This window comes from Oryx dammah, unplaced genomic scaffold, assembly GCF_014754425.2.
Source record: "Oryx dammah isolate SB20612 unplaced genomic scaffold, SCBI_Odam_1.1 HiC_scaffold_1, whole genome shotgun sequence".
Classification (NCBI taxonomy): Eukaryota; Metazoa; Chordata; class Mammalia; order Artiodactyla; family Bovidae; genus Oryx; species Oryx dammah.
The window spans coordinates 100,335,853-100,397,072 of NW_024070185.1; the positions used below are offsets into that span (position 1 = coordinate 100,335,853).

General features: G+C 42.0%; 1 protein-coding gene across 1 annotated transcript; it reads right to left on the reverse strand.

Annotated features, from left to right (window-relative positions):
* Nucleotides 1-26,260: 26,260 nt before the first annotated feature.
* Nucleotides 26,261-44,282, reverse strand: ZFP37 (ZFP37 zinc finger protein). The gene is made up of 4 exons (XM_040239347.1): nt 44,124-44,282; nt 38,072-38,198; nt 37,627-37,761; nt 26,261-29,565 (listed from the first exon to the last, which is right to left on the reverse strand). The coding sequence occupies exons 1-4, from the start codon at nt 44,253-44,255 to the stop codon at nt 28,055-28,057; spliced, it is 1,905 nt and encodes a 634-aa protein (XP_040095281.1). The 5' UTR covers nt 44,256-44,282; the 3' UTR covers nt 26,261-28,054.
* Between the last annotated feature and the right edge of the window lie 16,938 nt (nt 44,283-61,220).

Here is a 61,220-nt window from a genome sequence, read left to right on the forward strand (position 1 = left end):
ATTATTGACTTTTTACTATGGAAGATAGGAAGGTGTAGAGAGATGAGGAAAGATGACCAAAAACACTAAAATAGAAGAGTAACAACCACTGATGTTAGCATCTCTCAGAAGATGATGTAAGCACATGGCATAAGGATTCATTTTACAAAAGTTCACCTGACCATCCATCAATGGTGAACACATCTAGTATATAATGCAAAATATACAGGGCAGGTATTTGATGTAGAGTAATTCTGTCTGTGGTGTAGCAAGCTGCTTTAGAAGGCGTGCTACTAAAGGATTTTTGAAAAATAATGAATCAGAATCTGAAAAGAATAGATTTATATATATATAAACATGTATAACTGAACCATTTAGCTATACACCTGAAACTAACACAACATTGTAAATCAACTCTCTGTCCATGGGGTTCTTAACTTACTTCAATTAATAAATAAAGGGAAAAACAATTAAGAGCAAAAACTGACCAGATCATACCCACAAAAAATAATGATGCCGCCTCATTCCCTCTCCTCAAACATCTACCAATCATTTAGGAACAGAGAGGTAATATTTAATCACATTCCCTCAGTTCAAACACGTCATTGACCACCTGAATCCAAACCACTATATTACAGTCAAGTTGCATCTGTTATTTTTATATTTAAGGTGGTTAGACTTAAACAAACTTAGGAACAACTTGGTAATCAAATAAAGAAGGGCGTTCAAAAACATATTTGTTCAAATGTGGGATTGTGCCATAATCCACTTACCAAGGCAGGTAGTTACAATGGGAATATATTTTGCAGCAGTACTAAAACCAGCTGTCCAGGAGCCAGACATTAAAGAATGATATTTTGCTGTCATAAATAGAGTAAATATCAACGAGTATTAGACAAGTGCCTTATAAATATTATTTCCTAGACTCTTCATAATAGATCTGTATGATAGGTATTATTATCCTGTTTATAAAGGTATAAACTAAGACTCAGAGAGGTTAGGTAAGCTTACCAAGATCACACAGCAAGCAAGTGGGAGAACCTATATTGGAACCCAAGACTGTTCCCAGAGCTCCTACACTGACTGACTCCACGACACAGATTGAGGCTTGATGTTTCTGACACAGAGGACAGATGGAACAGGAATAAGTAATGCTTTAGACCCTCAGGGATGTCTGCCTGGTAGTTACTATGGAAGAAGTTGCATGTAGATTTCCCCAAAATGTGACACTAGGGACATAGCTAAGGGTCAGATCAAGTGAAAGGCAAGTAGCAGCCCTCTCAGTCAACAAATATTTGACGGGTGAATGGATAATTTGAGGGGTACTGCTCGTCTAATGGGGCTTCCCAGGTGCTCAGGGGTAAAGAATCCACTTGCCAGTGCAGGAGACCCAGGAGACACAGGTTCATCCTCTGGGTCAGGAAGATTCCCCTGGAGGAGGGCATGGCAACCCGCTCCAGTATTCTTGCCTGGAGAATTCCATGGACAGAGTAGCCTGGTGGGCTACAGTCCATTGGGTTGCGGAGTCAGACATGACTGAGTGGCTGAGTGTGAACATAAGCATTTCTAACAAGGAATTAGGGGATGCTTCCATACCCCAAAAGGCAAAAACTATGCTCTTCCATTTGTGGCCACAAGTACTGGTCACCAACCACATGAAGACTTCCTCACCCAATGCTAAAATATAGAGCTTTTTATAAGTGACTCTCGGGAAGGGTGATGGTCTACTAGGAGGCTGAGAAATGACTAGCCTAAGTCATGATTCAGCATGGGTAAGGGGTTTACGGAGTCCATATATGACCACACAACAGTCCATCCATAACAGGCAACTTGACTGAAACTAACCAGCAGAATGGAAATGGACATAATGACCTTGTCCTCAGTCACACTCTTAATTAATTTAACAAATCACTCATTGAGACAGACAGTAGAAACATTCAAGTCATGTTATATAATAGCAAGACACAGTGCCGAAAGGAATAGCAAGAAATAATGCTTATTTGATTCATGTGCCAGACTGGAAGTACTCCTTGGACTTGAGCATCCAGGGTGATTATATATTCTGCTGGTAGTGGCTCAAATCCAGTTTTAAAATAGCCACTCCCTTCACTGATGAAAGGTTTCTTGGAGCTAACAGCATCCCATCTGTGTCATCTGGGCCCTCCAAAAAACAGATGCTGAGACAGATTTAGGAGTGTAAAAGGCTTACTGGGATTAACACTTGTGAAAAGAAAAAGAAGGAAATGGGATTAGGGAAAGGGAGCTGCTAGACCATGACATCGATCTGACAAAGTCTCTGTCAGCCCAGCAGGGAGCTCTGAGCCTGTGAAAAGAGGCCTGTGTTAGACAGAAAAGGATGGGACCTTGTGTCATAGTCTTGCACAGTCACTGGATGGGGCCACCCCAAGAAGACCACCATCTCAGCTCAAGAGTTGAGGCCTATCAGAACCAGGTAACAGTGGAGGCTGTGGGTTAACCCTCTCCTCACAGCTGCAGAATGAGCCCTTTCTTGAAGAGGGAATCTGAGCAATGTATCTCTATGTCTGACACACCATCCTAATATCCAGAGTTCTCTTCTCACATGGGGCACGAGTGGAGGCAGAAACCCTTTCCTTCCCTTCTAGTTTGAAATTTCTAGCACAACATGAGGGCTCCCTGTGGGTAAGAAAACCAATGATACCAGTGATTGTTGCCTCCAGATTCAAAATTATCAAGATTTCATTATCAGATTATCAAAATTCAGCAAGTACTTATTGCATGTGGGCCCAGGTTACCCAGCAATCCATCTGGGACTCTCTTAAGTATATCATTGGACCAGTTTATTCCACTGATACTGACACCACTAGGCTTGGGATGGGAGGAAGACAGTTTGGGCAGTGGGAAGAATAATCATAAGTCTTGGATTATGGATCCTTTGGGAAAGGGTCAAGGAGTTCTCAAGATAAAAATCATTCATGTAACAATTTTGCCATAGGCCAGACCTAATTTGGCCTAAAGCTCAACATTCAGAAAATGAAGACCATGGCATCCAATCCCATCATTTCATGGGAAATAGATGGGGAAACAGTGGAAACAGTGTCAGACTTTATTTGGGGGGGCTCCAAAATCACTGCAGATGGTGACTGCAGCCAGGAAATTAAAAGACGCTTACTCCTTGGAAGAAAATTTATGACCAACCTAGATAGTATATTCAAAAGCCGAGACATTACTTTGCCGACTAAGGTCCGTCTAGTCAAGGCTATGGTTTCTGTATGGATGTGAGAGTCATGTATGGATGTGAGAGTTGGACTGTGAAGAAGGCTGAGCACCAAAGAATTGATGCTTTTGAACTGTGGTGTTGGAGAAGACTCTTGAGAGTCCCTTGGACTGCAAGGAGGTCCAACCAGTCCATCCTAAAGGAGATCAGCCCTGGGATTTCTTTGGAAGGAATGATGCCAAAGCTGAAACCCCAGTACTTTGGCCACCTCATGCGAAGAGTTGACTCATTGGAAAAGACTGTGATGCTGGGAGGGATTGGGGGCAGGAGGAGAAGGGGACGACAGAGGATGAGATGGCTGGATGGCATCACTGACTCGATGGGCGTGACTCAGAGTGAACTCCAGGAGTTGGTGATGGACAGGGAGGCCTGGCATGCTGCAATTTATGGGGTCGCAAAGAGTCAGACACGACTGAGCGACTGAACTGAACTGAACTGAACTGAGACCTAATTTGAAAACATGAAAATCTGTTTCATATCATCAATGTAAGGATCTGAAGAAATTATTTTTGTAAAGAGCTTGGCATGTAGACAGCTACATGTAAAAGAATGATATAAGAACACTCTTTACACAAAAATAAACTCAAAATGGATTAAAGACCTGAATGTAAGACTGGATACTATAAAATTCTTAGAGGAAAAGCAGAACACCCTTTGACAAAGATTGCATCAATACCTTTTTTGACCTACTCTCTAGAGTAATGAAAATAAAAACAAAAATAAACAAATGGGACCTAATTAAGCATTAAATCTTTTGCACAGCAAAGGCAACTATAAACAAAATGAAAAGACAACCCACAGAATGGGAGAAGATATTTGCAAACCATGGGATCAACAAGGGATTACTCTCTCAAATATGCAAACAGCTCATGCGGCTCAATATAAAAAAAGCGAGCAACCTAATAAAGAACATAGGCAGAAGGTCTAAATAGACATTTTCCAAAGAAGATATACAGATAGCCAACAGGCACATGAAAAGATTAAGATTGCTAATTACTAGAGAAAGGCAAATCAAAACTACAATGAAGTGTCACCTCACACCAGTCAGAATGGCCATCAGCAAAAAGTCTACAAATAACATGCTGGAGAGGGTGTGGAGAAAATGGAACCTTCCTACACTCTTGGTGGTAATATAAATTGGTACAGGCACTATAGAGAACGGTACGGAGGTTCTTTAAAAAAATAAAAATAGAGCTACCATATGATCCGTTAATCCCTCTCCTGGGCGTATATCCAGAGAAAACCATAATCTGAAAAGCTACATGCATCCTAATGTTCACTGCATCACTATGTACAATTGCCAGGACATGGAAACAACCTAAATTTCCATCTACAGATGAATGGATTAAAAAAGCTGTGGTCCATATATACAATGGAATATTACTCAGCCACAAAAAAGATTAAAATGATGCCATTTGTAGCAACGTGGATGGACCGAGAGATGATCATACTAAGTGAAGTAAGTGAAGGAGAAGAGAAAGAGAAAGAGAAAGACAAACACCATATGATACCATTTCCATGTGGGATCTAAAAAAATGGTACAACTGAACTTATTTATAAAACAGAAACAGACTCACAGACTTAGAAAACAAACGTATGGTTACCAAAGGGGAAAAGTGTGGAGGAGGGATAAATTAGGAAGTGGGATTAACATATACACACTACTACATATAAAATAGATAATCAACAAGGATCTATTCTATAGCACAGGAAATGCTACTCAATATCCTGTGATAAACTATATGGGCAGAGAATCTGAAAAAGAATAGGTATACGTGTATGTATAACTGAATCACTCTGTTGTACACCTGAAATGAACTGTAATTACATCAACAGTATTCCAAGAGAAAATTTAAAAAATTTTTTAAAAAGCCTGGCATAATGTTGGGCACATAGTAAGTGGTCAGTTAATTGAAGCTAATCATATTCTTTTCTTTTGATCAATGTAGTCATTCAAAAAACAGTCACTGTTGACGTAACATGTCCAAGCTCTGAAGGTACACTGTTGACAAAAATAGCTGAAATTCCTGCCCTTACTGAGCTTCCACAATGGTCTATTTCTTTTTAATCTTCACATTCTGGATCCTATAGAGTCAGGAGCGTGACCTGAGGAAAAAGACCAAACTAGGTGCCTCTCCTTTAATTGTAGCCTCTACAAAAACCCTTGACTTTTTCCTTCTTTTTTTCATGCTGCACTCCCTTCTAGAAAGCCCTCCCTCCTCTGCCTTTTCAAATATTATCCTTCCTCGAAGGCCAAGAATTCAAGAATTCCTTTGATTCCCCAGGGTGAGCCCTTCTCATCCTTTGTATGTTCCCATAGCACAGGTAATAACCCTGGTGGCTCAGAGGTTAAAGCGTCTGCCCACAATGAGGGAGACCTGGGTTCGATCCCTGGGTCGAGAAGATCCCCTGGAGAAGGAAATGGCAACCCACCCCAGTATTGTTGCCTGGAGAATCCCAAGGACGGAGGAGCCTGGTGGGCTATAGTTCACGGAGTCGCAAAGAGTCAGACACGACTGAGTCACTTCACTTCACTTCATAGCACAGGTGGTGCTAGTGGTAAAGATCCTGTCTGTCAATCCAGGAGACATAAGAGACCTAGCCTCAGTCCTTGGGTTGGAAAGATCCCCTGGAGGAGGCAATGGCACCCCACTCCAGTACTCTTGCCTGGAAAATCCCGTGGACAGAGGAGCCTGGTGGGCTGAAGTCCATGGGGTTGCTAAGAGTTGGACACAACTGAGAGACTTCACTTTCACTTTTCACTTTCATGCCTTGGAGAAGGAAATGGCAACCCATTCCAGTGTTCTTGCCTGGAGAGTTCCAGGGACGGCGGAGCCTGGTGGGCTACCGTCTATGGGGTCGCACAGAGTCAGACATGACTGAAGTGACTTAGCAGCAGCAGCAGCAGCAATTTTACATTAATTAATCTCTAAATTCATAGACGGAGAAGGCAATGGCACCCACTCCAGTACTCTTGCCTGGAAAATCCCATGGATGGAGGAGCCTGGAGGGCTGCAGTCCATGGGGTTGCTGAGGGTCGGACACGACTGAGCGACTTCACTTTCACTTTTCACTTTCATGCCTTGGAGAAGGAAATGGCAACCCACTCCAGTGTTCTTGCCTAGAGAATCCCAGGGACGGGGGAGCCTGGTGGGCTGCCGTCTACGGGGTTGCACAGAGTCGGACACGACTGAAGTGACTTAGCTTAGCTTAGCTTAAATTCATAGAGCCTGGCCTGTAAACAACAGTAAATAGTAAATTAAGCACAGTCACATTTGCCAAGAGAACCAGAGGACCCCAGGAGGGCTTATTAGGTAGTCCTCTTGTATGACTTTGAAAGAACACATAGTTATCTTTTACCTTTTTTCAATTTCTGGATAATTTTTTAAAACGCTAGTTTTTATGGTTACACATACATTGGAAAGGTAACTGTGAAAAGGTAATGATTTTGGAGTCAGGAAAACCCAAGTTCAAATTATGCCTCCACACTTAACCTCTGTGCCTCTGTTTCCTCAGAGTTGTTGCAGAGATAATGTAAAAAGGCTTAGAGAGTGCTAGAATGCAATAGGTTCCCAATAAATATTAGCTCTTTCACTCTCTTTCTCTCCTCTTTTGTAAAGAGAAATCAGGTTTGTTTTTTTTTTTTTTTTTTTTTAGTAGTGTTCTCTCTGTTGTCCCCAGCCCCAGCCAGGTTCTGGTAGAATGCCTGAGCTTTGGGTAATTGATTTTCAATAAATCTCCTCTGATTGTTTTCTATATGTCTTATCTGTGATTTAGGCAAGCTCCTTCCCTTCTCTAGGCCTCAACTGATAAAAATGAGAGGATTTAATGGTTCTTAACTAAGGCCAGCACTAGTCCCAGGAGTGATTTTGGAAATGGGGAAGGGGGTACAGCATTTTTTTATTTTTGCAGTAACTGGAAAGTATTACTGACATTTGGTGCTTAGGATCCAGGACTTCCCAGTGGTGCCAGTTGTAAAGAACCTGCCCACCAATGCAGGAGACATAAGAGACCCAGGTCTGGTCCCTGGATTGGAAAGATCCCCTGGAGGAGGGTACGGCAACCCACTATATTATTTTTGCCTGGAGAATCCCATGGATAGAGGAGCCTGGCAGACCATATACAATATGCTTGCAAAGAGTTGGACATGACTGAAATCACTTAGGACGCAGCACACACACAAGCATGTTCCCTACAATACGGAACTGTTTCATCCAGCACATCAACAGCACCCCCATCGGGAAATACGGAACCATCTCTAGAGAAAGGAAAAGTGTTAGTTACTCAGGTGTGTCCACTCTTTGCTACCCTATGGACTGTAGCCCGCCAGGCTCCTCTGTCCATGGGATTCTCCAGGCAAGAATACTGGAGTGGGTTGCCATTTCCTTCTCCAGGGGATCTTCCCAACCCAGTGATTGAACCCAGGTCTCCTGCACTACAGGCAGATTCTTTACCATCTGAGCCACCAAACAAAAAGTATATTTTATTTCCAAACATTTTAGCAATTCCCCAGACTATTCCATGTCAGAAACACAGCCTCATTTTGTTGACATGCTCTTGTCTAAAGAACAGCCTCACTGGCAGCCTCTTGCCAGCCTTACTGGCACGTCTATTTTCTAGGGACAGAGATTGTTCCAAGGCACCTTTATTGGGAACCAACTAGTCTTTGCTGAGTGTCCCAACCCAGTGCAAAGAACAGCAGGGAAGTTGAAGACAAGGTCTTAACATCAAGAAGGAAAAAAACCCAAGCTTATGACATAAGGCAACCCCAGTGTTCCAGGAAAAAGCTCAGGGCCTGCTGCTTACGTTCTGAATGAATCCAGTCCAAACACACATCTCTTCTTTTTATTCTTTTGCTTGTGGCCCTGCATTAAGTAATTGTCTCACTCTCTCCCACCAGACACTGACTTGAGCTCCAAAGAGGAACAGCTGATTCCTGATGGTCTGTTTCCTCCTGGGTTTACTGCACAACAGGTATGAAATTTATACACTTTTACACCAGGTTAGTTTTCCCACCAATTCACCATTGGTCTGGCATCCTGAAAAGGAGCAAGTCCTAAGTCAAGGAACCAAATATTTTTTCCTTTTGGAAAAGCAAAGTCTTCATAAGACCACTGAGATTCTATTACAAACTGGCAAAGCAGGAAAAGGAAGTGGCCAACAGGGGGCAGAAGAGGAGAGATTTCATTTTCCTCCGTGTGAATCATGTGCAGTTGCTGAGTTGTGTCTGACTCTTCGAGACCCCATGGACTACCAGGCTCCTCTGACTAGGGGATTTTACAGGCAAGAGTACTGGAGTGGGTTGCCACTACCTTCACCAGGGGACCTTCCTGACCCAGGGATCGAACCCAAGTCTCCCACATTGCAGGCAGACGCTTTATCATCTGAGCCACCAGGGAAGCCAGTAAGAGAGTGTCAGGTGGCTTGTAAATAACACACCACCCTACCTCCCCACTAGAGCAGCGAGGGGTAACCTCAGGTCAGCCAGGAGAGTAACCTGGAATCTTCTGATCTGCAGTTAGCCATTGCACCACTGGCCCTGTTGGTTATTTCCCTCCAGAAGCACTAAATGAGAAAAATACAAGTATTTAGCTGCATTCACTTAGAAAGTTGCTTGTTGTAAAGTATTGATAAGAACCATGATAACACAGCTGAACAGTTAAAATCTGCTAATCAGTTCAATGCTTTTTCTTTTCTTTCAAATGTCTTTTCTTAAGGAAATAATTTTTCAGCTTTAATTAATTCATTGTGAAGTTGGACAATTTTGTTTGTTGTTAGTATCGACAGCTTTCTCCAGCTTACTCAGAAACCTATACAAAATGCACTGGATCATATATTCAGGGGACAACTGTGGAGAACATGGGGTTAAACCATGTAAAATCTTCACTTTATAGGTTAAGAGACAGTTAATAATTGCAGTCTCTTATGGTTCCACTGAATAGTAGTGTTACGACTGCTGACATCAATGATTTTCATTTTCTGACATGTAATTATTGATCATAAATTATAGAATTTTATCAAAAAGATACACGCACTCCTATGTTCATTGCAGCATGGTTCACAATAGCCAAGACACAGAAACAACCGAAATGCCCATCAACAGAGGCATGGATAAGGAAGATGAGGCACATATATACCGTGGAATACTACTCAGCCATAGAAAGAAGGAGACAGTGCCGTCTGCAGCCGCATCAGTGGGCCTGGAGATTATCATACCAAGCGAAGTCATCAGAAAGACAAATATTATATGACGTCACTTAAATGTGGAATCTAAAGTAGGACACAGGCGAACTCATCCATGAAACAGAAGCAGACTCACAGACACCGGGAACAGACTTGTGATTGCCAAGGGGCAGGGGTGTAGGGGATTATTAGTTTGGGATTAGCAGATGCAACCTATTATATAGATATAAATGCCTTAAAAATGCTTACACCTAGACTATTAAGTATGCCTATATGAATTTGGCAATGACTGATTATTTCTTGTTTTTTGCCCTACTTTATTCACTTAATATATATATTATAAATTCAAAACTTGCATTCTGAGTTTGAGAGCCAATTCTGTGGGATGACCATTATTAGTTTTGATGTTGGCATTTAGATTTATTTATAATGCAAAAATAAATTGAAATAGATTTGCATAGCATATAGGGAATAGATTTTTTACTGTATGCTTTAATCTGCCAGTTTCTTCCAATATATTATTTACAAATCTAATACTATACACTTTATTATAAAACAGGTATATAAACAGTTTTGTACAGTGAGATGTGCCAATTTGTGCAACATTCCATGTTAAATGGTTGTTCTGTTCAGTTTACCTGCATGTGGTGTAGTCTATTCAATCATGAGTTTTGGAGAGAGTCTTTCACTGAATAAAATTTTAATTTAGTATATGCAAAAATAAAGGTGGGGGGCAGATCAAATGCTGATGAAAAGTCAAGCAAAACGAGGACCAAAAAAAAGTCTGCGTGATTTACTATCTTGAAGATAACAGGTGGCCTTTGAAAGACCTGTTCCTATGCACCTGCAAGGGCAGCAGCCTCTCCAAGATCCCTGTAACTGCCCATGTTTGGATCTGTTCCAGCTCATCCAGAGATGAAAGGGGAAGAATTCACAGCTACATTTCCCATCAGCAGCTGGGGACAGAGTTGAAGCCAAAGTTGGCAAAGAGGAAGACAGCGGACCAGAGCCCCAAAGTGTGGCAAGGTTGCCTCCTAGTGGCCAGTCAGAGGCCTGACTTGCATCACACAGCCTGGCTGGCCGCTCCCTGCCCGCAGGAGCAGCCTCTTCCTTCTTCCTCTCTTCTGTGCATTGTGCGGTTTCTCAGGTCAGGAGTATTGCATGTTTATTTTTGTCATGTGTACACATGTAAATATAATATGCAACTACTACCTGAAGAATCAGCAGAGTACAGAAGTGGTACCCATTATGATGCCATTTACAAATTGGAAAGTCTGTTATTTTAACAAATTTTAGAACTGTAGCCATGGCTGTTGGCTCTAATCTTCATCTTGTTGGTTTCCATTCACAAATGAAACCTATTTTTCTGCACAACTTCCAGAGCAAACTTACAAAAATGGAAATGAGATCACTTTACTGTTGAAAATCTCCATCTTTCCATCACCGCTAGAAAACCATCCAAACTGCTTCCAGTGTTGACCTCTCCAAGCCCAACCTCATGTCCTAGCTGGCTCCTTCCTTCACTGGGCTTTCTGCTGTTCCCTGAACATGTCAAGCTTGTTTCCATCCCATGACCTTTGCAACGGCTGTCCCTGCTAGGACACATTTGTCCTACATCATGGCAAGGCTTGTTCTTCCCAAAGTCACTGTCTAGCCTGCTTAGTTTCTCCATAGCACATAGTCCCTGCAATTTTATTACACATTTGTTTCACTTGTTTGCTTATTGTCTGTCTCTCTGAATAGAATATAAACTCCCATAGTATGGGGATTCTGTCTGCTTGTTCCGTGCTGTGTCCTTAATGCCCACTGTTGGGGCACAGAACAGGTGTAATGGCGCCTGGCACAGAACAGGAGCTAAATCAATACACGGCAAATAAAGAATAAAGGAATAGTAAGATTCTGGCTATGTGATGTGTCAAAAATCCTTCTTTGGATGTTTCATGTGAAAGTTGCTTCTTTTTTTTTAATTTCTAAGAACAAGCCAAAAGCATGTGAGAATAAAACACGATCCACTCCTAGAGTGATTTTGGAGATGCATAGTGGCCTAAATCACATTAGTGACCAATCACTTCAGGGCACTGGATCATCATTAGTTATATTTTTTAAAATGTTTTATCAAGCATCCTCTCAATTGAACATTTTACCAACTTTTCTGAAAAGAGAAAAAATAGCCAAAGACCTCAGAAAAATACATATTGAAAATAATCAGTAAAAATTATTAATATACTCTTCTTCAGGTGGTTCAAATTGGATAGTTTGTGGGTACCCAGTCTTTTTTCTCCTCCAGATGGAAATCATCACAGCCACCTTGCCCAGTATGTTGGAGGCCAAGAAGCACAACCAGCAGGAAGCCTCTGAATTCATCTCATTTCCCTGTTTTACCAGCTGCGCTGTCCAGCTCTCACGAGCCTCAGCTTCCTGGGGCCCATGTGGTGTGGGGTCCTTGCCTTGCACACCTTGCCTTTGCTGTGGGTGAGCCTGAGGCTGTCAGCAGGGCCAGGAGTCAGAAAGAAGAGCCAGACACGGTGGGGTAAGGGTAGGGAGATTGACTACCAGCTGGAATCTGCTGGGTACCTCTATATCCATCTGTCCATCACCACATCTGATACAACGACCTTCAGAGAGCAATGGCCATTACTTTACTTCCACCTTCCAAATTTCACGCATGTTCCTCTTATGGCTAACTCTCAATGGAATCATACAGGGAAAGCAATGCTGGGAAACAGTTCCCACTTTAACCAAGTTGACAGAACACAAGCCATCTGTGTGGTCAGGAAGCTACTCTTAGGAAGTGAGCCCTGAGCTGAGACCCAAGGATGAGAATGTGTCAACCACAGGAGGGCTCCAGGCAAGGGCTTTCAGACAGAGGGACTGATCTGAGCAAAGGCTTAGCTCACGTGAAGAACAGAAAATAGACCAGGGCAGCTGGATCATTAGGAGCAGGGGGAGGATGGTATGAAATCGAGTTATGCTGTAAACGGGGAATGGTCAGATTATTGTGGGATTTAAAAGGTAAGGAGTATGGACTTTGTCCAAAGTGCAAGGGTTTTAAGCCGGGCAGAGAACATGATCAGATTTGAGTTTCCCAGAGATCACACAGGCTGCTGTGAGCTACAGTGCAGGGGATAGAGCAAGAGAGACGGCACTGGCCCACGTTCTCACGTGTATATTTGCGTGTACGCATGTCTGTACTCTGGATTCCTCAAAGGGGAGTTCTTGGCCAAGAGGTAAGCACATCTGACCTTTAGATACATATCCAGATTGCTTAGATATCACCTCTGTGAAGAGCCTTCTATGACCCTGCCATCTAGGTATGCTGACCCCTGTTCTTCACTCTGTGGCCCCCTATTTATTTTCTTCTTAGCCCTAATAATGGTATATAAGATCTTGTATTTATTTTTCTTTTTTATAATTTGTCTTTCTCATGAAGGCAGGTCTTGTCTTATTTACTATTATACTCATCGCCTAGGGCAGTGCCTGGCATATACCCTGAGGAAAGCAAAACTGAAAAAGACACATGTACTCCAGTAGTCATTGCAGCACTGTTTACAGTAGCTAAGACATGGAAGAAACCTAGATGTCCATTGACAAATGAATGGATAAAGCAGCTGTGGTACATATATACAATGGAATACTACTTAGGCATAAAATGGAATGCATTTGAGTCAGTTCTAATGAGCTGGACGAACCTAGAGCCTATTATACAGAGTGAAGTAAGTCAGAAAGAGAAAAACAAATATCATATATTAATGCATATATGTGGAATCTAGAAAGATGGTATTGATGAACCTGTTTTCAGGACAGCAGTGGAGATGCAGACATAGAGAACAGACTTATGGACAAGGGTGGGGGGAGAGGAAGGAGAGAGTGAGATGGAGAGAGGCAGGGAAACATATACACCACCATAGGTAAAATAGATAGCCAGTGGGAATTTCGCTGCATGATCCAGGGAACTCAGACCAGGCTCTGTGACAACTTAGGAGGGTGGGAAGGGGTGGAAGAGGTTCAAGAGGGAGGGGCCGGGGGCGGTCCCGAGATGGCAGAGGAATAGAATGGGGAGACCACATTCTCCCCCACAAATTCATCAAAAGATCATTTGAATGCCGAGCAACTTCCACAAAACAACGTCTATAATGCTGGTGGAGGATACTAGGCACCCAGAAAGGCAGCCCATTCTTTAGAAAGGAGGTAGGAGAAGGCGATGGCACCCCACTCCAGTACTCTTGCCTGGAAAATCCCATGGACGGAGGAGGCTGGTGGGCTGCAGTCCATGGGGTTGCGAAGAGTCGGACATGACTGAGCTACTTCACTTTTCACTTTCACGCATTGGAGAAGGAAATGGCAACCCACTCCAGTGTTCTTGCCTGGAGAATCCCAGGGAAGGGGGAGCCTGGTGTACTGCCGTCTACGGGGTCGCACAAAGTCGGACACGACTGAAGTGACTTAGCAGCAGCAGCAGCAGCAGCAGGATAAAATATAAAAGACAAAAAGAGAGACAAAAAAGTTAGGGATGGAGACCCATCCTGGAGAGGGAGTCGTGAAGGAGGAGAAGTTTCCGTACAGTAGGAAACCGTGTCACAGGCGGGTCTGTGGGGAGTTTTGGAATCTCAGAGGGTAACATAACTGGAAGGAAAAAAAAACACAACCCACAGCATACGTGCCTAAACACAACTGCCAGTGGAGAAATAGCCCAGATGCTTGCATCTGCCACCCGCAGAGAACTTTGCCGCAAAAGGCTCTAACGCTCAGCCTGGCCCACTCACAGAACAAAGGGTTGAGCAAATAAAGGAGAGCTAGCCCGCAGTGTACAGGCCCCTCCCTCCCCACTAGAGGCAGAGAGGCAGGCGTGTGACAGCCGGAGCCAGAAAGCAAGGAGCTGCTCCACCAGACTGTGAGCAGGCTTCCAGGTGCTAACCACGTCTTCCTGGGATCCTAGACGGCTGACATCTGCCAGGAGGGTTGCAGCCCAAGATCAGCTCCCGAGAGGGGATACACAGCATACCTGACTCGGTGCCCTTGTGGTAAAACTGAGTGGACGGATGGGGAGGTGCTTAAGACACACAGTCCAGCAGGAAAGTGCCCACCTGGGATAGCGTGCTTGCCGCACACCTGTTTGCCTGAGCTGCTCAGACCTGGGAAGGGCACAGAACGCACGCACTGCAAGCACTCCCCACACTGGGTGTTCTGGGCTGTGGAGAACACTTGGGGAACTGATTACTGGCTAGATTGGTCTCCCTTTTTGACTCTCCCTCTTTGTATTTGTTTGCAGTGTCCCTCCCTCCCCACAACACAATAACACAATAAATAAATAAGTGACCACCTTCACCCCCTTGTGTCAGAGTGGAAATTAGACTCTGAAGAGACTTGCAAACAGAGAAAGCCAAAATAAACAAAGAAGAGGGAACCACTCGAAGTGACAGGCACAACAAAACACCCTGCAGTTAACATTAACTAAGCACTGGAGGGGCCCTGTAGACCTTGAGAATGAGTACAAGCTGAAACAAGGAAATATCTGAAACTGAACTGACCCCACACTGCCCACAACAAGTCCAGAGAAATTCCCAGATATTTTTACTATTATCACTTTATAATTTTTTAAAATTGGAGTTCTTTATTACTCCTTTGATTTTCATTTTTATAACCATTCAGTTCAGTTGCTCAGTCGTGTCTGATGCTTTGCGACCCCATGAATCGCAGCACGCCAGGCCTCCCTGTCCATCACCATCTCCCGGAGTTCACTCAGACTCACATCCATCCAGTCCGTGATGCCATCCAGCCATCTCATCCTGGGTCGTCCCCTTCTCCTCCTGCCCCCAATCATCAATTCTTCAGCGCTCAGCTTTCTTCACAGTCCAACTCTCATATCCATACATCACCACTGGAAAAACCATAGCCTTGACTAGATAGACCTTTGTTGGCAAAGTAATGTCTCTGCTTTTGAATATGCTATCTAGGTTGGTCATAACTTTCCTTCCAAGGAGTAAGCATCTTTTAATTTCATGGCTGCAATCACCATCTGCAGTGATTTTGATGCTGTTAAGGCAACAAAATTAAGTTATCTGTGTACAGTATTTTGAAGAAAGAAGCAATTGACTGTTTACTAATAAAGGAAATACCTTGTATCCATGCACAAATAAAATTTACGATCTCTGGTCCCTAAACTCAAAGACCAGCTCAGATAAGTACCTGTAAATACCATAATCCCATACACTGACATTTGAGGAAAAAGCCATGGTGTGTGTGTGTGTTCAGTTGCTTCTCTTGTGACTTTGCAATCTCATGGACTGTAGCTTGCCAGGCTCCTCTCCATGGGATTTTCCAGGCAAGAATACTAGAATGGGTTGCTATTTCCTTCTCCAAAAGTCATGGTAATCTATAGTAACTACAAAGCTATACTTAATCAATGAGACAAAGCTCCTAAAATTGTTATCACTTCCTTATATAGTATCTGACAATGGCCTGATTCTTTTCATTACCACAAAGTTCTGCTGGCAAACCTTTCAATGCCACTGGTTCCTAGAACACCAAACAAATACCTGCTTACAAAGGGCTCATGCATGCAACTACTTATGAAAGAAAGAGTAAAGTGAACAACTCAAAATGACAAAGTAAAGGGCTAGGGCTAGGAAGTTGCTCAAAGAGAGTTCAGGGTTCTAAAGTTCTAAATTCAAGAGTGACCAAAAGTACTTATTTGGTACTTACTATGTATCTGGTCGGAGAAGGCAATGGCACCCCACTCCAGTACTCTTGCCTGGAAAATCCCATGGATGGAGGAGCCTGGTGGGCTGCAGTCCATGGGGTCGCTAAGAGTCGGACACGACTGAGTGACTTCACTTTCACTTTTCACTTTCATGCCTTGGAGAAGGAAATGGCAACCCACTCCAGTGTTCTTACCTAGAGAATCCCAGGGACAGAGGAGCCTGGTAGGAGGCCATCTATGGGGTCGCACAGAGTTGGACACGACTGAAGCGACTTAGCAGCAGCAGCAGCATGTATCTGGTGGGACCAGATGCCATGATCTTGGTTTTCTGAATGTTGAGCTTTAAGCCAAATTTTTCACTCTCCTCTTTCACTTTCATCACTTCCTCTTCACTTTCTGCCATAAGGGTGGTGTCATCTGCATATCTGAGGTTATTGATATTTCTCCTGGCAGTCTTGATTCTAGCTTGTGCTTCTTCCAGCCCAGCGTTTCTCATGATGTACTCTGCATAGAAGTTAAATAAGCAGGGTGACAATATACAGGCTTGACATACTCCTTTTCCTATTTGGAACCAGTCTGTTCCCTGTCCAGTTCTAACTGTTGCTTCCTGACCTGCATATAGGTTTCTCAAGAGGCAGGTCAGGTGGTCTGGTATTCCCATCTCTCTCAGAATTTTCCACAGTTCATTGTGATCCACACAGTCAAAGGATTTGGCATAGTCAATAAAGCAGAAATAGATGTTTTTCTGGAACTCTCTTGCTTTTTTGATGATCAAGCGGCATCTGGTCCCAACACTTCATGGGAAATAGATGGGGAAACAGTGGAAACAGTGTCAGACTTTATTTTGGGGGGCTCCAAAATCACTGCAGATGGTGGCTGCAGCCATGAAATTAAATGACGCTTACTCCTTGGAAGAAAAGTTATGACCAACCTAGATAGCATATTCAAAAGCAGAGACATTACTTTGCCAACAAAGGTCTGTCTAGTCAAGGCTATGGTTTTTCCAGTGATCATGTATGGATTTGAGAGTTGGACTGTGAAGAAAGCTGAAGAATTGATGCTTTTGAACTGTGGTGTTGGAGAAGACTCTTGAGAGTCCCTTGGACTGCAAGAAGATCCAACCAGTCCATTCTAAAGGAGATCAGCCCTGGGATTTCTTTGGAAGGAATGATGCTAAAGCTGAAACTTTAGTACTTTGGCCACCTCATGCGAAGAGTTGACTCATTGGAAAAAACTCTGATGCTGGGAGGGATTGGGGGCAGGAGGAAAAGGGGACGACAGAGGACGAGATGGCTGGATGGCATCACCGACTCGATGGACTTGAGTCTGAGTGAACCCCAGGAGTTGGTGATGGAGAGGGAGGCCTGGCGAGCTGCGATTCATGGGGTCGCAAAGAGTCGGACACGACTGAGCGACTGAACTGAACTGAACTGAACTGATGTATCTGGTGAGAGTATACAGAAGCAATGCTGAAGTTTTCCTATTAAAAACACTGAAAGTAATAAATCTTCTATCTACTATAAATATAAAAACATAAACTATACACAAGAGATAACAGAAAGTTTATAGATATCATAAGTAGTCATACATAAATGGATATGATTACAACCCTATTGATGGCAGCAATACATGTAAAGAAATCTGGATCAATCAAAAGTAAAGTGATGGTAACAGAACACAGAAAAACACAGATGTTAGAGAGATACAAAAAAGGGTAGTCTGTTCCTATTCATACACGACATGGAGGAGAAGAGATCAGCATCAAATATTAGCTAGAACTGTTTGTCTCAGTAAGCAGGTTTATTGTGGGGCTAGAACTGAAAAGATAACAATATCTAAGACCTTCACAAATTTGCATCACACAATTAATTCCCTTTAGGATAATTTCACATTTGCCAAGTAGTATTAGGTTTTTCATACACAGATTTAACAACCGTATATCAAGTAGCATTTACCATAGAAAAAAGATCTGCATATAAGTGGACCTGTGCAGTCCAAATCTGCATTGTCCAAGCTGATATATATATATATATATATTAGCCTTTCTCTTTTTCTTTTTACTACTAAGCTGCTCCTATGCCAATACTATACTACACTAATTACTGTTGGTTTTTACATAAGTTTATCAGGTAGATAAATTCTCTGTAAGTGTTCTTTACAGAAAAATTTGGGCAATTTTTTCTATTTTAAGTTTCAGATGAAGTTGAAAATAAATGTGATCACTCCCATTTTTAAAAATCCTGTTAGGGGAGTGGGGTTGGAGGTTAAGAATTACACAACCATCCATGATGGAATAAAAGAAACTGGATTCACCCTCTTAGCTTAAAGAACTCGGAAACTGGAAAAAAAAACATATAAAACAATGATTTTAAGACACTGAATAACAGTACAGAACCATGATACTTGAAAAATAGATCCAGTGAGATCTACGATTGCCCCAGTCTGCATCCTGGAGGAAGACTTCAGGATAAATTTTCAGGGAGGAATATTTCAAAGAGAGCCCAGGGGGTTCACTGACTTGAGGAGAAAGAGATCAGATAATAGGAAGGCCAAAGAGTTTACAGTATTCAAACCAGATTACTCAACAGGAATGAGCTGCACAACAACATGTAAAAGTAACATAGGTAAAAGCAGAGTTTACGTCAGGAATGTTAAGTTGGATTAATGTTTAAAAGTCAGGAAATAAAACTACTAAATGAATAAAAGGAAAAACCATATGCCATAGATGTAGAAAAAAGCATTTGATAAATTCAATACGCTTTCATGATAAGAAAGCAAAAAGAAACCTCTTAGACTAGGGATAAAAAGGATTTTTTCAGTAGTTGTGGCGTGTGGCTTAGATGCTATGCAGCATGTGGGATCTTCCCAGATCAGGGGTCAAACTTGTGTCTCCTGCATTGGCAGGCAGACTCTTTACCAGTGAGCCGCCAGGGAAGCCCTCAAAAAATAATAATAATAATAATTTTATTTATTATAAGCTTTGTTTTAAATAACCCTAAGTATTTTAAGGAAAATCCCATGGACGGAGGAGCCTGGTGGGCTGCAGTCCCTGGGGTCACTACAAGTCGGACAAGACTGAGAGACTTCACTTTCACTTTTCACTTTCATGCATTGGAGAAGGAAATGGCAACCCACTCCAGTGTTCTTGCCTGGAGAATCCCAGGGACGGGGGGGGGGGGGGGGGCCCGGTAGACTGCCGTCTATGGGGTCGCACAGAGTCGGACACGACTGAAGTGACTTAGCAGCAGCAGCAGCAACATGTTAGAATAGTCTTCTGTATTTGCCATTTCTGATGTTCATTAATGCTTCCTTGAAGAACCAAGTTTCCATCTGGTATTATTTCCCTTATGTCTAAAGATATTTATGGTATTTGGGGATAAATTCTCTTAATTCGTTTATCTAAAATGTCATTATTTCAGCTCCATTTTTTAATGGATATTTTCGCTGGCTATTGAATTCAAGGTTGAAGTTGAAGGGTTTTGTTTGTTTTTCTACAGCATTTTAAGGATACTGGTCCACTGTTGTCTTCTGGCCTCCACAGTTTTTGATGATAAGTCACCAATCGTTAAAATTGTTTTTATCACATAAAATGTATCATTTCCTCCTCTGGCTTCCAAGGTTTTATTTCTATCTTCAAGTTCTAGAGTGTGTTTAGGATGTGTCTAATCATGGTTTTCTTCATTTTTATCCTATTAGGAGTTTGCCAAGATTCTCAAATCAGTATATTTATATTATTTACCAAGTTTGGGGAAATAGCCATTATATCTTCAGATATTTGAAGTATGTCCCATTCTCTCCTCACTCTCCTTTTGGGACTTCATCTACATAGATGTAAGACTTTTTTTTTGTTGTCCCACAGGTCACAGGCTAATGTATTGTCATCATTTTTCTCTCACTTGTTTGATCATTTCTACTGATCTATTTCAAGGCAGTGACTCTTTTCCCTGTAATCTGCATTTGGTACATTTATCTTGTGAATTTTAAATTTCAGACATTGTGTTTTCAGTTCTAGAATTTTATTTTGGTTTTTCTTTAGTTTCCATTTCTTCCCTGAGTTAAAAAATCTTTATTCATTTGGAGCATATTTTATTTTATTAAGCATAGTTATAATATCTATAATGTCCTCATTTGCTATTCCAATTTCTGAGTTGGTTGTCTATTTTCTTGAAATGGGGTCACATTTTCCTAATCTGAATTTTCTTGTATCCTAGATATTGTGAGTGATAAATCATGGCAATTCAGGATTCTGTATATTTCTTGGAGGAGTGTTAATGCTTTCATCAAGTAATTAACATTGTTGAACTCAAACTTTAAACTCTATCTCTGCAGTAGCAACACAGAAGAAAGCTCAGTTCAAAAGACAAAAAGATAGTAGTTGTGCCACACATGCATAGTTCGGGGTCAGCCAGAGACTAGGGCAGAGTTTATTCACATAATTTGAGGTCCTCCCTCTTTGTGTCTCTTTTCTGGGATTCTCTCCTCATTTTCCAGTAGCTGTGGTTGCTATAAACTCAGTCTTGTGGTTTTTCATGTTAAAAAAAAAAAAAAAAAACTATGTGTTTTCTCTCAAATATCTTCCTCTGCCACATCACATTTTATCTTATGAGGGTGTCATACTTTATTTAATCAATTCCTGGAAGTAGGAGTGCAGTGTATACTGTCAGATTTACATTTAAATACGTTGTACAAACTTGACTACGAAAAGGAGTGTATGAGAGATCTTTTTTTTTTTTGCAAACTATTTGTCTCAGCAAAAAAAAAAAAAAAAAAATTTCAAATGTCTAATTGGGAAAATGAAATCCTTAAAAAAAAAATAAAAATGAAAATTATCTCTTTACTATGCTTTTCCTCACCAGAGAGGATGCCAATACCCTTTTTCTCAGAGTATGTATTTCTGTCTTGCTTCTGACTTAAATAAATAAACTGCTTGTCTGTGTGCTCTCCCATTAAAAAGAGAAGAGAGAGAGAGATCTTGCTTTCTACCTCTCTTGCAAACCTGATTATTTAAAATTTTTTATTTAATAGAAAAGGTTCTTACTTTTTCCTCTTCTGTATGTTCAGCATCTTTCTCTTTCCATACCTTCAGATTCTAAAAGATGTATGTCTGGAAAGTTCTTTCATCATATATATATGACTTGCTTCTGCACTCTTCAAGACTGTGTCACCGCTAAGTGAGATTGAGCTTTCCTCCATCACCACTACCATCAAATTTAAAATTGCATTCTCTTACAATTGCATTCCCCTTCTCTGTTTTGTCCTTTGCCATACCACTTGTCACCCTCTGTCATATTCTATATTTCGCTTACAGTTTGAACTGTGTGGGTCCAATTATACATGGATATTTTTCAGTGAATATATACAGCACTACACAATCCATGGTTGGTTGAGTTCTTGGAGATGAAGGATATGGAAAGCCAACTATAGGTTTTAAGCATTCTCAGATTTTGGTAACTGTGCCTGGTCCTGGAACCAATCCCCTGTGGGGCAACTATCTTTAGATTTACTGCCTGTCTCCCACTCTAGAATTAAGCTCTCTGAGGACAGATTTCTTTCCTTCTTTTTTTGTTGACTGCTATGTCCCTCAGATTTATAATCAGTTCAGTTCAGTTCAGTCGCTCAGTTGTGTCCGACTTTTGCGACCCCATGAATCACAGCACGCCAGGCCTCCATGTCCATCACTATCTCCCGGACTTCACTCAGACCCACGTCGATCGAGTCCTTGATGCCATCCAGCCATCTCATCCTCAGTCGTCCCCTTCTCCTCCTGCCCCCTATCTCTTCCAGCATCAGAGTCTTTTCCAATGAGTCAACTCTTCGCATGACGTGGCCAAAGTACTGGAGCTTCAGCTTTAGCATCATTCCTTCCAAAGAAATCCCAGGGCTGATCTCCTTCAGAATGGACTGGTTGGATTTCCTTGCAGTCCAAAGGACCCTCAAGAGTCTTCTCCAACACCACAGTTCAAAAGCATCGATTATTCTGCGCTCAGCCTTCTTCACAGTCCAGCTCTCACATCCATACATGACTACTGGAAAAATCATAGCCTTGACTAGATGGACCTTAGTCGGCAAAGTAATGTCTCTGCTTTTGAATATACTATCTAGGTTGGTCATAACTTTTCTTCCAAGGAGTAAGCATCTTTTAATTTCATGGCTGCAGTCACCATCTGCAGTGATTTGGGAGCCCCCCAAAAATGAAGTCTGACAGTTTCTACTGTTTCCCCATCTATTTCCCATGAAGTGATGGGACCAGATGCCATGATCTTCGTTTTCTGAATGTTGAGCTTTAAGCCAACTTTTTCACTCTCCACTTTCACTTTCATCAACAGGCTTTTTAGCTCCTCTTCACTTTCTGCCATAAGGGTGGTGTCATCTGCATATCTGAGGTTATTGATGTTTCTCCCGGCAATCTTGATTCCAGCTTGTGTTTCTTCCAGTCCAGTGTTTCTCAGGATGTACTCTGCATAGAAGTTAAATAAGCAGAGTGACAATATACAGCCTTGACGGACTCCTTTTTCTATTTGGAACCAGTCTGTTGTTCCATGTCCAGTTCTAACTGTTGCTTCCTGGCCTGCATACAGATTTCTCAAGAGGCAGGTCAGGTGGTCTGGTATTCCCATCTCTTTCAGAATTTTCCATTGTTTCTTCTGATCCACACAGTCAAAGGCTTTGGCATAGTCAAGAAAGCAGAAATAGATGTTTTTCTGGAACTCTCTTGCTTCTTCTATGATCCAGTGGATGTTGGCAATTTGATCTCTGATTCCTCTGCCTTTTCTAAAGCCAGCTTGAACATCAGGGAGTTCATGGTTCACATATTGCTGAAGCCTGGCTTGGAGAATTTTGAGCATTACTTTACTAGCATATGAGAAGAGTGCAATTGTGCGGTAGTTTGAGCATTCTTTGGCATTGCCTTTCTTTGGGACTGGAGTGAAAACTGACCTTTTCCAGTCCTGTGGCCACTGCTGAGTTTTCCAAATTTGCTGGCATATTGAGTGCAGCACTTTCACAGCATCATCTTTCAGGATTTGAAACAGCTCAACTGGAATTCCATCACCTCCACTAGCTTTGTTCACAGTGATGCTTTCTAAGGCCCACTTGACTTCACATTCCAAGATGTCTGGCTCTAGATTAGTGATCACATCATCATGATTATCTGGGTCGTGAAGATCTTTTTTGTACAGTTCTTCCGTGTATTCTTGCCACCTCTTCTTAATATCTTCTGCTTCTGTTAGTTCCAGACCATTTCTGTCCTTTATTGAGCCCATCTTTGCATGAAATGTTCCCTTGGTATCTCTCATTTTCTTGAAGAGGTCTCTAGTCTTTCCCAATCTGTTGTTTTCCTCTAATTCTTTGCATTGATTGCTGAAGAAGGCTTTCTTATCTCTTCTTGCTATTCTTTGGAACTCTGCATTCAGATGCTTATATCTTTCCTTTTCTCCTTTGATTTTTGCCTCTCTTCTTTCCACAGCTATTTGTAAGGCCTCCCCAGACAGCCATTTTGCTTTTTTGCATTTCTTTTCCATGGGCATGGTCTTGATCCCTGTCTCCTGTACAATGTCACGAACCTCATTCCATAGTTCATCAGGCACTCTATCTATCAGATCTAGGCCCTTAAATCTATTTCTCACTTCCACTGTATAATCATAAGGGATTTGATTTAGGTCATGCCTGAATGGTCTAGCGGTTTTCCCTACTTTCTTCAATTTAAGTCTGAATTTGGCAATAAGGAATTCATGATCTGAGCCACAGTCAGCTCCTGGTCTTGTTTTTGTTGACTGTATAGAGCTTCTCCATCTTTGGCTGCAGAGAATATAATCAATCTGATTTCGGTGTTGACCATCTGGTGATGTCCATGTGTAGAGTCTTCTCTTGTGTTGTTGGAAGAGGGTGTTTGCTATGACCAGTGTGTTTTCTTGGCAAAACTCTATTAGTCTTTGCCCTGCTTCATTCCGCATTCCGAGGCCAAATTTGCCTGTTACTCCAGGTGTTTCTTGACTTCCTACTTTTGCATTCCAGCCCCCTATAATGAAAAGGACATCTTTTTTGGGTGTTAGTTCTAAAAGGTCTTGTAGATCTTCATAAAACCGTTCAACTTCAGTTTCTTCAGCATTACTGGTTGGGGCATACACTTGGATAACTGTGATATTGAATGGTTTGCTTTGAAGACGAACAGAGATCCTTCTGTCGTTTTTGAGATTGCATCCAAGTACTGCATTTCGGACTCTTTTTTTGACCATGATGGCTACTCCATTTCTTCTGAGGGATTCCTGCCCGCAGTAGTAGATGTAATGGTCATCTGAGTTAAATTCACCCATTGCAGTCCATTTTAGTTCGCTGATTCCTAGAATGTCGACGTTCACCCTTGCCATCTCGTTTGACCACTTCCAATTTGCCTTGATTCATGGACCTGACATTCCAGATTCCTATGCAATATTGCTCTTTACAGCATCGGACCTTGCTTCTATCACCAGTCTCATCCACAGCTGGGTATTGTTTTTGCTTTGGCTCCATCCCTTCATTCTTTCTGGAGTTATTTCTCCACTGATCTCCAGTAGCATATTGGGCACCTAATGACCTGGGGAGTTCGTCTTTTGGTATCCTATCATTTTGCCTTTTCCTACTGTTCATGGGGTTCTCAAGGCAAGAATACTGAAGCGGTTTGCCATTCCCTTCTCCAGTGGACCACATTCTGTTAGGCCTCTCCACCATGACCCTCCCGTCTTGGGTTGTCCCGCAGGCATGGCTTGGTTTCATTGAGTTAGATAAGGCTGTGGTCCTAGTGTGATTAGATTGACTAGTTTTCTGTGAGTATGGTTTCAGTGTGTCTGCCCTCTGATGCCCTCTTGCAACACTTACCATCTTACTTGGGTTTCTCTTACCTTGGCGTGGGGTATCTCTTCATGGCTGCTCCAGGAAAGCACAGCCACTGCTCCTTACCTTGGACGAGGGGTATCTCCTTACCGCCACTGTTCCTGACCTTCAACTTGGGATAGCTCCTCTAGGCCCTCCTGTACCAGCCGCTGGCCCTGACCTCGGGCGTGGGTGGCTCCTCTCAGCTGCCGCCCCTGGCCTCGGGCTCAGGGTGGCTCCTAGGGTCACCGCCCCTGGCCTCGGGCACGAGGTGGCTTCTCCCAGCCACCCCTGACCTCGGACGCAGGGTGCCTCCTCCTGGCCGCCCCTGGCCTCAGACGGGGGGTAGCTCCTCTCGGCCGCCGCCCCTGACTTCGGACGTGGGGTGTCTCCTCCCGGCCACCGCCCCTGACCTCGGACGCAGGGTAGCTCCTCTCGTCCGTTTCTGCGCCGTCACAGCCTGGCACTCTAGGCCACTGTTAGTGCCCAGCATATAATATATATGTGATCAAAAGTTCATGAAGAAATAAATGGTTTAGAACTGTTAAGATAACAACTAACTCCATGCCCTCCTCTTCTTTATATTGAAGAAATTTCAGGAACATTTAAAAATATTTTAAAAGTTTACTTAAACAATTATTGAGATAGTGATTCTCAAAGTGTGGTCCCCAACCAACAGCATCAGCATCTTCTGTAAACTTATTTAAAATGCAAATTCTCAGGCCAGATCACAAACCTACTGTGTCAGAAATTTTGTGGGTGGGGCCCGTTTCCAAAGTCTTTTTAGTAACAAACCTTCTAGGCCATTGTGATGCACACCCAACCAACTGTATCATGGATTTGGACTCACATCTGTATGTCTATTTTCTAACTGTTTGCCTCTAGTCATTTTCAAATATTATTTCTTCATTCATTGATGCTAAATTTTAATTCATTTTTTACTGCACAGGATGATTTCAGCATTCATTTTTAATATTCAGGCACACTATACTCTTGATCATCCCAGGTGTGGCACTATTGTGGGTTCTCCAAGAGATGTAGGAAAGTTAATCTAGTCACACATGCAACTGCTTTATTCTTCTAAAAAGTGAGATTTATTACAGCTCTAGACAGTGATGAATTTATTTTGTGTATATTGCCAGGTTTTCATTTGGTAATAAATTACTGAGAGAAATGACTTTCAGATATCATTTTCTTCACCTGAGAGTAAATAAGTTACTTGGTAATGAGTGCATAATATTCATGAGTCGATCTTTCAATACATGCATGTGCACATGTAAACACACAAACACAAGTTCTATTTTAAATATTTATACCTTTTAATTCTCAAAAAAATGAGGTCAGTAAGGCAGCCGCTGGGACAGGAAATATTTGCAAAGATAGCATTTAACCACATATTATTAAGGGTCTATAATTATGCTAGAACAGTACCTATTTATTTGAAATATTTATTGAGAAGTATTGACCATGACTAGAGAAGTCACTCTTACCAACTCATGTTTATTCTGAGGAACAAATCAGGTAATGTAGTGAATGAGCTATGAAAAATGTAAAAGATGACATATATATCAAATATTATTATTATCTTATATTACAAAACCATTTTTTGTCCTTATGTTACTGTTTTTAGTGTAACAACTTACATTTTAGAACAGTTCAGCTGTATTTTTAAGTCTGTAACTCATGAGGAAAAATAGGAAAACAGGTTTCCTGTGCAAACCCAAACGGATTAACAGTACCTTCTGGAATGCATGCTTGAGAATATTCTGAGGCCCAGTCTAGATTCACTCAGAAAGAGTGCACTGATCCATTCACAAGGTATGCTATTGGGCAAGAACAGGAAGTAGTGCCATTTGTTGCAGTACATTTGAAATCCCAGATTGAGGTATTTGTATAAAAGCACTTTGAATATGAGATAAAGTGGAGTGATTGTTCAGAAAATCCCTTTTATTCAGCTGCAATCACAGTTCATCTTCAGTCTTTAAAATTATAGTAAATAAAAGAAACAGCTCCAAGTAATAGTTGTAATTCATTATTTTAATGAAAGAATATGTGTGATAAGAAAAGCCTTTGTGAATTCAATATCAAATTTAATACCATATGCTCATTTATGAATAGCCTAGAAACTTTTACTTAGTCAAATCACATCATAGAGTGGGTTCAGTGAAAATTTTCATTAGTGTTGATTTATACATATTAAAAGGATTTTAATTGTGAAAATAATATATGTACATGATTTTAAAATTTAAGCAGTATACAATAAAGAGGAGGTCTCTCTCCCATCCCAGACCTCATTCCTGTATGCCTGTGCCCAAAGGCAACCCCTAAGTTTCTTCTGTATTTTTTCAAACCAATCTATTTACATAAAAAATATGTATATACACATACACACATACATACATACACACAGATAAATACATGTATACAAACATATTAATACATACATACACACAGACAGACATGCAAACACCACACCCTTCTGTACATAGATGGGAACAAACTATATACATAGTTGAGCAACCTGCTTATTTCACTCAACAATGTGTCTTTGATAGCATTCCCTATTGGCACCTGTGTGTCTTCAGCTGATTTCTTTCATTTTCTCTTAATTTTGCATTAACATTTTAATATAAATAATAATCCTCTTATAAAATTTTCTGATAATACAAAGACTAGTGTGATAGTATCAAAGATGAAGCTTATATCAACAGTCACAGGTGTTTATACATGGCACTAAACAGATACCCAAACTTAATTCTCATACATGGTGCTTAAGGACACAACATTCAAGCCACTCAGGAATTGTCAGAATATGTAATCTGGTTCTCTAGTGTACTGATTAATTTATTAACAATTTTAAAAGCTTTATATTTCAGTCTGAATATATAGATCATTTATAACAATATTTTATATAAAAGGTTTAGTATCAAATTTAAACTCTCCAGCCATTTCTTCTATGTGAGATTCATTTTCAAATTCTCTCATGTGTAACAAGGTGTGACTTCTTATTAAAGGCTTTCTAACATCCTTTAAGTTCAGAATACTTATAAGTTTAAATAAAACCTCTGTTCAGATTTCCCACACTAATCTCACTCATGAGCTTTCCCTTCTGAATGAGTTTTCATATGTTTGGTAAGGGATGCATTTTGTTTGAAGGCTTTTCCACATTCGTTACATTCGTAAGGTTTCTCTCCAGTGTGGGATCTCTGGTGTATTACAAGTTGTGACTTTGCATTGAAGGCTTTTCCACATTCATTACACTCATAGGGTTTCTCCCCTGTATGAGTTCTCTGATGTACAATGAGGTGTGACTTTTGGCTAAAAGCTTTCCCACAGTCATTACATTCATAGGGTTTCTCCCCTGTATGAACTCTCTGATGTTGAGTAAGACCTTCAATTTGTTTGAAAGCCTTCCCACACTGATTGCATTCAAATGGACTTTCACCTGTATGAGTTCTCATATGGTAAGTAAGAGATGAGCTATGTCCAAAGGCTTTTCCACATTCATTACATTTATAAGGTTTCTCTTTAGTATGAGTTCTCTGATGTATAATGAGGTGTGACTTCTTACTGAAAGCTTTCCCACATCCATTACATTCAAAGGGTTTCTCGCCTGTATGAATTCTCATATGTTTAGTAAGGGATGAACTATACTTAAAGGCTTTTCCACACTCATTACATTCATATGGTATTTCACCCGTATGTGTTCTCACATGTTCAGTAAGAGATGAGTTATACCTAAAAGACTTTCCACATTCCTTACATTCATAGGGCTTCTCACCTGTATGAGATCTCACATGTTGCATAAGGTTTGAGCTATGTCTGAAGGTTTTCCCACAATCAGTACATTCATAGGGCTTTTCCCCAGTATGAACTCTCAGATGGTCAGTGAGAGCATGTTTATGACCATGGGCTTTGCCACACTGAACACACTCATACGGTTTTTCTCCAGTATGAGTTCTCTGGTGTACAACAAGGTGGGATTTTTGGCTAAAGGCTATCCCACATTCATTGCATTCATAGGGTTTTTCCCCTGTATGAATTCTCTGATGGTCAATAAGTCCTTGTTTATGGCTGAGAACCTTCCCACATTCATTGCATTCATAGGGTTTCACTTTATTCTGAGTTTTTTCATGCTTCGTAAGAGATGAGCAATGGCTGGATGATTTCTCGTGTTCTTCTCCCGTTTGAATTTTGTCCTGTTCAGTATATTTCTTGTCAGTTTGAGTTTTGTCGGGCCCATTAGATGAGCTATAGGTAGATGATTTCTCACATTTTTTTCCAATTTGATTTTTGTCTTTCTTTGTATCAGATAAGCTATGACTGAATGATTTCCTATGCTCTTTAGCTATATCAGATTTCTTTTCTGCACAGTTTCTTAGATCACCAGGTAAGTCTAAATTCTTCCCATGTGAATCAAATTTAAGAAGCTTTCTTTTTGAAGGAGTATATTTTGTACTCACATTTTTTTTCCACAATGAACTACGTTCATGGCTCTTTTTCTTAGTCAGAGTTGTTTTCTTGAATGTAACTTCCCTAAGGATTTTGTTTTGAGATTTCTGGTGGTTCTTTAGCTGGTCATCATCTTGATAGACTTCTTCTAAAGTGAAATTCAATAAGACACTCTTGTGAATCATTGCACTCTCATAATTTTGAATATAACTTATAAAGAAATGCCCTGTTGTGGGGTTGAATCTTTATTTGAGCCTAGTATCCTAAAGGTCTTGGAAAAGACCCTGATCCTGGGAAAGATTGAGGGCAGGAGGAGAAGGGGATGACAGAGAATGAGGTGGTTGGATAGCATCACCGAATCAATGGACATGAGTTTGAGCAAACTCCAAGAGACAGTGAAGGACAGGGAAGTCTGGCATGCTGCAATCCATGGGGTCACAAAGAGTCAGACATGACTTAGCAACTGAACAACAACAACAAAGATTCCTAAAGTGAATGAAATATCAAGTGCAAACATTCCTGTCATTTTGGACTTGAGGGGGAAAGTGCTGTAGTAAAGACAGAAAAAGAAATTGACAATGGTGATTAGAAAAAACTTTGACTGTTTATAAATATGACCTTGCAATCTGGGATAAAAGATGAAATAAACACAAAAAGCAGCGAATTGAAAAGAGATGACGCTAAAAGAGCTTGTAATTTTAGCCGACACTTTTTGAAGTCTCTCCTCAGCCCAAACTTCCCAGCATTAATAACTGCAAATCCATGCATAGTTCTTGTCTCCAACAGCCTATACTATGTTCGTCCAAATCTCTGTAGTCACAGTCAGGGACAGCTGGCTCAAGCCAAGATGTCCAATAAGAGTATACCTTGTAAAAATTTGGACTCTATAGTTAGTTTCCACTGGGTGCTAAATTTTAAAATGATATAAGACAAGTATTATAAAGCCATATCTTTCCTATGTAAACTGAAAGTTCATCAGCACAAAGAATAAAGCATATATCCACAGAAAAGCAGAGATGTAAGATCATGTGTCCTCAAAGAGATCATTTACATAATCCCAATTCCTAATGGCTTTCTAGTACTGGCTCTAGTCCCTGGCTGAAGTACCATCCCTTAGGTTACAAAAGGCCTTATAATAAATTCCTCTATTTACTTAGGATAGCACAAGTAAAATTTTGTTATTGCTCCCCAAAGAACCAAAATAAGAGAAAATAAGTAAGCTCATCAAAGAGTACTGTATACAGGTGACTGAGGGACTAAGTACAAAAGGATGTTCTACTGCTCCCACCTATGATTAATATAATAATGACATTCCTGTACTAAAACACATCTGACTCTTATGTTCAAGAGTGTCTGACTCTTTGCAACCCTATGGACTGTAGCCCATCAGGCTCCTCTGTCCATGGGATTTTCCAGACAAGAGTACTGGACTGGGTTACCATTCCCTCCTGCAGGGGTTCTTCCCGACCCAGGAATTGAACCCATGTCATCTGCATTTCCTGCATTGCAGGCAGATTTTTTTTACCACTAAGCCACTGGGGAAGCTCCTTCTCCGAGTTACCTGATGCTTTTACCATGTTATAAAATTCACAGTAATGAGAGTGGCAAATAAACTTAATGACATTGGATTTGTAGTGTGCACAAACACTTGTTTTCCAACAGTTTGCTATGGAGCACATCTTCCTGTCAGGTCACTCTAATTGCCAATTATAAATTTTAAGCTAATTCCCAACTCTAAGCAATTGCTCACATTCTTTCCTCCATACACTATACAACTATACATTTTGAGCTATCTTCTCAACCCAGGCTTCTGTTCTCTGAGACCAAATTCAAACTGACAGATGTAAGCAGCCATGTTTTCAGTATATGATCCAACTTCTGGTTGAAAGCAACTGATTGGACAACAGTAAACATCAACCCTAGCTATCTTTTTCCTAAGAACTTAGAATTGAAGCTTGAAGACTTCTGTTAGCTAGATATGGACATTACATATGTAAAAACCAAACAACTTAGGAGCTAGGACCACCATTTTGGGGGTGGCCTTTATCAACTGTGGACATGGAAAAAACAGAGAAAGCTTCAGGATAGGAATTAAAGAGACTCAAAGGGAGAAACAGATATAAGAGTCCCCATGGTTTCAGGGGAAAAAAAGATAAAAAATAAATAGTCATTTTAGTAGTAAAAGAACATTACATGGATAAAGTAAAAACTGGGTTCAAACAGAAAGGAGTTATGGTGTTTGAATATATGGCTGGGAAATACCATTACTTTTGTGGAGAACTTTTAAGAGATTTGTTCCCATAGAGTAGATCAATTTTTATAAGTATACATAAAGTAGTGGTATAGATATAGTAGGAAGAACTGGAGTTGCCAGCTGCTTTTTCATTTAGGAAATTTTAAGTGATGCAAGCATCCTGAGAGAAAGACTATAACAAGAACTTTTCTGTAGCATGACAAAGACTGTATCTTCCAATGCCCAAAGATGCTGGGAGAGATGGAGACAAATCGCCTCCTGGGAAGAAAGGGATCAAAACTCAAACCTTTCCTCTTGAGGTATAACATTATAAGAACCTCTTACAATGATGATTTGGCTGGTCCCAATTGACAGTTGAAAAAGATATACATTACCACAAGAGAAATTTACACGGGGGAGGAGAGGAGACTCTTAACTAGTTAACTGGTATAATGGTAGGAATAATACTAAGGGAGTCTGGTCTAGCAGAGCATGTAATTAAGGCTATAAGCCTGTCCTGAATTTGAGACGGTAATTAATACATAAATTTTAAGCTAAAATGATTGTAACTTCAGAAACCAAAGCATGGAACTCACTAGAACCAGCAATCATTGGAGGGAATAGAAAATAGTCCTTCCTTGAAGAACCTCCGAAGATAATAGTAAGAACTTGAACCAAGAATAGAGTCACTGCGGCAGTGACAAGAATGCACATATTAAATGACTTAGGAATATTTTTTAGTTGTAACACCAAGCATCAGCAAGAAAAGTGAAGATAGCCAAACTGGAGCCATGAATGGATGAATCAAAAACTATGAATTCTCTTCATTTATCATTTGACAGACAGCTCCCTCCAGCCTTGAGAAATTCATGGAGTCTTGAAAATTCAGAGTTAGAAGAAACTTAAAAAGATATTGTAGATATTCTGCTAATTTGAGGGCTATTCAGTTCAGTTCAGTTGCTCAGTCATGTCTGACTTTGCAACCCTGTGGAATGCAACACGCCAGGCTTCCCTGTCCATCACCAACTCTCAGAACTTGCTCAAACTCATGTCCATTGAATCAGTGATGCCATCCAACTATCTCATCCTCTGTTATCCCCTTCTCCTCCTGCCTTTAGTCTTTCCCAACATCAGGGTCTTTTCTAATGAGTCAGTTCTTCCCATCAGGTGGCCAAAGTATTTCAGTTTCAGCTTCAGCATCAGTCCTTCCAATAAATATTCAGGACTGATTTCCTTTAGGATGGACTGGTTGGATCTCCTTCCAGTCCAAGGGGTTCTCAAGAGTCTTCTCTAACATCACATTTAAAAGCATCAATTCTTCGACACTCAGCTTTCTTTATGGTCCAACTCTCACATCCATACATGACTACTGGAAAAAGCATACCTTTGACTATACAGACCCTTGTCAGTAAAGTAATGTCTCTGTTTTTTTAATATACCGCCTAGGTTTGTCATAGCTTTTCTTCCAAGGAGCAAGTGTCTTTTAATTTCATGGCAGCAGTCACCATCTGCAGTGATTTTGGAGCCCAAGAAAAAATCTGTCACTGTTTCCATTGTTTCCCCATCTATTTTCCATGAAGTGATGGGACCAGATGCCATGATATTTACTAACTGAGCTATCAGGGAAGCCTGAAGTACTCTGCATATAAGTTAAATAAACAGAGTGACAATATACAGCCTTGACATACTCCTTTTCCTATTTGGAACCAGTCCATTGTTCCATGTCTGGTTCTAACTGTTGCTTCCTGATCTGCATACAGATTTCTCAGGAGGCAGGTCAGGTGGTCTGGTATTCCCATCTCTTTCAGAATTTTCCACAGTTTGTTGTGATCCATGCAGTCAAAGGCTTTGGTGTAGTCAATAAAGCAAAAGTAGATGTTTTTCTGGAATTCTCTTGCTTTTTCTATGATCCAACAAATGTTGGCTATTTGATCTCTGTCCCTCTGCCTTTTCTAAATCCAGCTTGAACATCTGGAAGTTCTCAGTTCATGTACTGTTGAAGCCTCTCTTGAAGAATTTTGAGCATTACTTTACTAGTGTGTGAGATGAGTGCAATTGTGCAGTAGTTTGAACATTCTTTAGAAATGCCTTTCTTTGGGAATGGAGAACACCTTTCTTGCCTTTGCTTTTTTCGGGGGCTGTAGTGGTATATAATAACTGTATGTTTTAACATTTGGTGGCAACATCTTAGATGAATTATTTTTCTAAAGAGGGGAAGTTAGGAAGTCTACCTAAGAATTGGAGCAATTTAGGAATAGGATAATATGAATCTGATTTGAGTGATGTCAGTCAGAATTGAGGAAAAAAAAAAAAACAGGAACTAAGGAAAGAATAGTAAAAGAGAGCACAGAGAGCAAAGGTTCATGGGAATTCCATGGTAGACAGGTCTAAAATTTGACACTGATAAAAACAGGGAAGGTGAGAGGAAGCTCTAATTTAGGAAGAAAGATAAAGCTTTCAATTTCTGATCATCTGAGAATGAGCTATCCTGTAAGGAGGTAAAATATAAGACAAGGAATTAGAGCTTTATCTGGACAAGATTCAGAAAACTAAGATCATGGCATCTGGTCCCATCACTCCATGGCAAATAGATGGGGAAACAGTGGAAACTGAGAGACTTTATTTCTTTGGGTTCCAAAATCACTGCAGATGGTGATTGCAGCAGTGAAATTAAGAGATGCTTGCTCCTTGGAAGAAAAGTTAGACCAACCTAGACAGCTTATTAAAAAGCAGAAACATTACTTTGCCGACAAAGGTCTGTCTAGTCAAAGATATGGTTTTTCCAACAGTCATGTATGGATGTGAGAGTTTAACTATAAAGAAAGCTGAGTGCTGAAGAATTGATGCTTTTGAACTGTGGTGTTGGAGAAGACTCTTGAGAGCCCCTTGGACTGCAAGGAGATCCAACCAGTCCATCCTAAAGGAAATCAGTCCTGAATATTCATTGGAATGACTGATGTTGAAGCTGAAACTCCAAAACTTTGGCCATGTAATGGGAAGAACTGACTTATTTGCAAGGACTCTGAAGAGCTTGGAAAGAATGAAGGCAGGAGGAGAAGGGAATGACAGAGGATGAGATGGTTGGATGGCATCACTGACTCGATGGACATGAGTTTGAGTAAGCCCCGGGAGCTGGTGATGGACAGGGAAGCCTGGTGTGCTGCAGTCCATGAAGTTGCAGAGTCAGACATGACTGAGCAACTGAATTGAACTTAACTGAACTGCAAGAGTTAGGGAGGAAATGGAAATAATGATGGTGGTATAGACCATAGGTCTAGAGCATTTCACAGAGAAAGTAGGGAAATGGAAAGTAATGAGGGGCAGGAGCATCAGGCCAAGAGATTTGGAAAGAGTACAGATTTAAGAGTGTCTAAATACCTAAGGAGAGAAATTTGATACTATGGGGTCTCAGAGTGTGGGTGAACAAAGGTAGAAAAGCTGAGGATATTAGGAAAGGGGGGATAATTTTAAAAAGCATTGCTTTTGAGAGGTAAAGGTTCCCCTCATAGCTCAGTCAGTAAAGAATATGCCTGCAATGCAGGAGACCTGGTTTCGATTCCTGGGTCAGGAAGATCCCCTGGAGAAGGAAATGGCAACCTACTTCAGTATTCTTGTCTGGAGAATCCCATGGACAGAGAAGCCTTGCGGGCTGTAGTCCATGGGGTCGCAAGAGTAAGCAAGAATGGGATTAGCTAAGAAAACAGTTAAAAGGGTTCAATGCTCTTTCTCAAAACTGAGCAATGGAAACCCTAGATTAGGAAAGATGGCTACATATGGATGGGTCAGTTAGGCATCTGACTGTCTGGTGCCCAAGGTTTAGAGCTCTGTTTTTCACCATTTTTCCTAACATAACCTAAGTAGTGTAGCAGACTGCATTATCGCTCCTTGTAGATTACTCCTCCCAGCCCCACTGCATGACCATTTAATCCTCCCATTCCTACGCAGTTGAATTTGGGAGTGGAAAGGCGACCTGCTCTGACCAATAAAATGTTAAGAAGAAAGAGATATCTACCACATCCAGTGATTTTTAACTCATCATATGGTTCCATTCCTTCTTCTTTCCCTCTGTAATGAGATCAGAATTTGCCAAATAGGGACTGCTCTTTCAGTGTAGGTCACAAGATAATGTGGGAAAGGACTGCAGCTTGAGCAAGAAACATATCTTTCTTTTTGTAGGACACTAAGATTTGGGGAGGTGGGGGGTCTTTCTTTAATGGGGCATAACTTAGCCTAAGTTGACTGATACAAGTGGTATAAGCAAATTCCCGTAAATCACACTGGCTCACAACTATAGTGAATCTCATATGAGGACTTCCCATGTGGGCAGGGTCACAGAAAGGAGAATCTCCAAGGTTAGAGAATCTTTCTAGTTTGAACTCCTATTCCCCTGGGAGATTTTTATATTTTTCTACTGCTACTTCCCAGTTAAGAAAGAAGGGTCTTTAAGACCATTAAGACCTTTAAGAAGAATTTCAGAACAAATTTTCTTTGAAGAATTCCAAACCCAGGCACTTATGGTTAATTAATATACGACAAAGGAGGCAAGAATGAACAGTGGAGAAAAGAGGGTCTTTTCAATAAGTGGTGCTGGGGAAACTGGACAGATACATGTAAAAGAATGAATTTAGGACATCTTTAACACCACATACAAAAATAAACTCAAAATGGGAAGAAGACCAAATACTATAAAACTCCTAGAGGAAAACACAGGCAGAACACTCTTTGACATACTGCAGTGATCTCTTTTTGGACTTTCTCCTAGAGTAAAGGAAATAAAACCAAAAATATAAACAAATGGGACCAAATTAAAAGTTTTTGCACAGCAAAGGAAACCATAAATAAAACAAAAAAAACAACCTATGGAATGGGAGGAAATTTTTGCAAATGATGCGACTGACAAGGGCTTAATCTGCAAAATATTCAGACAGCTCATATAGCTCGATATCAAAAAAAAACCAAACAACCCAATCAAAAAAATGGACAGAAGATCTAAACAGACATTTCTCCAAAGAATACATACAGGTGGCATATGAAAAGATCCTTAACACCACTAATTATTAGACAAATTCAAATCAAAACCACAATGAGGTTATCACCTCACACCAGTGAGAATGGCCATCATCAAAAAAAAAAAAATCTACAAATAACAAATACTAGAAAGGATGTTGAGAAAAAGGAACCCTCCAACACTGTTAGTAGGAATGTAAATTGGTACAGCCATTATGGAAAACTATATGGAGGTTTCTTAAGAAACTAAAAATAGAGCTATCAAATGATCCCACAGTCCCACTCCTGGACATACATCTAGAGAAAGACATAATGAGAAAAGATACATGCGTCTCAGTGTTCATTGCAGCACTATTTACAATAGCTAAGACATGAAAGCACCTAAATTTCCATCAACAGATGAACAGACAAAGAAGATGTGGTATATTTATACAACAGAATATTACTCATCCAATAAAAAGAATGAAATAATGCCATTTGTGGCAACATGGGTGGACCTAGAGATTATCACACTAAGTGAAGTAAACCAGACAGAGAAAGACAAATATCATCTGATATTGCTTATATGTGGAATCCAAAAAAAAAGATACAAATGAACTATACAAAACATAAATAGACCTACAGACCAAAGAGGAAAAAGGGGGAGGGGGTAATTTAAGAATTTGGGATTAACATAAATATACTACTATATATAATATAGAAAACCAACAAGGACCTACTATGTAGCACAGGGAACTTTACTCAGTAATTTATAATAACCTATAAGGGAAAAGAATCTTTTAAAAAAGATACATATATATACATATATGATAACTGAATCGCTTTGCGGTACACCTGAAACTAACACAACATGGTAAATCAACTACACTTCAGTAGAAAGAAAAGATATATAAATATTTAACAGTAAATAATCAAAGTGTAGGAGAAAGCAAGAATTCCAAAGTTATCATCAAGAAACTGGGAACTTACTTCCATTGGCTCCTATTTCCTTGGTTCTTGCTATTTCACTTGAGCCAGCTTGTTTGGGTCTTTTCCCCTTCCCTAGCCATGGCTCTTCTCCTTTTTCCAACTTGGATATCATGTCTGGTTTGAGAGCCTGATACCCTACTCATGAGAAAAGACAGAAATTGAGGGTAAGAACAACAAATATCCCAGAAATCAATCCCTAACATGTGAGTTTCAGAGCTTGTAAAGGATAAAAGAATATGCGGCTTCAGAAATTTCACAGTGCAATGCCCACATACCCCATCTGAGTAGATCCTCCATTTTCAAGGCAGGAGCACACGTATTCTGCCTAGTACCCAAAGGGATTACAACTCTCTGATTCATAAAAATCGAGGATAAACTTATCAAGGGCATCAGAAAGAAGGCATCACAGTAAGTATATTTTGAATTACAAAGGAACTGTCCTTACCCATTGAGGCTAGGTTGCTGTAATTCTCCAGCATCACATCCTTGTACAGGCTTTTCTGAGCAGGATCTAGTTGCTCCCATTCCTTCCTGGTAAAGGCCATAGTCACATCATTGAATGTTACTGATCCCTGTAAAACAGCACATTCCTAGTTCAGTCTAATGTTATCCACATCAGTGAGAGATTTGTACAAGATAATAATTACTTGTTCTTACCTTGTCCATTCACTGTTTGTCATAGTTATTTTTTTACTCATTTTTGTTTTTGAGAGGCAAAAACCACATTAAGAAATGTCCCTATAATGGAATGAATGTTTGTGTCCCTCCAATTCATATTTGAAACCTTGCCCTCCAATGTGATGATATTAGGAGACAGGGCCTTTGGGAGAAAATTAGAATTAGATGAGGTTATGAGAGTGGGGTTTTCATGAGTGGGAATAGTGCCCTTAGGCGATGGCACCCCACTCCAGTACTCTTGCCTGGAAAATACCATGGACGGAAGAGCCTGGTGGGCTGCAGTCCATGGGGTCGTGAAGAGTCGGACACGACTGGGCGACTTCCCTACTTCCCTAAGAGTTATGAGAGAGCGTGCTTCCTTTCTCTGCTCTTTCTGCCAAGTAAGGATCTAATGAGAAGTCTGAAACCTGGAGGAGGGCCGTCACCAGATCCCAAAGTGCTCTCAGACATGTAGCCTCCAGAACTGTCAGAAATCAACTTCTGCTGTTTATAAGCCATTCAGTCTAAGGTACTTTGAAAAATACCATATGATTATCAAAGAGAAAGACAATTACAACAAACAAACATGTTAGAATCAGTCTTCATCTTTATAACTAAACACTACAGATACAGAGTTCTGAGGTAGAAGAATTGAGACCCTCAGTTTTTATGAGCAGTCAAAACATCAATTCTGTTTGGAAGCAAAAGTAAGATATTTAGGTATGTAAGGATTTGGAAAGTATATTACCGTTGCACTTTAAAAATAAAGAGAAGAAGGGAGGGAGAAATCGGGAATGTGGTAGGAAGAGGAGAGAGAGGAGAAGAGGAATAATTTTTAAAAGAAGGAGAATTGGATCAGAATAATTTTGAGATTGGGAAAGACTTAATAATATCCAAGAGAGAACTATGAATAATAAAACAGTAAAATGTCTAGTTACAGCCAAGTCACTTGATAAACTTTCTTGTGCAATTGTTATAAAAATATCCTTGGACTTCCCTGGTGGTCCCGTGGTAAAGAATCTGCCTGCCAATGCAGGGGACACAGGATTGATCCCTGATCCAGTAAGATCCATGCCACAGGACAACTAAGCCCATGTGCTCCAACTACCAAGCCCACACTCTGGAGTCAGAGAGCCACAACTGCTGAAACTCACATGCCCTAGAGCCCACGTTGCTCAAAAAGAAAAGCCACCTCAGTGAGAAGCCCATGCACTGAAACGAGAGAGTAGCCCCTAATCACTGCAATTAGAGAAAGCCTTCAAGCAGCCATGAAGACCCAGTGCAGCCAAAATAAATTAATCAATTTAAAAAAATTTAATCCCTAAAATCAAGAGGTATGATGTAAGAAAAAGAAGCAGGCATACAATTGGTTGTGGGTGGGGAGAAGCAATTAAATAAAGCATGTTAAAGTTCTTGTCTTGTTAGGTAGCTACTGTAGAATTTTGAAGCTAATAAATATGTATTCAAACATGTCTGTTTAACATTTAAAGATCATCCCCACTCCCTAAACCGCCAATCAATTATCTGCGTGTGTCACCAATCTCGGAGCTCACAAACTTGCAGTCACTGATTCCTATAACTCCTGTCACTAATTGTTACTGGCTTCCCAATCACTGAGCCAACATCAGTTCAGTTAGTCAGTTCAGTCGCTCGGACGTGTCCGACTCTTTGTGACCCCATGAATCGCAGCACGCCAGGCCTCCCTGTCCATCACCATCTCCTGGAGTTCACTCAGACTCACGTCCATCCAGTCCGTGATGCCATCCAGCCATCTCATCCTCGGTCGTGCCCTTCTCCTCCTGCCCCCAACCCCTCCCAGCATCAGAGTCTTTTCCAATGAGTCAACTCTTCACGTGAGGTGGCCAAAGTACTGGAGCTTCAGCTTTAGCATCATTCCTTCCAAAGAAATCCCAGGGCTGATCTCCTTCAGAATGGACTGGTTGGATCTCCTTGCAGTCCAAGGGACTCTCAACAGTCTTCTCCAACACCACAATTCAAAAGCATCAATTTTTCGGCGCTCAGCCTTCTTCACAGTCCAACTCTCATATCCATACATGACCACATGAAAAACTAGAGCCTTGACTAGACGGATCTTAGTCAGCAAAGTAATGTCTCTGCTTTTGAATATACTATCTAGGTTAGTCATAACTTTTCTTCCAAGGAGTAAGCGTCTTTTAATTTCATGGCTGCAATCACCATCTGCAGTGATTTTGGAGCCCCCCAAAATAAAGTCTGACACTGTTTCCCCATCTATTTGCCATGAAGTGATGGGACCAGATGCCATGATCTTCGTTTTCTGAATGTTGAGCTTTAAGCCAACTTTTTAACTCTCCTCTTTCACTTTCATCAAAAGGCTTTTTAGTTCCTCTTCACTTTCTGCCATAAGGTGGTGTCATCTGCATATCTGAGGTTATTGATATTTCTCCCAGCAATCTTGATTCCAGCTTGTGTTTCTTCCAGTCCAGTGTTTCTCAGGATGTACTCTGCATAGAAGTTAAATAAGCAGGGTGACAATATACAGCCTTGACGGACTCCTTTTCCTATTTGGAACCAGTCTGTTGTTCCATGTCCAGTTCTAACTGTTGCTTCCTGGCCTGCATACAGATTCCTCAACAGGCAGGTTAGGTGGTCTGGTATTCCCATCTCTTTCAGAATTTTCCACAGCTTATTGTGATCCACACAGTCAAAGGCTTTGGCATAGTCAATAAAGCAGAAATAGATATTTTTCTGGAACTCTCTTGCTTTTTCCATGATCCAGCGGATGTTGGCAATTTGATCGCTGGTTCCTCTGCCTTTTCGAAAACCAGCTTGAACATCAGGGAGTTCACGGTTCACGTATTGCTGAAGCCTGGCTTGGAGAATTTTGGGCATTACTTTACCAGCATGTGAGATGAGTGCAATTGTGCGGTAGTTTGAGCATTCTTTGGCATTGCCTTTCTTTGGGACTGGAATGAAAACTGACCTTTTCCAGTTCTGTGGCCACTGCTGAGTTTTCCAAATTTGCTGGCATATTGAGTGCTGCACTTTCACAGCATCATCTTTCAGGATTTGAAACAGCTCAACTGGAATTCCATCACCTCCACTAGCTTTGTTCATAGTGATGCTTTCTAAGGCCCACTTGACTTCACATTCCAGGATGTCTGGCTCTAGATTAGCGATCACATCATCATGATTATCTGGGTCGTGAAGATCTTTTTTGTACAGTTCTTCCATGTATTCTTGCCACCTCTTCTTAATATCTTCTGCTTCTGTTAGGTCCATACCATTTCTGTCCTTTATTGAGCCCATCTTTGCATGAAATGTTCCCTTGGTATCTCTCATTTTCTTGAAGAGATCTCTAGTCTTTCCCATTCTGTTGTTGAACATGGTCCTTCCTAATTCCAAAAGGACTGATCCCAGCAAACCTTCCAATTACTAACAGCAACAGATCTCCGCAGTAACTTGCCCTCATAAACACTCTGTTCACATACTGCCACAGGTTCCTCAACTATTGATGCCAGTAGAACATGTTAATCTCCACCTAAGATATGACAGCCAAATGCTATCAATCCCCATCACTGACACCAACAGAACCCTCACACAGCCTTTACAGAAACCCTAACCACTGCCAATAAACTCCACTACACACACCCTTTTCAGCTATTTCTTCACCTGCTTGCTTTTTGAAATTTAATGTTTATTTATTTGTCTGCGTCAGGTCTTAGTTGCAGCATGTGGGATCTAGTTCCCTCACCAGGATTGAACCCGGGCCCCTCTGCATTGGAAGCATGGAGTTATAACCACTGGACTACCAGGGAAGACCCATCGCCTGCTTGTTTCAACCAAAACCTACTTGTCACCTGAGGATTCTGCTCCCTTACAGTATTCCCCAATAGAAGTTGTTTCCCCACCTCCACCCCAATCTTAGAGCCTTAAGATGAAGTAAATTACACTTTCAACTGTTTTTCATTCATCCTTCAAAACCCTATCTTGTTTAGAGTATCACCAGGCTTTAACCCATTAACATTCTGGTTCAATGATCCACTAGAAGGACTCACAGGACTCAGTATTTAGCTGTACTCATAGCTATGATTTAGAGCAACAAAAAATTCAAAGCAAAATAAGCTAAAGAAAAAGGGGCATGATGTAAAGCACAGAGGAAGACAGGAACAAATTTCTAAGAGTCCTCTCCCAGTAGGGGGCTTCCCTGGTGACCCAGACAGTAAAGAATTCGCCTGCAACGCAGGAGACCTGGGTTCAATCCCCGGGTCAGGAAGATCCCCTGGAGGAGGAAATGGCAAGCCACTCCAGTATTCTTGCCTGGAGAATACCCATGGACAGAGGAGCCTGGCAGGCTAAAGTCCATAGTGTCACAAAGAGTTGTACAGGACTGAAGTGACTTAGTACGCCTTTCTACTGTGTCATTCTCACTGACACACAAAGTTGTCTTAATATCATTCATCTGAGGAAAATCCTCTCTTTTTTTTTTTTAAGTAGCAAAACATTTTAATCAATTCTAAAAATAACAGCTCTCTTAATCTCATGTCCCATCCAATATCCATTTCTTTGCTCCCCTTATCAGCAAAACTCTTAAAGTTGTCTATACTTGCTGTCTCTACTTCATTACCTCCCATTCTTTAACTCTCCCACCAGATTTTACCCCTGTCATTCCACTCTAAGAGCTCTAATCAATCAAAATAACCATGGAACTACAACTTGCCAAAGTCAAATTCTCTGTAGTCATACTCTGGGGACTGAGTACTCCCATTGCCTTGAAAACCTTGATGTTTCTTTGACAACACATTTACATAGTTTTCCTCCTACCTCAGTGGTTACCTCCTACCGCCTACCTCATTCTTCTTCTCCTCCTCCCCTCTCCCTCTCCTCCTCCTCCTTCTTCTCCACCAGAACTCAAAACATCAGACTGACCCAGAACTCTTTGAGTTTTTGCCCTCTTTTCTCCCCTATCTGTCATCTCTTCCTAGATGATTTCATTCAATCTTGTGACTTTAAATGCCATCTTTATGTTGATCCCTTTCAAATAAGGATTCTTCAGTCTAAGTCTCTCCTGAGTTCTAGATTTTATATCTAACAATTACTCAACATCTCTACTTGAACATGTATGTAATGGGCTTCTTGCCACTGCTCAAACAGAACTATGGCTTATCTACCCTGGCTCTCCTTTAAGCCATCAAATCAGGTCTTCTCCAACACAACCCTTTCTCAGGAAATGGTATCTACCAGTTCCAAAAAGGCTAGGTATAAATTTTGATTCTTCTTTTCCCTCTTGCTCCATATCATATCAGTAAGTCCTACTGGCTCATCTCCAGGCATAGTCTAATTCTGATTTTTCATTTCACCTGTAAACCCCAATCATCACCTCTTACCTTTAACTACTGCAATAACTACTACGCAACTGCCTGCACCTCTGCACACAGAGGGGAACAATTCCATCTCTAACAACCACAGACACTGTAATTGCTGACTCCCGTAGGCATTCCCATTTGCGACCCCCCCCAGTCCTCCCCAATCTCTGATACACCCCAAAGCCCTTATTTCTTATCCCCGCGGCTTTCCAAACTCTGACTTTTCGGTGACTGCCGCAGGCCCCTCCCCGCCACCACTGTCACCGCAGATCCCTCAAACAACGATTTCCTTAAACTGCACAGACAGCCCTCTAGCACTATCCCTTAGCTCCCTGAGGATGCTAAGATCATCCTCCCGCCGGTGCAAAAGGCCCTTCAGCATCGACTCCAATCCCCAAATCACCTATTTCACAGACTACAGTAACACTCCAGCCACTGACGCCCGATTAAACCACAGCTGACCACCAGACCACCCCGCCCCACCATCGCGCTCACCGCAGCGCTGCCCCCGGGCCCCGACACAGCCATCTCCGGAGAGCACGCGGCCTCTTCGGCTGTCCCTGCACTCCTCCTCCGGTCCACGGTCGCTGGCTTTGTCGGGAACTGGGCGCCGGCGGTGGCCGACATGGCGACCACCCGGAGCGCGGCCTCGGCGGGTCCGGCAGCTGCGATGGCGGCGCCCTTGGGTATGGGCCATGGGCGCGGCCATGTTGACTGAGGCGCTGCCGTACAGCGGAGACAACGCTGTCGGGGAGGGGTCGGAGGTCGGAGGTCCGCTGCGGGGCTTGCTTAGCTCCTCTGGCGGTGGTGAGATGCGAGCGAGCAGAAACCGGGCTCGCAGAGTGCTACTTGCAGAGTGCTTCACTGTGCGTGACACCCCACTGCCGGTACTCAGAGGTTTCAGTTCTTGAGGACAGAATTTGGAGTTGCTTTCCCAGTCCGTGCAGCCAGCTGCGGGGAAACAAGGAATTGCCGACTGTCGCGGACTCCAGAGAGCTGGGATAATGAGAGAAACTGGAGGCAGAAAAAGGAAACGCCCAATCGGGCAGGTGCCACAGATGTTTTATAGAGAGAGAACGCTAATCTTGGAAATAGATTTCATTTATGGTATGAGAGCGATGAGAAAAACTGACGCACCAAATTAAGTGAACACATCGCTGCTCAGTGAGAGCCAGAGTTCGATGGTGATGCTTCAGTCCAATATTGTAATCAAGCAATTGGAGTAGAAATATTTTCTCATTGTGCCATTTCATGTACAAACGTCACTCATTTAACAATTATGTGTTGAGCTTTTATAATGTATGCAGATTGGATTGCTTGGGTTTGCTAGATAATGAGAAAACAGTGGAGATTCAGACACAGCCTTTATTCACCCTCTTATGGAATTTACAATGGGGCAGGGGGCTGGTAAAATTATCCCAAATATTTTATGCTTTTTTCCAGAGTCAAACATAGCCTGTTTTGCACCTTCCACTTATATGTGCTTTAAAAAAAAAGAAAATCCAACCAAGTAAATTAGAATATCTAATTGACTTTATTAAGAGATTCATGAATGGGACAGCATTTCATTTAGGAAACAGAAACGCCATCTGAGGAGCTGTGAAGAATGGAGTATTTTTAAAGGTATAAAAGTGCTGGGACAGGGGAGTTAGGATTATTTCAAATGAAGTCACTTTCCTTTGAGGCAAAGAAGGGGATGTCCCCAGTCCCAGCAATGCCTTCTTAGCCTTCTGACATCAACTTAAGAGCAAATTATGTTGTAAATGTTGTGATGCCTAGAATTCTAGCATGGGTCCCATATCTCTGCTCCCTAGTGTTATACCTTTGTGAGAACCCCTAACTTTCAGTGCAGGAGGAACCTATGGTTGCATAGAATATTACTCCCGTGATTAGATCCCAAATCAGTTGACTTTAAGTTGATATAAATGGAGATAATCAGAGGGAATAATACTCGATGATTAGATCCCAAATCAGCTGACTTTTCAGTTCAGTTGCTCAGTTGTGTCTGTTATGCCCAGAGTCCGAGTCCCCAAAACTGAGAATAAGACGTCCACAGCAATGCAAAAGCATGAAGGGGTTTTATTTCTAGCTTGAACTAGGGCTCCCGCCACATCCAATGCAGTGGAGTGGAGCAAGAACCCCGAGCCCAGGTTTACAGCAGTATTTATAGGTTTTAGAACAAAGACAGAGAGTTGGCAAGGGCTGATTGGCTGCAGGAGTTTCCTAGTATTTACTAATTGGCTAATCTTTATTGGCTGCAGGGGTTTCCTGGTATTTACTAATTGGCTATTGGCTGCAGGGGACGTCTTTTATGTTCTGATAAACTCAAACCAGTTTACAGGGAGTATGCTGATTAGACAAGTCCTGGCATCCGTGGGAATGACCTCACTGGGCAATGACTCAGCTTCTCCCGTGAGTCCTACCTTAGTCCCTGAAGCCTGTCATGGCGTTTGTTAGGTCCCAACAGTGTCCAACTCTTTGTGACTCCATGGACTGCAGCACACCAGGCTTCCCTGTCTATCTTCAGCTTCTAGAGCTTGTTCAAACTCATGTTCATTGAGTTGGTGATACCATCCAACATTTTAGCCTCTGTCTTCTATTCCTGCCTTCAATCTTTCCCAGCATCAGGGTCTTTTCCAATGAGTCAGTTCTTCACATCAGGTGGCCAAAGTATTGGAGTTTCAGCTTCAGCATCAGTCCTTTCAATGAATATTGAAAGAGAACCCCATGAACAGTTGACAAAAAATGGAGATAATCGTGGTAGGCCTAATTTAATCATCTGAAACTTTAAAAGTGGCTGGACCTTTCTAGTAGTCAGAAATTCCAAATATGAGAAGGTCTGTGGATGGAGCTACATAGTAAAGACCTGAAAGCCACATCTGAGAACTGAGAGTGGTTTTTGGTCTACCACTAGCACAACACTAGGAAAAGGCAACCCACTCCAGTATTCTTACCTGGAAAACTCCATGGACAGAGGAGCCTGGTGGGCTACAGTCCATAAGTTCACAAAGAGTCACACACGACTGAGCACAACAATAACTAGCAAGGAGTTGTTACTCCTACGACTGCAGAGTAAATGATTTCTGCCAAAAACCCGAGGGAGCCTGGAAGCATGTATTTCTCTAGTGGAGCCTGAGATGAGGACACAATCACCCAACACCTGAATTTCAACTTTGTGTGCCCTTGATGGGAACCCAGCCATACCATGCTCAGACTTCTGACTTGCTGAAACTCAGAGAGTAAATTTGTGTTGTTTTAATCCAGTACAGTTAGTGATAATTTGGTCTGCAGCAGTAGAAAACTAAAGATTCAGCAAAAATGGAAGGATAAATAGTAATTGAAATTCCTCTTCATCTACTGGAAACACAGCCCCTCCCTCTGTGTCCCAGATCATCTTTGAGCCTCTCCATCTGAGTACGGCAATTGCTCCCCCTCAGCTGGTAAAGAATCTGCCTGCAATGCAGGAGACCTGGGTTCGATCCCTCGGTTGGGAAGACCCCCTGGAGAAGGAAAAGGCTACCCACTCCAGTATTCTGGCCTGGAGAATTCCATAGACTGTATAGTCAGTGGGGTTGCAAAGAGTCGGACATGACTGAGCGACTTTCACCCCTCAGATAAAGTCCTGAGTTTGCCTAGAGCACAATCCTAAGAAGTCCACTAATTATGTTTTTTGTTTTTTTTTTTTAAAAAAGCTCTCTGCCTTCTATCTCCTCCCAGCTAGTTTTAAACGGAGACAGGCAGGCCAGTTTCTCCAGGCTTTGCTTGAACATTAGTGTTTCCTCACAAATCCAAACAAATTCCAACATATCTCTAAACCAAAGCCTGTTCTCAACAGTAACAACTCTCCAAGCCCTTGATTCTGAATAATTGTCTAATTATCCTCATAGAGCCCTTGCAGGGAGGCAATATTCAGAGACAGAACTGGGTGGAAAAGTATAGGCAAGGCAGAGTATGGGTATTCTCTGCACTGAAGAAAAGAAAGGGAAGCAAAGAAGAAAGGCAAGGAATGAAGAATGAAGGCGTTTGGTAAGAATAGATCGTGGAATGGGGGACCAGGAACATTTCAATTTACCCAAGAAGTTCCATCCTTTGTCTACATGGAAGAGTCAGTCAGTTTCCTAGTTCAGGATAAACAGTGAAAGAGTGAATTGTCGGGGGGTGGCGGGGGTTGGGGGTGGGAAGTGGGGGGAGGACCGCGCGGGGAGGGGGCTATGTTAGTGGCATGCTGGATTTTAGTTACGCAACCAGGGATTGAATGCATGTGCCCCGCAGTAGAAGCACAGAGTCTTATCCACTGGACCACCAGGGAAGTCCAAAAGAGTTCATGTTAAATGTAAGTCAACTTTGTAAATATTATAAGTGTGTGGATTAAATACTTACACATGAGTTTTGGTACATGTTTAGACACTTTCAACTGAGTATGGTAATTGTCAAATCAAAGAAACCCTAGGAAATTGTCTCAGCTTCACATAATCTCTATTACCTCCTCTCATATCATCAGACTCTATCATCTATACAATCTTAGGTACTTGAGTTAGAAACTCTGTTCCCTCCATTAGCCTGAGGTTTGGCTCTTGACTGTATAGACTTTCTTACAGTTGTCTCTAGGAAATGTCCTACAATGGGCCTTCTCTAAGACTTATTCGCAGGGCTGGTGCACGGGGATGATCTAGAGAGATGATATGGGGTGGGAGGTGGGAGGGGGGGTTCATGATTGGGAACTCATGTACACCCGTGGTGGATTCATGTCAATGTATGGCAGAACCAATACAGTATTATAAAGTAAAATAAAGTAAAAATAAAAATTTTAAAAAAAGACATTCACAAAAATAAAGAGAATGGTGCGATCCCACATATCAATGTTTTCTCATTCGTGCATTCAGTAATTCATTTCCTACCTAGAAATATCTATTGCACATCTGTTATGTGCCAGGAACTATGCCAGGTAGTGTGAATACAAAATGGGAAAAATCCTTAACCATGGGTCCCATTTAGAGAGCTTAGGATCCATGGGAGGAGAGGAGTATTATTCAAATGAACACACAGAATTAAAAAAAATAAAAAATAAAATGATAAGTGCTTCAAAAATGATACATGATCCCATGAAAAAGCATGGAATCTTGTCTTCAAATTATTATAAATTGCCCAGAAGAAAGGATATGTCAGTTGATATTCGAAGAATAAACAACAGTTTACTTAGCATTTCAGATTGATGAATGGCGTATGCAAAGCTTACTGCCGCCTCCCAACCGTGATCTTCACAAAGAAGAATCTGGAACCTTCCTCATCTCCTCGCGAGTCCTCCCGGGTCTCAAAAATGTCTTTGGCTCCACCCTTGATTGGGTCTTTATCCTTCTTCATTCTCATGAAGGGACAGGTCTCCTTGGAGAAGATGCCTTCGTATTTTAAGTTTAAGGACACTGACTCTCGTGGTCCTCATTGCCAGGGCTCTTGCCATGCAGCCCAGCCCTAATCATCCATGTTTATCATTCTATATTATGAAGAGTAAGTGATGAAGTGAGACTCAAGAAGGGTGGTGCAGTGCAAGTGGAAAACTTTATGGATAGGCACAGTACATCCGGGGCTTCCCAGGGGCTCAGTGATAAAGAAACCTCTTGCAATGCAGGAGCCGCAGGTTCCACCCCTGGGTCAGGAAGATTCCCTGAAGGAGGACATAGCAACCCACTCCAGCCTTCTTGCCTGGAGAATCCCATGGACAGAGGAGTCTGGTAGGCTACATTCCATAGCGTGGCAAAGAGTCAGACTCGACTGAAGTAACAGCACACACACACAAACCATACATCCAATCAGTGAGACACAAAGTTCAATACAATGTCAAAAGGAACTGCTTTTTAAAAAGACATGACTTCAAGTTTTCATATTGGTTGGTATAAAGATTGCAAAGCCATGACAGAAATACTGCACGTCTTAACTGAAGTGTTGATAACATAGGTTCATATACATTTGTGAACATTTCTCAATGTGTGCACTTACATTGCTGTGGAATCTAGCATTCTAAGTAAATGCATTCTCTTTACAGTTGATACAGTGAATAAAGGGAATATGAAAAGGAAGGCGAATGAAAGATTCCAGACCCTACAAGAACACCTGCAAGGACACTCATAAATACACAGACAAAGGATTGTAATAGTAAAGTATTTATTGCAGTACATGTAGAACATTGTAATCCATAAGTAAAAATGTAAGTTTAATATCAACATCAAAAATCTACAAAGTGCATCATATAACCCAGATAGCTCATTTGATACAGAGTTGTTCAAGGTAGATTTCTAAGCATAACCTTGAAGAAACCCAACCTCTGGTAAAACCCAAAAAAGACAACGGTTCTTTGCAGTGGAACCCACCCCTAGGAATCTACCTATTTCTACATCTATACATCAATCTTCACATCTGTCTCTACATCAGTCTCCACATCAATCTCGACATCTAGCTGCCTGTGTCTTCCTCCTCCTCTACCTCCTCCTTTCCCTCTCTGTATCCCTCTCTCTCATTTCATTTTTTCAAATAAAACAAGAAAATATGGAGGGATGAAAAGTCACAAATCACATCACTAAGGGATGCATTCTGAACTGCGGGATTAAAGAAGCGTTGTCCTCTGAATGCACATCCTGCAGGCTGACTTCTGGACACGGTGACACATCTCCCTGAGCTGGGGTGCAGCAGGAGCTGAAATCTCTTCGCTGAACACCTTTACCGAGACAGGAGGATTTCTGTCCGCTGTGGGGGAAACTCTTCGCCTCGGGGTACTAAATGCCTCCCCGGGGCCTTGCACTGCTTGAGGAATGGCGAGGTGCGCCCCTAAGGCCCAGGCGGCCAGGGCGGGGAGACCTGCGGGCCCGGAGGTCGGTGGTGCGCGGCGAGCAGGGAATCCAGCGCCGTCAGCGCCCAGTGCAGGGCGGCGCCCGCGTGCGTCAGCTGCCAGGTGAGCCAGGCGCGCTGCGAGGCCGTGGGCTCCGTGCGGTCGGTGGCCACCGGTAGGAAGGCGCCCCCCGGGGCCCGCACCTCATCCAGGACCACTTCAAGGGCTCCCATCTGGTTGGAGAGCTTGGACGTGAGCGCCTCCAGGGCCGTGGCGGCTTCAGGAGAGTGGGTTCTGCGAGGGCGCTTGGGCGAGGCGGGCCTGGACTCCGGGTTGTACTGGCAGCGTCTCTGGCCCCGGGCCCACATTGGCGATCGGAACCGGGCCCCCCTGTCCTGGAGACGCCCGGAAGTATGGGCAGAACCTAGGAGGGAGACAGAACAGGAGGGGTTCCTGTGATGTGCGCTGCCCCTGAAGCTTCTCGTCAAATGCACCACCGCCCCTTCCCTGGCCCAACACCTCCACCCCAGGCCTGACACCGCCCCATACCTGACTCTGTTGGCCTCTTCCAACATCTGCTGGCAACCCGGGCCAAGTCCTGGGCACCTTCCTCTCAGCCTGTTCCCACTTCATGGGCATCTCACCAGGGTCAGAGGCTTTCTCTGCCCTCTGGGGGTTCAGTTTGCCCCTCAGGGCCTTTGCCCACATCCCCACCTCTACCAAGCCCAGCCCAGAAACCCACCTGCTCTGTGGTCAAGGCCTGCTCTGCAGGAGTTTGGATGCTCCTTAGATCTCCACTGGGCTGGGGGTGGTCGTCCCCTCACCTTCTCTTCTCCATGGCCGTTTCCCTTGTGACTCTCAGGGGAGCCATCCCGGCTTCTGCATCGCTTGTGCCTGGTGACCTCTGTGGGTGGAGAGGAGGACAGGAGTGAGTGTTCCCTGACCTACCTCTGGAATCTGGGCAGAGTGGATTAGAGAAGGTTCCAAGTCCCACTGCTCCTCCACCTCCATGCCATCCTCTCCCCCAAACTCTGGTTTCCTCCAGCCCCGCTCTCCCTCCATGAGCATCTCACCTGGACAGAGTAGTTTCTGAGCTGCCTGGCAGGCATGCCCCAGGAAGCCCTCTCTCAAGTTCAGACCTCAAGGATGGCATAGCTGGTAGAGCTCCTGATCACAGGGGATCGGGACTTCACCCTGGGATTCCACCCCTTCTTTCAGGGGTGTCAAGGTCATATCTGGGACCTGTTCCTCTGTCCCACAGCCCAATCTCTACTGTCTCCCAAATTTTCTCCAGGATCACTCCAAACAGATGCCTGCAGAAAAGAATCTGGCATCTTACCTGCTTTGCTCTGAGAGCCCTCTTGTGTCTCCATGCTTCGTTTTTCTCTTTGTCTTTCTGAGGGATGTCGACCTCCTCCCTTCTCTTTTACAGACAGGTTTTCCTTGGAGGAAATCCTTCCATTTCCCCTGTGGGAGGCACCTTGTTTCTGCTGGCCAGGCCTTCTGCCACTTGCAGCCCCTTCCATTGTGTCCATGTCTCCCATCTGCAGCACACGTCTGGATGCCTCAGAAGTGGACCAGGGAATGACCAGGTGAGCAGAGGGCGTGGCCTTGTATAGCTTCTGGACAGCCCCCTGGGGAGTCACAGATTGGTCCTCAGGAGGATCACACCGCCAAGGGCATTTGCATGATGAGGTTATCACTCTTTGTTACATCCCACTGACTTTCTAGGTCCTCAGGACATTGTAACTGTTAATTTCAGAGCATTTCAATTCTCTACTATATATTAATGTCCGAGAAGGACATTTTTTTTTTTTTTCGAGAAGGACAGTTTTTTTTAAATTTAAGTTTTTTTGATGAGGACAAGTTTTAGCCTGTATTGAATTTATTAAAATGTTGCTTCTTTTCTGTTTTTTTTTTTTTTTTTTTTTGGCTGTAAGGCAAATGGAAACTTAGCTCCCCATCAGGGATCCAATGTGCACTCCCTTCATTGCAAGGTGAAGTCTTAACCACTAGACTGTAGGGAGACCCATGAAAGGGCAATTTTGTCTTATTTGTTTCATGCTCTTTTTTATCTATTTGTTTTCAACAATTTTGTGTATCTGTATGTCTGTGAGCATGGGTCACTCTATGCCAGGGGTCAGCAAGGTGTTGATATAAAGGACTGCTGCTGCTAAGTTGCTTCAGTCGTGTCTGACTCTGTGCGACCCCGTAAACGGCAGCGCACCAAGGTCCCCCGTCCCTGGGATTCTCCAGGCAAGAACATTGGAGTGGGCTGCCATTTCCTTCTCCAGTGCATGAAAGTGAAAAGTGAAAGAGAAGTTGCTCAGTTGTGTCCGACTCTTCGAGACCCCATGGACTGCAGCCTACCAGGCTCCTCCGTTCATGGGACTTTCCAGGCAAGAGCACTGGAGTGGGTGCAATTGCCTCTTCCGATACATAAAGGACTAGAAAACCTTTATGGTTTGTTTTACTTGCATTCCCTTTGGCCCCTGCTCAGGTATGCTGTCCTGACGCAAATGCCACCAGAGACTACAGCTGAAAAAGCATATTTAAGCTCCAAATTATTAAAACAACAACAACATAGGTAGGACCTCTGCTCTCAGCATCTTATCGAATTTTGAATTTAATTTTTCTTCTTTTTCTCACTCTTGTTCTTCTTTTGTCTGGATATGGACATATTTTTCAACTGGGATCAGAAGGTACAAAAAGACAGAATAGGTGAGTGACAAAAATACCTAGGACACAGCTTTGAAAGCACTGGTTCGTGAATAATTTGAAGCATGTGATGGATATATTCACTGTGTCTAATTGCAAACAGAGTACTTGTAGGTGGAATAATTTCTGTGAATGAGCAGGAGGCGGCATATGGAGGGGACCACACAGCTTGCACATAGCTTCTCTTCTATAAAAACAGCCTCCGCCACGTCTATGGGACCTCTAGGTCAGATTGTTGCTGCTAATGGCTGATAAAACCAGCACAAGCCAATCAGAATCTATTCTTAATAGACTCAAGGTACCCAGGCCTCAGAGTAAAGAGCTGAGTCACATTAATGAGAATGTTCACTCTGCTATACAGCTGAAACTAACAACATTATTCATCAACTATACTCCAATGTAAAATAAAAAGTTTTAAAAAATAAAAGAATGTTCTGTGGCTTCTGGGGCTTACAGAGTCCTTACCTGTTCTCAAGCTTCATTAACAGATGTAGCACACTATTTTCACACTAGTTTTTTGGGCACATATTGATATAGAGTGTCACATATGCCTGGAAAGTGTACATGGTATGAGGGTGGGAATTAATTCCAAATGATCAACTGCATGGAAGGCCCTGGTCTCCAATCATTCTGGGGTCACCGTGAGGTTGTTTAGATTTCATCTTTGAAAATAAATCCTTCAACTGTAATCATGCAGATTGGCCTGGTGCATGTAGACTTCCTGAAGTTTTCAAATCCCGTGTATCTCCCCTAATAGGTTCACATGGGGGAGTCTGTATTCTTTATAATTTTGCTCAAAATATAAAATTTCCTGTACCCCAAAGCCTTGCCTTCAGTGGGCAGGGGATTTCGATCTCTAGAGACCTTAGATAAAGCCAGTATAATGCTTAAGGGCTGATCTGCATTCAGGAAAGGTGCTATCCTGTGACCTGAATGTTGTAATTTATAGTAAGAAAGATGTATTTGGTATTTCTTCTGGTTGCTGGCACAGCTACTAAAGTGAAAGTGAAGTCGCTCAGTCATGTCCGACTCTTTGCGACCCCATGGGCTGTAGCCCACCAGGCTCCTCTGTCCATGGGATTTTCCAGGCAATAGTCCTAGAGTGGATTGCCATTTCCTTCTCCAGGGGATCTTCCCAACCCAGGGATCGAACCCGGGTCTCCCGCATTGTAGACAGACGCTTTACCGTCTGAGCCACCAGGGAAGTCCACTGGAATTTCTTAAGCGTGAAAGTGATAAATGGGCTTTGTTATGTTAATGAGGTGACCTTTGGAGAGCATCCCAGGGACAAAGAGTCAGGGCTGCCTGATCTTATTAAAACCCCAGGTTAGAGGGAGGAGAGAGGAGCTGGAGGTTGAACCCATCAGCACTGTCTAACGAGTTAATCATGATTCTGTAATGAAGCCTCTGTAAAAACCCAAAAGGACTGGTTTGGAAAGCTTCCAGGTTGGTGAACAGGTGGGGATTCGGGGAGGACAGGGAAGCTCACGCCCTTTCCCCTCACCTTACTTGAGGCACATCTTCCATCTGGCTGTCCCTGAGTTACAGCCTTTTATAATAAAATGATAATCTAATCAATAAAAGATTTCTGAGTTCTGTAAGCAAATTCATTGAACCCAAGAAGGGTCCTTGGAACCTCTGCACTCTAGTGGGTCCACCAGAAGCACAGCTGAGAACCTGGAGCTGTGATTGCATCTAAAGCGGGGGAGGAGCTGTCTTGTAACAAAGTGTCAGGATTGTGAGACACCAAACTGGTGTCAAGAAATAGGTTGGTGATGTGGGGATAACACACTGTCACACTGGAACTTGTACTAGAATCTTACCACCCTTACCTGGCTACTGTCTCTGCCAACTGTGCATGGGGCAATTGCATTCATAGGACTCCTCCGGGTTCAGACCTGGCAAGAGGTCAGGTAGTGTAAGCTTCAGGGAATCCAGAACAATAGCAAGTATAGCTAGTATGGATGACTTCTCTTTATTTACCATGAATTTATACTTCAGGAAGATAATTGGATTATTTTCCCATCACTCATTCTGGAATCTCCTGTCCTCCAACGTTTGATTTACTTGGTATCCACAGCATTGGGCATCTTTGCTGTTACTGGTAGGTAGCTCCTTTGCTTCAGCTCAACCACCCGTCATGAGCAGCAGAAACTCTTTCCAAAGAAAATAGTTTTGATCACTTTCTCTAAGGCAATTGTGTTGGAACATCAGCCGTTTTTTTTTGTTTGTTTGTTTTTTTAATTGTCCCTACTCAGAGCATTTCTAGGTAGAAAAAAGACCATCTAGTCTGTACTAATGTGAAGATAGCAAAGTTTTATCCTGGCCACTACATTTCCTGTTGGGAGGCTCCCTGACCAGATATCTTGGACCATGTGAGATGAGTAACCTCAAGGAGAATACACCTTTGCCTTTCTTAAGTTTTTTTGGGGGTGCCACTCTGCTTGCATATGAGATCTCATTTCCTAGATCAGGGCTGGAAACCTGGCCCCATGCAGTGTAAGCCTAGAGTCCTAACTACTGGAATGCCAGGGAATTCCCACATTTCTCTTTCAAATTCTACCAAGTATTGGGTTGACCAAAAAGTTCCTTTGGCTTTGGAAAAAAAAAAGACATTTTTCATTTTTATCAAGAACTTTATTGAACATGATATTTGCTGTTTTGTTCTACTACCTTCTGTCATTTTTCAGGTAACTTCATAATTTTATTTTCCCAAAACATTTTATCTTTCTGAGCAAAGAACTATTCTGGGTGCCCTTTACAGTCTTCCAGGGAACTGAAGTTTTTTCCAATAAGAGAATTTTGTAATGACCAAAATAAATGTAAATCCAAATGTGCAATGTCTGGTGAATATGGCCAATGAATCAGAACTTCCAAGCCAAGCTGTAACAGTTTTTGCCCGGTCATCAAAGCAACATGCAATCTTGCATTATACTAATGGATGGTTGGCCTTCCCAGCTGGCTCAATCCACCTGCCAATACAGGAGGTGGCGGTTGGATCACTGGATTGGGAAGATCCCATTGGAGAAGGAAAGGACAACCCACTACAGTATTCTTACTTGGGAAATCCCATGGACAGAGGAGCCTGGCAGCTTCAGTCCCTGGGGCTCAAAGAGTCGGGCATGATTGAGCTACTAAAACAACAGTAATGGAAGATTATGCATTTTCTGTTGACTAATTCCAGCCGGTTTTCATTGAGGTGCTGTTTTCAGTTGGACTAATTGGAAGCAGTGTTTGTTGGAATTAATGGTTTGGTTTTCTGAAAGGAACATATAATAGAGGACTTCTTCCAACGCCACCATATACATAACACCTCCTTCTTTGGATGAGACCAACTTTCGTATTGTTGTCAGTGTCTCATTTCACTGGCCCGACAGTCTCTTCCATTCCACATTATTGTACAATAACCACTTTTCTTTCTCCATCACAATTTTATTTAAAATCAGCACATTTTCATTACGTCTCAGTAGAGAATCACATGTGGGAATGATTAAGAAGGCTTTTTTCACCTAACATATGTGGAACCCCAAAATCAAAGCAATTAATATAACCCAGCTGGTGCAAATTATTTTCAACACTTGATTTGGATATTTTGAGAAGATATTAAGAAGAGGTGGCAAGAATCCACAGAAGAACTGTACAAAAGAGATCTTCATGACCCAGTTAATCATGATGGTGTGATCACTAACTTAGAGCCAGACTTCCTGGAATGTGAAGTCAAGTGGGCCTTAGGAAGCATCACTACAAACAAAGCTAGTGGAGGTGAATTCCAGTTGAGCTATTTCAAATCCTAAAAGATGATGCTGTGAAAGTGCTGCACTCAATATGTCAGTGGCCACAGGACTGGAAAAGGTCAGTTTTCGTTCCAATCCCAAAGAAAGGCAATGCCAAAGAATGCTCAAACTACTGCACAATTGCACTATTCTCACATGCTAGTAAAGTAATGCTCAAAATTCTCCAAGCCAGGCTTCAGCAATACGTGAACTGTGAACTTCCAGATGTTCGAGCTGCTTTTAGAAAAGGCAGAGGAACCAGAGATCAAATTGCCAACATCCATGGATCATCAAAAAAGCAAGAGAGTTCCAGAAAAACATCTCTTTCTGCTTTATTGACTATGCCAAAGCTTTTGACTGTGTGGATCACAAGAAACTGTGGACAATTCTGAAAGAGATGGGAATACCAGACCACCTGACTTGTCTCTTGATAAACCTGTATGCAGGTCAGGAAGCAACAGTTCGAACTGGACATGGAACAACAGACTGGTTCCAAATAGGAAAAGGAGTACATCAAGGCTGTATATTGTCACCCTGCTTATTTAACTTATGTGCAGAGTACATCATGAGAAACGCTGGGCTGAAGGAAGCACAAGCTGGAATCAAGATTGCCCGGAGAAATATCAATAACCTCAGATATGCAGATGACACCACCCTGTGGCAGAAAGTGAAGGGGAACTAAAAAGCCTCTTGATGAAAGTGAAAGTGGAGAATGAAAAAGTTGGCTTAAGGCTCAACATTCAGAAAACGAAGATCATGGCATCCGGTCCCATCACTTCACAGTGAAACAGTGAAAACAGTGGGGAAACAGTGGAAACAGTGGCAGACTTTATTTTTCTGGGCTCTCAAATCACTGCAGATGGTGACTGCAGCCATGAAATTAAAAGACACTTGCTCCTTGGAAGGAAAGTTATGACCAACCTAGATAGCATATTCAAAAGCAATGTTTGCTTTGCGAACAAAGGTCCGTCTAGTCAAAGTTATGCTTTTTCCAGTGGTCATGTATGAATGTGAGAGTTGTACTATAAAGAAAGCTGAGCACCAAAGAATTGATGCTTTTGAACAGTGATGTTGGAGAAGACTCTTGAGAGCCCCTTGGACTGCAAGAAGATCCAACTAGTCCATCCTAAAGGAGATCAGTCCTAGGTGTTCATTGGAAGAACTGATGTTGAAGCTGAAACTCCAGTACTTTGGCCACCTCATGCAAAGAGCTGACTCATTGGAAAGACTCTCATGCTGGGAAAAATTGAGGGCAGGAGGAGAAGGAGACAACAGAAGATGAGATGGTTGGATGGCATCACCGACTCAATGGACATGAGTTTGGGTGGGCTCCAGGAGTTGGTATTGGACAGGGAGGCCTGGCGTGCTGCAGCTCATGGGGTCAAAAGAGTCAGACACAACTGAGCGACTGAACTGAACTGAACTCAGTATGTCTGCTCTCTCCCGAATGGCATAACTTGATTGTCCTCAGTTAATATCTCCATTTGATTGCTATCAACTTCAACAGGTCTACCGGATCATGGACCATCGTCCAGTGAGAAAACCCCAGCAGAAAAGTTTTAAAACCACTATTGACACGTTTGATCAGTCACAGCACCTTCTCCATATATGCACAAATCTTTTTTATGCATTTCAGTTGCTTTTTTTTATCTCTTGAAATAATAAAGCATACTATACCAAAAATTCTGTCTTTTCTTGCATCTTTGATATTAAAATGCCTACACAAATATTCACCAATTTTGATGTTTTGTTTAATGCACAGTGATATGAGAGCTGTAATATACAACAAAATTGTTTTGAATAAAGTTAAAAACAGCTAGGTCCTGCAAGAGCCATCTTACAGGAAAAAAATAGAAAAAACGAAAGAAGCTTTTGGCCAACTCAATATGTGAGTGGTTTACAAATTGTGGTCCCAGGACAAGGGCTATCACCCACTTCAGAACTTGTTAAAAATGCAAGTATTAGGCTTCAATCCAAACTTACGGGGTCAGAACACTGAAGGCAGGGCAGTGCAATCTGTGTTCCACATGCCCCAACCCCACCCCACCATGAGATTCTGATTCAGGTTCCAATGTGAGAAGCACTGAAAGAGAATATTCAGATCAAGAGGGGAGAAAGATTTCATTCATTTAAAACTGGTAATCAGCATCATAAGGGAGGAGTCTGGGTCAGGTACTTTTACTATATCTCCCTTTCAGTTCAATTCAGTCATTCAGTCGTGTCTGACTCTTTGCGACCCCATGGACTGCAGCATGCCAGGCTTCCCTATTAATTTCAACATGAAATAATTTGAGGATGTTTATGCAAATAATGGTTTTAGAGGGAAAAAACCAATTTTCTTGCTTGTACACATTTTATCCTGTTATCTTATTTAAGGTGTGAATTCAGAAATTAAACACAAAGGAGGGAACTGCAGAATGCTCCATCATCGATGTCCTTGAAATATTATGACAGTCAGTATTTTCTAATTCTTTCAGATTTTTAAGTAAAAGTAATTTGATATTTTTAAAATTAAGACTTTCCTTAGTGCAGCTTAAGGTTCAGAGAAAAAATCAGGGAAAGCACAGGGATCTCCCAGATGCCTCCTCTCCCCCTCACATGGGCACCCCTCCCTCTCTGGTGTCTATAGTCCACACCAAAGCGGTACCTGTGTTACAGCTGAGCAGACTGCACTGACACGTCACAATCATGAGTTCATTCTTGGTGTTGGACATTTTGCGGATTTGGAAATTTTAATGTTTTGAAAACATTAATATTAGTAAAATATTTTTTTTTCAGTTGAAGTGTTGATTTAAAATCTGTTAATTACTGCTGTACAGCAAAGTGATTCTGTTATACATGTATTTATATTTTTTCACTTCCTTTTCCATTATGGTTTATCAAAGGATATTGAATATAGTCCCCTTGCTTACAATAGGACCTTGTTTATCCATTCTCTACATAATAGTTTGTATCTGCAGATCCCAAACTCACAGTCCACACCCCACCCCCTCAGTCCCCTTTGGCAACTGCCAGTGTTCCCTATGTCCATGCTTCTGTTTCTGATTCATACGCTCATTTGTGTCAGATTTTACATTGCATACGCAAGTGATGTTGTATGGCATTTGTCTTACTTACTTCACTTAGTGTGATGATCTGTAGTTACATCCACATTGCTGCAAATGGCATTATTGTGTTCTATTGTATGGCTGAGTGATATTCCATTCTGGGCATTTGCCGCATCCTCCTTATCCATTCATCGGATGATGGATGTTTGTTCCCGTGTCTTGTCCACTGTGAGCAGTACTGCTGTGAATGTAACGGTGTGTGTATGTTTTTGAATTATAGTTTTGTCTGGATACATCCCCAGAAACGGGAATGCTGGATCATATGGTAATTCCATTTTTAGTTTTCTGAGAAAATCCATACAGTTGGCTACAGTGGCTGTGCCGATGTAAACACCCCCTAACAGTGCAGGCGCTTTCTCTTTTCTCCACACCTGCGCCTGCGTTTCTTGCTTGTGGCCTTTTTACTGATAGCCACTCTGAGCAGCATGAGTTGGAATGTCACTGAACTTTGGATTTGCATCTCTTTAATGGAGATGAACACCTTTTCATGAACCCATTAGCCATCTGTATTTCTTCTTTGGAGAAATGTCTCTTCAAGTCGTCTGCCCATTTTTCCATTGTTTGTTGTTGTGTCTAGACCTTAATATTATATACTATTTTGTGATGGTAAACGACATAGCCTTATAATAATTTAAAGACAAATATAGTTTTTAAAATGTTTTATTCCAAATTACCTTTTAAACATTTTAATTAGCATATAACTTTTACTGTGTATAGTATTTTACAACCATAGTACATGTGTGTACGATAACTGAATATCAGAGGTAGCTTTTCCAATTTTTCCAAAGGGGTACAGCAAAGGAGGATTCCAGGGTTCACGTAGCATCTAATATGCAACAGACACTGCCCTCTAGGACTTCATTCAAGTTCAACCCCAACCATATGTAGAGGCAAGGCTTCTGGAAAGAGGACATGTAACCCCAGATGGCCACATTTCCTGCTCTCCTTCATCAAATGGAGAAAAAAATCATGGTCCCGTGCTGGCCCAAGCTCAAAACTGACACTGCCACTTAGTAGCAGTGGCCTTAGGACAGTCCATTTCCTGCTCAGAGCCTCATACCTACCAAGAATCCAAACCATCCAGAGAGAGAGCTCAAAAGTGTGTGTGAACCACCCCCAGTCCTGCTGCAGGTCACTGCTGCTTTTCAGCTCCTCTCCTGCACTGAACAGGCCT

Coding starts and splice junctions, on each gene's coding strand:
- ZFP37 (XM_040239347.1), bottom strand. CDS start 44,255: ATGTCGGCCACCGCCGGCGCCCAGTTCCCGACAAAGCCAGCGACCGTG. Junction 37,762..38,071: donor CAGCAACCTAGCCTCAATGG/GTAAGGACAGTT, acceptor TCTCATGAGTAG/GGTATCAGGCTCTCAAACCA. Junction 29,566..37,626: donor GGAAATAGGAGCCAATGGAA/GTAAGTTCCCAG, acceptor ATTTCACTTTAG/AAGAAGTCTATCAAGATGAT.